The 58,631-nt window shown below is 39.0% G+C and overlaps 4 protein-coding genes across 6 annotated transcripts in view; 2 read left to right on the top strand and 2 right to left on the bottom strand.

The window, feature by feature from the left end:
• per3 (period circadian clock 3) overlaps nt 1-6,002 on the bottom strand; it is a 17,006-nt gene extending 11,004 nt beyond the window's left edge. The window contains exons 1-6 of one of the 2 annotated variants that reach the window (XM_037678958.1): nt 5,836-6,002; nt 5,296-5,427; nt 1,801-2,221; nt 970-1,127; nt 729-847; nt 232-430 (exon numbers count right to left, since the gene is read on the bottom strand). In XM_037678958.1, the coding sequence (XP_037534886.1) occupies nt 232-430; nt 729-847; nt 970-1,127; nt 1,801-2,090 (766 nt within the window). In that variant the 5' untranslated portion in view covers nt 2,091-2,221; nt 5,296-5,427; nt 5,836-6,002. The remainder of the gene's footprint in view (nt 1-231; nt 431-728; nt 848-969; nt 1,128-1,800; nt 2,222-5,295; nt 5,428-5,835) is intronic. The other variant, XM_037678959.1, reaches the window with a different exon arrangement.
• A 1,704-nt stretch (nt 6,003-7,706) lies between these two features.
• On the bottom strand, nt 7,707-21,221 carry vamp3 (vesicle-associated membrane protein 3 (cellubrevin)). The gene is made up of 5 exons (XM_037679648.1): nt 21,120-21,221; nt 11,998-12,076; nt 10,888-11,046; nt 9,775-9,826; nt 7,707-9,388 (listed from the first exon to the last, which is right to left on the bottom strand). Coding segments are annotated over exons 1-5 (309 nt in total). The 5' UTR covers nt 21,122-21,221; the 3' UTR covers nt 7,707-9,371.
• An 8,468-nt stretch (nt 21,222-29,689) lies between these two features.
• mdm4 (MDM4 regulator of p53) lies at nt 29,690-38,151 on the top strand. Of its 2 annotated transcripts, none has more exons than XM_037679647.1 (11): nt 29,690-29,834; nt 30,328-30,411; nt 30,491-30,565; nt 30,655-30,788; nt 30,904-30,953; nt 33,205-33,269; nt 34,286-34,382; nt 34,461-34,621; nt 35,698-35,874; nt 35,992-36,060; nt 36,140-38,151. In XM_037679647.1, exons 2-11 carry the CDS (start codon nt 30,340-30,342, stop codon nt 36,692-36,694), a joined length of 1,455 nt encoding a protein of 484 aa, XP_037535575.1. In that variant the 5' UTR covers nt 29,690-29,834; nt 30,328-30,339; the 3' UTR covers nt 36,695-38,151. The 2 variants fall into 2 exon arrangements, with proteins under 2 accessions (XP_037535575.1, XP_037535574.1); XM_037679646.1 differs by having other exon boundaries at nt 35,683-35,874.
• Nucleotides 38,152-50,210: 12,059 nt separating this feature from the next.
• Nucleotides 50,211-51,545, top strand: myog (myogenin). Its single transcript, XM_037678957.1, has 3 exons — nt 50,211-50,744; nt 51,012-51,111; nt 51,200-51,545. Exons 1-3 carry the CDS (start codon nt 50,211-50,213, stop codon nt 51,316-51,318), a joined length of 753 nt encoding a protein of 250 aa, XP_037534885.1. The 3' UTR covers nt 51,319-51,545.
• Nucleotides 51,546-58,631: the final 7,086 nt, after the last annotated feature.

Genomic DNA, 58,631 nt, shown 5'->3' with positions numbered 1-58,631 from the left:
ATATATATATATTTGTGTTTACATCAACCCAGGCAAACTAAACAAACAAAATCAAACCAACATTTTTAAGTCCAACTGGTAAAAGTTTCTAAAATTCGTGTAGCGTTCTTATGGTGGATGATTTATCATTTTCAAACTCCATCTCCCTCCTCTCCTGCGCTCACACTACCACACATACGCAGAAATGAAAAGGTGCTGAAAACACACAGCGCCGCTAAAATGAAAACGTACCCGAGTGCGAGTTGCTCCATGGCGGCAAATGTGGCTGCGCCGTGTGTGAGTAGAAGACATTGACATCTTGGTGGAAGAGCAGCTCCACAAACTTCGCAGACTCTAGGTGCCTCCTCTTGCAGCACAGTAAGCTGGGAGCCTGCTCCGACAAGTGCAGCACTCCACCGCTCGACAGGGAGAAAACCATGACGAACGAATCCTACACACAGGTGCACAGAGACGTATGTGCACGTATGGAGAAAAAACGCACACACACAGGCAAAGCAAGTCACAGAAACACACAGAAAGCGTTAATAAGCATGCAGTGGAGACATGAGGGAGAAACAAGTGTACACGTGTTTGTCAGAGGGACTGTCAATCATAGAGTGCATAAACTTTATCAAATGCAACAAATGTGTTTTATGAACGTGGTCACTGTGCGCAGAAAAAAAGGCAAGAAAGTTATAGTAGCTCCAGTTCTACAAACCGTCTACAAGAATATAAGCATGTCTGCATACCGTATTCTTCAGATTGTGCTCAGAAGTGACTCTCTGTAGTTCTTCCAGAGTGCAGACAGTGGCGTCTTTCCTCTGATCCTGACCATTTCGCATGAGCAGTTTGTAGTAGTCGCTGTTGGCTACGGATGACGAAACACAAACGCAGTTCAGAAAATAACATGAAACATACAAACGGTTTAAAGAAAGACGTTAAAACTTTGGAGGCATTCCAGGTCAACGTTTGTCTGGTTCTTCAGGTTACCTTGAACTTGCTTGACACAGTTGAGAGCGTAACTTAAAGCCTCCACGGTGCTGGCTTTGCTGCGGCTACGTTTGTCTGATGGAAGCCTCTTTTTCATCTCAGCGACAGTGGTCATCATTTCTCTGTGGTCCCGCCCTCTGCCACTACCTGCATGCTCACTGACGAACACAGAGACGTCTTAAAAATAAAGACATTTAGATCAGACGCTTACGAGACGTGCAAAAACAAAGCATTTGGTGCAAACATTTTGTCCGGTCTTGTTTTTGACAGACTTTGATTCAAAACATATGTTCAATAAATTTTAGCAGCAGTTTAAATTCAAGTCAGCTTTAAGAACTTAACAGTTTGCAAGCAGGCGACAAAAGTAAATATTTAATTATTAAAGTTATGCTAAGTGTGCTATGATCAGGTGTTTTTCTCGTGTGCTTTAAAAATATTAATTAGTTAGAGATGTTTAAATTCGAAACCCTGTAAAACTTTTTTTAGTTAGTTTTTTTGTACTGTAAGATATTATTTGTAGATTTATTGATTATCCTCTGAGTTTTGAGACGTAAAAATCTTTACAGCCACACTGATTTTAGTTTTTATTTCTTAATGTTTATCATGCTACTCATGCATCTTGATTTGCTGGATCGATTTCCAGAAAAGCGGCCATGTTTTTAAATCTGGGTGTAATTTTTTGTTTAAAAACAAACGTTAGCAGTGAATGCCTTTTTTTTTTTATTTTAACCATAAGGTTAACCATCAACACAATGCCACTTCTGAGGGAGATTTTAAACAAGCTGATGTGAATGAAACAAAAAGCTTAGACCGCATGCAGCTTGTCGGTACCTTTTAGTGAACGATGAGGAGGATCCCGTGGCACTCTCAGGGCTCTGATTGGCTGAAAGATCATGTGAGCTGCTCATCATCTCCTCATCTTCCTGCCCCGCTTCTTCTCTCATAGCTCCGCTCTCTCCTCCCACAAGGCAGTTGGTCGGTACCAGTCGCTCCCAGTGCCCTGAAGGCATCCTCTCTCCCCCTTCAGCCGCTGCTGGGGATGGCGGCAGAGCAGGCTCCTCCCCATGTGGACTGCCGTCGCCTCCTGACATCACCGCACTCCGGTCACACATTAATAGCATGTTGTCCAGTCCAACTTGTCAAAAAGTGTCTTCACATGTTCACCAGAAGGAGCAGGTTCCACGTGGGGAAGGTAGATGAACATTAAAGAAGGTAGATGTTGAATCCTGGATGTGACAGTCGGTCTTGAAGTCTGCAAGACAAAGAACATAAAAATAAATCTTAAGAAATAGCAGGACAAAGTCTAAAGTACTGAAGTTACTTAATGAAGAACTAATAGTATGAAGCACCAGTCAAAATAACCCACACTGAATTAGTTAAGGCTGAAAAATGTTTTCAATGATTTAAAGGAAATACTAAATTATCTGCAACTGTATTTTTTAGACTCTGCTTGACTAAGTAAACTTGGATTTACATAATAACATAAAAGTTGAGTTATATGATTTACCAAAAGTACAGTTTTCATGTTTTTCCAATCTGCACTCTTACCCAACGTTAATGGTCTGTCTGTCTATCAAACTGACTCACTCACATCATCCACGTTTTATACATAAACGCACGTCATCCATCACTGCTGCTGAGGTCAGCAAACTCTGACCATCACAATAAAACACAATTATTAATAAGATGATAGTTGTGTAGTAGCTTTAACTTACAAAATAAATTAGATGTGCGTCATCTTTTACATTAAGGGGCTTAAAATCACTCTCTGAGTTTACTTTTACAGAACAGACTAAGAAAATGAAGTGATGTATTTATAAATTGCAGCCACAGGCACAAACACAACACTGATAAAGTACACAGTGACAGAACGTGAAATGCAAGTGATAAACATTCCTTCTCATGTCATTGACGCAGGAATACACAACTGGTTTATCCCATTAGGAGTGTCTAAACAACAACTTTAGATAAAACACCTGCAGGTTCTGTCTGCAACTATGATGCTCAGGCTTTGCCATATTTTACAACATAAAAAGCCCCAAGAAAAGCTGTAAACTTCCTTCTCCCTATTTCAAACCTTGGTCAACGCAAACTTGTAGTCAGCTACACAAAAACATCTATACACCTGCTCTTTTTACATCTGAGAAACAGAAAAGAAATTAAAGAATAAATCGGTTAAAAACTACAGTCTCAAGACATTGGACAGCTGTTTGTTAATCTTGTGCACTTAGTTCAGACCTGTCTGTGAAAGTGACTTGAACAGCCATAAGACTGTAGATATTTGTACAAAGATAAGAGTGAAATACTTTGTTGATAGTACAACGGCTCACATTGGGTCATATCTTCTCACAAACTTGTGCACAACAACAACAACAACCAAAAAAAAAAAAAAACCTCAGAACAATTCATACTACAGAAAATAAAAATTACTTCACTGACCACAAGGATGTGTCCTAAGCACCCTACTTATTGGTGGCCTCAGACTATGCAAAGACAAGAAAACAAAGTGTAAAATGACACAATATTGTGGCTGAAGCAGAACAACTGGGAGAGAATTTACAAAAAAGTAGGTGAGGCTATTCACAGACCGGTGTGATCCTAACAACATCAAAAAAGCAAAAACAAAAAATCAAGGGGATGATAATAGAACATAGGACCCGGTCCATGCACCTTCAGCAATAACACGGGACACTTCTTTTCTAGTGATAAAAACCAAGCAAGATTATTTAAAATATCTATCCAACCTTAAAAGATAAAAATGAGAGAAGCATCAAAAGTGCAAACTTTATGTGTTTTAAGTTTGATTGCATTCAGTTATAAAGCTTAAAATGTGTATTTTCTACTATAAGCATCTATTGTACGTTTAAGCGACAGTACAAATTACAAATCAAACAATTGTTTCATGCGTTTTGCTTTAGGTTTCATAAAACCATATAAAAAGGTTTCTGTGACACAGATGTTAGTTTTATTCACAAATTCCATAAAAAGCTAATTTGAACATCAAATCTCAAGAGTATCCTTATTATGAATGACAAAAAATATATAATACTAAGTCCGAAACTGCTCTACAGAGTTTCTGGTAATCTATGGCAACTAGCGCAACAGGTCAAACAGGAATCTGCAACAATTTTGCACAAAAAATGTCTCATATTGTCAGAGCTGACCCTACTGCCCAATAATAAAAACTGATGTGATACCATTTAAAATTGTCTGTAAAACTATTTATGTTTACATCTGATATGTGTATATATGAACAATTTGCCAAATGTTTGTTTTAGAGCTAAATATGAAGACGTTTGTGGTAGTGAAAATCTCTTCAGGAACACACGGACGTCATGATTAAAACAATCTCTGTGAGAATAAAACATTGTTGAGCTTCATATAAAATAACACACAAAACACTGCTGAATTTACGGAAGTGAAACTACAGGACACAGATAGATGGATGAGTAACACAATAGTTATAAAATCACAAGATTGCATAACAATCATTAAAGGACTGGCAAGAGTACCTGTATGAGGAAAAACACAAATAAAGAGATTAAAATAAATAAAAAAAACCTAATAATTATGCTGGAGTGTAGCTTTAAATCTATGGGGTAAACGCATATGAAGAAACAAAATATTCATTCAACCTTTTAATCTCATTGAGCCTCAGGGACTCATTTAAAATAGAGTGATTTGGTAAATGCACCTTTATTTAAACAGATACTATTACTTTACTTATATGCTTTTAATTGTAGAAATAGCTAATATAAATAATAAAAAAAAAATCTTAATTAGCTCACAACCTTATTAACTCAAAACAACCACAACAAAGCTTATAGCCCCTCCCAGAGTAAACCCACTGACCCTAATATCCTCCTTAACCACTGCCTGCCTCTTCTTTAATACTTGCAGGGACACATTTAAATGCACCTCGACATAAAGCACAACAAACATGTCATTTAACTACATTTTAACTACAATGACTGTTTTGCCCACACCTACACTTTAAAGTGCCAGGATTACAATGTAAATATAAAATATCACCTGAAGATATCAGTCTTCACTCAGTCACTTTAGTGAATTAAACTGCTGGCTTTCTGTTTATAACAGCAGGACTTGATAATGAAGCTCTGTGTGTCACGCTTCGACTACACGCGCTAGCAAACCAGGCGCAACTCGTTAGTTGCGACATGTTTTTAAACTACTGACAGTTGCCCACAGCCATGTCACACTACAGGTATATAACCAAAAAGTAATTTAAAACATACTGAAAATAGAACATTAGGGTTGTAAGGCACAACACATCGATCTAATTTTAAGTTTTTAATCTACTGTTACCTCTTGTTTGTGTTACCGCGGTCACGTCATCGTCGCTGTTTAGAGTTCCTCAACGTTTGTTGCGCGTCTACACGGCTTGTTACGGTGCATTCAATTACGCCTCGTAAATGCAATCACCAACATTGAAGTAGCCTGTAATTCAGTAATAAGAGGCAGAGTTATGGTTATTTGTATGAATTCGACTTAAATTAAAAAGCATAATAAAATAACTGTGGCATAATTGTTAAAATAACTTGATTTTTTCTTTTAATTAAATATCAAGTTATTTCACGAGGGATAATTGAATGCACCGTGGAAAAAAAATACACTGTCCAGATTTAACTCATAGACATATGATTTACCCTTTTTTTTTTTTTTTTTTTTTTTTGTCACAACTCCAGTCTGCATACAGAACCGTAACACGCTGTGTAAAAGCGCAACATTTTTTCAGAAACACAAGTGCGGACTGCGTGACCGCGGTCTAGCGTGGAAGGTAAGGTGCTTAGCTAGCTTATCCAGTTCACCAACACCAAACTGATCGTGTTTAGGTCAAATATTTACCTTTTATAGATCCACGTTTGTCTTAGCGTTGACATCCAAAACTTGAAGGTCCTCAAAGCGATTATTAATTTATTTTTTCCACCTTATTTCCCAGTTACGCATCCAAAACGTCATGATTCAGAGGCGCTTGACACATAAGTGCAACGTGAGTCCGGCATGGCATGGCCACGCCCACACTACGGCGATTGGACGGATGCATATTAAATGCGTTATTTGATTGGACAGAAGGCGAATAGTGGGCGTGTACACCTTCGCATTCTGTCAACAGCTTGCGGATGGCTCACGTGTATTCCCATGTTACGCAAGAGGACAACAAGCCGGAGCAGACTGCGCAGAAGCACCTGTCACATCAACACCCCGCTACATTCACGCTTTTTCCACTGAATGAATGGAGAGATGCTGCACGCTCAGGCTTACAGGTGCATCTAAAAAAAAAAAGATCATTGTGAAAAGTTTAAAATTGTTTGTCAATCATTTCAGAAAGTGAAACTAATATAGATTCATTAAACAGTGAAGTATTTCAAGCCTTTATCTACTGTAATTTTGATTATGGTTTCCAAATAATGAAAAAACAAAATTTAGTGTCCAAGAAAATCAGTATATAACATAACCAGCTTTTGGTACCTTTAGGCAGCGCAGGGGCCAAGTCCTGCTGGAAAATGAAACCAGCATCTCCATAAAGCTCGTCAGCAGAAGCATGAAGAGCTCTAAAAATGACCTGGTAGATGCTGCGTTGAATGTGGACTTCAGAAAACACAGTGGACTAACGCCAGCAGATGATAGAACTTTATTGATCCTGCAGGAAAATTGTTGAATGACATGGCCTCAAAACCATCGCGGACTGTGGAAACTTCACACTGGACTTCCAGTAACGTGGATTCTGGGCCTCTCCATTCTTCCTCCAGTCATGGGACCTTGATTTCCAAATGATTGGATCACTGAGCAACACTCCAGTTCTTTGTCTCCTCAGTCCAGGTAAGACGCTTCTGACATCTCTTGTTCAGGAGTGGCTGGACTTGAGGAATGAAACATTTGTGGCTCAGGTCTAGGAGTTAATCAGCTGATTAGGGTGTGACATCATGAGTTTACATCATTGAAACTTTTCAAAATATTGTAATTTACTGAGACATTGAAGTTTGGCATTTTCATTACTTCTAAGCCATACCATAATCATCAATATTACAAATAAAGGTTTGAAATATTTCACTATATGTACCGAATCTTAATACGAGCTTCACTTTCTAAAATGATTGACAAAAATAAATAAATAATTCCCATTCTAATTCTTTAGATGCATTCAGCTTCTACCCTGAGGCTGTTAGACTCATGAATCTCTAACCAGAATAATCACTGTGAAAAAAAAATCACATCATGTCGCTGCTGATCTGTTTCGATGTTGCTGCTGATCTGTTTCATGTTGTGTTCATGTGTGCTCATCTGCTCACACAGACTCATGTTCATGTTCGTGATGATGTTTGACGTAATGTTTATATGCCATTAGTGCTTAGTGTATATTTAGTTGATGTTTTTCTTAGTTCATATCTTAGATCTTATTACCGTTTTTCTTATACATTTTATTGTTGGATGTAACTGGGACCCTGTGTACATAATTTCGCTCCACCACATGTACCACATGAGGTGCGAATGACAGAAAAAGGAGCGGTGTTGCGCTGATAACTGCTTGTGTTTAACACAAGGACTAATGTTGGCAAGTTTAAATTGTTCAAATAGAAAAACAGGTATTTGCGCCATAACTTAAAAAAATCCAATGCACACTTTTAAAATAGAATGTTATCAGTAACTTGATCCACAGATTATATTTGAAAATTGTAATAAATGTCATACCAAATGACAAACAAAAATACAAAATATTTTATCATAACTTATCTGTTTATTTAAGCAATAGTTATTTAAAGCCAAGCGTACAATAGCATTTTTTCCCACATACGTTAGGTAGGCATAAGGCTTAAAAGTTATTGGGTGTGAAAACATTGTAAAAAGAAACAAATAATACACTGCCTGTTGTATGTAATAAAAAATGTGGCCTGTACATGCATTTTAATGGTCGATAAACATTTTTGAAGAAGGCTACAGCCTGCCTAACCTAAAAAACAACATCTAAAGAGCCCATCTTTGTGAGTATTCTGTGTAATTATCATAGAAGCACTGCAAATGCCAACAACCAAATGTATTCTTCAGAAGTCAACAGTCGGATTGAAATGTACAACAGAGAAAAATCCCCAATCCAGTGTTGGTATAGCATAAATTACAATGGCACTTCTAAGAGTTCAGCTGTAGCAAGATAAACGCCATCAACATACTTTAACCTCCCTGGCATTTAATTAGTTTTATATTGTAAGAAGATGCAAATAAAAGCCGTTCTATACTGAAACTGGGATATTACATGTGAGAATTACATTAATCACATGGAATGAATGCCAGTGGGGTTTAACCGAGGAGTTTATTAGAGGTTAAATTCAGCTGACTAAAGCAGGGGGTGGGGGGCACAGTAACTGCACATGGAGCACTCAGAAGGCACTACGCTTCACTGCAGCTACACATGATCAATAAGTTATGGCTGTATTTGCTGTTCTCCATTGGAGAAACTCATTACATCCGTCTAAAATTACATTTATGTACGTTGTGCTTAAACATTTCACATAAAGCTACTTTTTGCTATTTTTAGAGCTCCTAAATGAGACTATTTACCTAATGCCAGCACTTTTGTTCTGTTCTCTTTTACTTTTTGAGGCAGTATCCTTGACATTTGTAAGGACAGAAGGCTGTTTGGTCTTGGCATAGGCACTTTTCTACACAAGCCCGTTTTAGCTTTACAGCATGGGGGAGTGCTACCGAAGGGAAGGATGAATGCAGGGATGTGTGATCAGGTGGTTCAAAACAATCTAAACTTCCTCTCCAACCACTTCTGTTTGTCATGTCTCCTACAAATACGTCAATTAGCATTTCATCGTGAAAAAATACAATAACGCATTGAAACCCACAATACACTAGTCAACTGTAACAATTTGGAAAACAGACAAAATCCATCTTTAAAACAAGAAATATCAAAAGAGTTATATCACTGAAAAGCAAAACCTTTTGACACAGATCATCATCAAAGGCACATTTCTTAGCTCGGCACACAAAATGAGTGTGTTAACGCATAATTTAATAAGCGGAAAAGTTTACAACACTTCTGGTCTGAAGCGTGGGAAGTGTACGTATGTGTGTGGGCACCGTGTCACAACTTTGATAATTCATGTAAAAGATGTATTTGTACTATGTTCTCTTTGGCTTGTGAAGATGTGGGCTTTAAATTAGTTTTGCAATGCATTACGTTAATATATTATTACAGAGTAAACCTGCAGATAAACAGCCTTTTACTAAGGCACACAAAAAACACACACGCAGCAATACAGGACAAGGAATGAACAGAGGTGAATTTTGTGATCATGTGATTTCTTCTGAGACTTGAAGTATGCACTTTGCCCCACTTTTCATTTTTTTTTAACTTCACTCTTCATCCTGCTGCTGGTTTAAGAGCAACTCCAAACTGTGAAAGAAGTTAAGAAATTTTTAAAACATACTCTCTCCTAAGAAGCCTGAAAACAAAAATGCTTTTAACATAGAGAATAATATGTACTACTGCAATTGCTGTTTAACAATAACTTAAATGTACACATATTTAACTAAGTTGATTAGCGTTTAGTCTTCCTAATTTACTAAAGCATTTCAAAATAATCTAAATAATCTGAAACTGAAGTAGCAACAATAACTCATATGAAGGTAAACTCTGGTAAAGTAAAAAAAAAGACTTTTTAATGCTGATAAATAAATTCTAGCTAAAGGCTAGAGATGTGATGTCACAAAAAAGTAGAACTCTCATAACTTCGACATAAACTGTTAAAAAGCCTTTTTAAATATTAACTTGATACTTACTGATAATGATGACGATGATGATCACTACAACAGCTATCAGGATGGCCCACATCTAAAAGAAAAGGTAGATTTTAAAAAGTCAGTGCTGCATAAAAAGAATCAAAGGTTGAACCTATTTATTAGGAGAACATTAAACCTGGTAACGTTTGGTAAGGCTTCATCTTTTTAACATTTATTTTTATTGTGCAGGCAATCCATTTATCTTCAATTAATATTGCTAACATTTGGTTAAGTGCAAAACTTTGTCCAATCATAGCGAAACCATGGTCTAGTTAAGATTAGGTAAAGTTTTCATCAAGATTCCTTACACGTAGGCCTGTCACGATAACAAATTTTGTTGGGCGGTTAACTGGCTCAGAAATTATAGCGATAAATTATAATACTGTTTATTAATAATTAGTAATTATTGACAAATTTAAGAAGAAATTTTGAATTTGTTTTGCATGTAGTACCTTTTTTTGACCACCGGATGGCAGTATAAGCCTGAACCGAAGGATGGATAGTGAGGGAGCGAACAACGTGTCTCTAAGAAAAATGGGAGGGAGGCCCCTTGACATGACATGGGCTGTGTCTCGTGTCCATTTTTCGGTTCTCAAAATGGCGGACGCTCTGTGTGGTTTGAGCTCTTGAGTTCTAGGTTTGGGTTCTTTTTTATTGCACTTATGATTCATGCAATAAAACAAATTTAAAAAGGTAACAGATCATTGTAATACTTGGTTTATTTACATAATGACTAATTGCTGGATGTCCGGCCCCTGAGCTGCTGGCTTTCAGTAACTGTGGCCCCCTGAGCAGTTTAGTTCAATAGTCCTGGTCTAGTTAAGATTAGATAGTCTTCATCAAGAATCCTTACACGTTGTTAGGCTGATGGTCCGTCATGTGAACAGCTAGTTTTGGCTGTCACCAGCAAACTGGTTGATCCACTATGAGAAGGGGCTATTTATAAGACTGAGCTTATTACCGCTCCTCAAACTGACAAAGTCTTTTGGATTAAAGATGAAACGTTTCAACAAGTTTTTTTATTATTTATTTTTAATCCATCTAGAAAACCTGACAGTTTTGTGAGAAGAATCCTTAGAGTTTTGACACTTTAGGACCCGACTGTAAAGTTACCTTGCAGTTCTTCCACCAGTACTTCCTTTTCAGTTTCGCAGCACTGGTCTCGAACTGGGAGGCTCCAGCCTGCAGCGCATCTGCTCTGTCGTCCAGTTCAGACAGTTTCTGATCTCGTTCCAGCACTTTGTCCACGTTCACACGCATAATATCCACTACCTGTTCAGAAGGGAGGAAAAACGCACACGCACAAAATGAATGATGGACATGACTGTACTTTAAATAGTATTTTCTTGATAATTAACGTACAGAGAAAGTTTCAAAGTGTATTGTACATAAAATATGATTACATAACTGCTTCAAATGTGTAACATCCTCCAGCAATGTTACTTAACAGTGTTGCTAAACAAGACAGGTCACACCTGGTAGTAAAATGTACATTACATATGCATTTTATTTTACTAGCAGTGTTTATCTTCTCACATGTGCACACGCAGCACCGCAGAATACACAAAGCCCATATGTTCCACTGATCCACAAACCACACTACTGCCCCTCCTCACACATGGAGCGGCATGGCAGAGGAGTGTGTAAGCTCAGGCAGACATTACATAAGCTCTGAGATGATGATTACATAAACTTCTGACAACCAATCGGATACTCTGTGTGACGCTCTGAGGTTAAAGTTCTGCGGGGGAGGGGCAAACCTCAAGAAGGGAAGAGAAAGAGGGAGGAAGAGGCGTAATGGAGATTATCAACCGATGCTGACAACACTGACTCTTGTGACTTGAGTGTCTTAACTAATGAGAAAAAATGGCTTCAACTCAGGATTTTTTTTGGCATAGAAGTGAAGGCAGAGCGTTAGAGAGCAACTGATTCCAGAAGGTGAATCACAACACTTTGGTTTTAGTTTAGTCTGCTGCAGAAACTTGCATTATTCAGAAAGGGTTGGGGGGGATTGGGTTCTGCTTTGGTGCGAAGCTTGATTGCATGAATATAATATGGAAATTCAAAAATGGTGATCAGGTGATATTTTTAATGCCTTATAAAAGATCAAGAACAAAAAATGAAGTTGCCCTATTATCCTAGTAATAAACAAATCAACAGAGAAAATACTGAGGAAAACGTTTTAAATTGATTCATTACTGATGACGAATAAACGCAGCTTACCTCATCCACCTGGGCCTGAGTCTGCTGCAGACGCCTGTTGCCCGACTCTGCCGCAGAACCATCTGGACCGACGTTTGACCTGTTAAAATTATGAAAATAGTGTGTCTTCCTTATTATTTTATTATATTACAACTATTTTATAGAAAATATGAAACATTGGCATTTTTCACCTCAGAGACCAGTGATGCTGCTGTCACAAATTTTTATATTTTCAAATTAAGAAGCCATTTGTCTTGCTGTTAAATATTTTTATAGTATAATTAACACAATATAAACTTACACTGTGTACTGTAGCGCTAAGTTGTGAATAATTACCAACTACAGTATATTTTTGTTTGTTTTGAGAGGGTTGGTTTTTTAACCAATTAACAAACAATTGTGTTTTGGGATTTCACATTTCATATTACACACACAATGTGACTCATTTTATTTTCTGTATTTTTTAAACAGAGGTGCAGCTTCCAGTAGTTTCAATCCTTCCCTGCTGCCAGATAACTGACTTTCTACGGCGGCGGTGGCTGAGTGGTTAAAGAGTTGGAGGGTCGATTGTCAGGGCAAGACATTGTACCTACTGTTGCCTCGAATGTGTGTCCCATCGGTGTTTGAATGTGATGTAAAGCGCTGTAGTCTGTAAATGTGCTGTATGAATGTGTGCGGACGGGTAAATGAGGGCATGTAAAGCACTCTGAGTATCCTAGTTTGATAGAAAGGTGTTATGCAAATACAGTTCAAGTAGAGATGCACCGATCCGATACCAACGTCGGTATCGGTACCTATATTAAAAAAACAAAACTTCTGGATCGGTGACAATGTGACCGATCCATGACTGGGCAGATCTAGTCACTCTAATTCTATGCTTTGTGCTCGGATTGCTTTTTATTTTAAATATCTGCCAACCAAGCTAGTGAAGAGTTCGTTTTTTCCTCTTATTTCAGCTCTTTTATTATTTATTTTACATTATATTTTAAATTCCTGAACCATTTGAAAGGATTGTTGAAGTTTATTTTTTCGTGTTTGACCAAAGTAGTCAACCTTTGTTTTGTCAGTTTCAGTATCTTTATTATTATTTATTTTACATTGGACGTTATAATTGTACTGACTGAACAAATTAAAGTTGTGTTGTTTTTACACGTTTGACCGAGCTTGTGAAGCTCTTGGTGTGTTTAAGTGTCGTTATGGTGCAGACTTTTCCAAAAATTTGTAATTCAGTAAATTCATGTCTGCGTTTAAAAAAAACAAATGTTTTAAGTTAATGTAGCTCTGGGTTTGTAAGCTCAATCATCCAGGTAGACAACAAAAATGGCTAAATCATCATGTCATCTGGACCCGTTTCAGAAATGGGTCCAGATTGCACTGTTTCTGCATCAGATCGGTATCGGCCGATACTAAACAGCACATATCGGTACTGGATCAGAAGTGGAAAAAGTGAATCGGTGCATCCCTAAGTTCAAGTGTTGTTAAAAAAATGTGTTTGGTATTTTTACTTGGAAAATGGGAGTTTGGCCAATAAAGCAAAAGAACATGAGAGCTGAAAGCCACAATGCATGCTGGTAAAACAAAGCCAGTCCAGTATGTCTCTTTGTTCTCATGGGAGTTGAATGCTGTTAAGCATTCACGCAGTTGTTTTCCTGTTTCTTTATTACCGTATCACTGCTACTGCATCACTATCGTTCTTCCATAAGTTTTTAGGCACTTGGCTAATTTCAGCATTTTTGTGCCTTTTCAGCTACAGTTTAGCTTTGTTAACAGTTTCTGTTTTAAATGTGCTCTATAAATAAATCTGACTTGACTAGCTGAGTTTCTGCTAATTTTAGCTTTTTCAACTAATCCCACCTTTTTTGTGCTTATTTCCACTTCTTTCAACCTAATTCAGCAAACGTGTGCCATTTTCACTTCCTTCTGTTAATTTTAGCTTTGTTCTGCTTTTCAGCAACTTTTCAGCCTTTTTTTATTTAAGCTATCTTCAGCTAATTTTACCATTCTTGTGATCATTTTACTTTTTTAGCATGTTCCTGCTTTGTTGTGCTAGCATTTTACTACCGGTTCTTCTGACTTTAAGCTAGCTTTATCCTTATATTTGCTTATGTTTTGCTCTAAACTACCGGTAACATTTTCTTGCTTTTTGCTAACATTTCAACAAACCACTTAACTATTTTTGGCTACATTTTTAACTGTTCAAATTAAATAAACAGTGACAGTTCAGCAATTTAAAATTTACAGCTTTATTTTCAGCATCTTCAGCAGCTTTCAGCAAAATCGTTCAGCAATAAGCATTCGCACTGCATTTACACAGGGAATGCTATTTCTCTAGTTAAAATAAAACAATACAATGTGGAAAAAAAAAAGGGCAAACCTGAAAAAAATAAAATCTTAGTTTTGCATCTTTTGGAGAGATAATAAGTTTAACGTGTTAATGAACTTGTGCTGTATTTGCTCTAGCCACCATTAACTCCCACTTGTAAAAACCAATGGGGCATTTTAACTTCTATTAATGTAATATATTGTCAGGTTGGTGGCTGAACCATCCATCCATCCATCCATTTTCTTTACCCATTTATTCCATTTTTGGGTCACGGGGGTCGCTGGTGCCCATGTCCAGCAATCACTGTGCGAGGGGCGGGGTACACCCTGGATGGGTCGCAAGTCCATCACAGGGCCACATAGAGACACACGAGACAAACAACCATTCACTCTCCCACTCACACCTAGGGACAATTTAGAGTTACCAATCAGCCTAACATGCATGTTTTTGGTCTGTGGGAGGAAACCGGAGTACCCGGAGAAAACCCACGCATGCACGGAGAGAACATGCAAACTCCACCCAGAGGGCCCCTGGACCGGGGTTTGAACCAGGGACCTGCTCACTGAGAGGCAGCAGCTCTACCAGTTGCGCCACCGTGCTGCCCTGGTGGCTGAACCAGTAACTCCAAACTAAAACAATAAGATAATTGGGGACATATGGTAAAATTTTCATTAGAATACATTAGATTTTGATCAAATTTAAGAATGAGTGAAAAACTAAAAGACTTAATGAAAAGGTTACCAAAATTTAAAATCAAATACTCATAATAGTACAACACTTTACAACAAAAGTTGTGTAATTTACACATATTAAGACATCCCGCTTAATTTAAACTTTTTTCTTCCGGTTAATACTTTCAGATTTGTTTTACCAACTTTTGGAATTTGATAACTGGGAAAAGTATAAACAAATAGCTGTTTATTATTTCAACTTACACCGAACTGATCTGTTTCATGTTGATGTGTTCATGTCTGCTCATCTGCTCACACAGACTCATGCTCATGCTGCTGTTCAACGTAATGTTTTTATGCTATTAGTGCTTAGTGTACTTTTAGTTGATGTTTTTCTTAGTTCATATCTTAGATATTATCATTGTTTTTCTTTTACATTTCATTATTGAATGTAACTGGGACCCTGTGTACATAATTTCCTTCCACCACATGTACCACATGTGGTGTGTACCAATAAAGAATCTCTGACTCTAAATTGAATAGACTTAGTAATCTTTTACAGCAGCCCTTTACTGCCACCCCTTGACCTGAGACAGAACTGCTCAGTGACCAGTCCATGTGGGAGGTTTCCCACTGCTCCTCTTGTTCGGAGGGTTAAAAGTGACTAAATTTAAAAATAAATACAACATGACATAAATGTGAATGTCCCATGAAAAAAACTCCCATTAAATAAATAAATGTACCATTAAACGTTTGATTAAATAATTAAGTTTCAATTATTTATTAGATCATTAAAACATTAAATATACCACTAAATTATGAAATGCAATTAATTAAATGTTCCATTAAATAAATGTATCTTTTAAATAATGACATTAAATATTCAAAAGTAATTTTCATAATTTATTTATTTTAAAATACATTTAAACATTTCACTCTGTACTCGTTTATTTCATGGCTCCTATGCAGGAGTGTCATGAATTATGTTAACTGTCAACCTCGCTCATCAAACTCTGTGGGCGGGGCTAATGCTGATCATGTGATGTCCATTATTTGGTCAGATGTCTGTTTAAACATGGCGGCTCTCTCCATGCTGGACCTCACTGAGCTCCCATAAACCGTTTAGAGACGTTTTAGACCAAGCTGGGGGATATAGAAGCTGGAGTTGCTCACCCAGAGTTAGCGGTAGATAAATTACAGCAATTTATTCAAGTTACTGGAGTTTTTCTGCACTTTCCAACTAAGACGCAGCAACCAGAACTTCGGCCCAACGACGTACAGACGAGACAGAAAACTCAACATCCACCCCTACAACATCCAACGAGGATGGATAACGAGGTGATGGGAGTCCCTGACGGTCTGAGGACGATAACCAGCGGCTGCACGAGATGATAACGGAACAAATGAAGTTTGTCCAACAGGGTTTTAAGGCCTTAATGACACAGCTGCTCAGTAAATCTTAATTTGTATATGAAATGTTGTTTTTGCACATTTACACAACTTTTAAATATCATGTTTGAAAAGCTGACAAAGTCAAGCCTCGGTTTTTGAGCTGTTTTTTTAAAACTAAACTTTTCATGTTAATTTGTTCATATATTAATGTTTACCCTGAAGTTTTCATATAGCAGGTACTGTGATTATTTTTACTTTGTTAAAATGTTATTTCAATATTCATCACTGAGACCTTTTTCTTCTTAACCACGAGCTGGGAGTAATAGATGAAACAAAGAAAATGAAACAGTAACTTGTGAGACACTTAATGATGCACATCACAGAGAATAACTCAACACAACATATAATAATAATAATAACGTATTACTACTATTTATTTATACAGCACTACAAGAATCATTTAATTCATTTTTATCACATATCAAAAATATAAATCTAATCTTTTCCTTTTTTCCACCCAAAGGTTTCTTGCAAAGATCACATTACATCAGATGTGCTCAGAATCCAGGTCTCCGGCACAAAAGGTGATCATTCTTTACATTTGATCTCCCTGCGCTGTAACTCTGGATGTTCCTGGCATATTTCTGACGCACCGACGAGCTGCTCCACCACCATTATTTAGCGCCACCCACACAATGGTTTATGGGATTATTGCGGGGCAACTGACAGTGAAGTCAGTGAAGGACGGGTTATCAAATTTAGAAAATTGGATTATTGCGCAGCTTAAAGAGTTTTTATTGGTTTGTGGTGTACCAATTTAAAAAACAAACAACAACCATAATTGTCAAGAGCCGTTATGCTGCTTGTATGTTGGGATTGAAGCCTAAAATGACTAGCCTACATACAACTACTTGAGGTAGTCCATACGAACATCTTTTTTAATATTTAGAGGCCAGAATGTTCTGTAGACAGGCATGTAATGCATGACCAAGATCGCTGTAAACCGCATCAAAAGATTTAGCACTAGATCTATATTCTGATGCATGCTCAATAATCTAGGTAGAAAAATCTAAAAAAGTTAAGTTGGGCCCTCTGGATGGGTTCATAAAAATTATAGAAATGTTTCGTCTTTCATCCGAATACTTCTTCAGTCTGAGTATTTTCATTATTATTATTATTATTATTATTATATTTGTTGTTTTTTGAACCCGTCCAGAGGACCTGACTTAACTTTTATAGACACTAGATCAATACTATACTAGAACTAGGTGTGACCATATGAAGTTTACATTATTCCACATATTCTCACTTGTTCTTGAATCTGCGATTGTTGTTGTACTACATATACATGGCACAGAGATCTGTACGACCCATTTTCACATTTGTTTGCACACAAGGGTTCCCCTAAACACGACCACAATGCTTTGCGCTAAACAAAGATGGCGGTATCCACGAAACGGCTTGTGCACAAAGATGCAGCATCAATCAGACCACAAAGAAGTCTCCACAAGAACTGCAGCAATCTGAAGTTTTGCTCATCTCCACCTAGTTCCAGTCTTTGGGATCCTAAGTTAAAGAGAAGGTGTGCAAAAGTTAAAGTATGTAAAGAATATGCCACATTTCATCACGAATCTACCATTTACTATTATTGTTGTGCTACTAATCCTAAATTAGACAGGTGTGTTGAAGTGACGAATAAAATAAATATGCAACATTTCATCATAAATAAATCCGCTGTCTACGTTACTCTTGTATTATGTGACCACTAGTAAAAAAATGACAAACTGAATGTAATAGTCACTTTCTGTACAAACAACAAAAATCAACAACTATACCTTCCTCCTCCTCCTGTGACGTGTTCTTCAAATGGACTGCATATTTGCTCGACGTTTTATACTTCAAAACAGCGAGATGCACACAGGCTTGTTGCTACAGTTCCAACTTTCAACAAGCAGGAAACTGGAACGCCGTCAACTCATAAATGACGTCACTCTGACTGCAGCATGACTCTGTGGAGGTGGCCTCTGATCAACAGATTAAATGTGCCGTTTCTTGGAGCAGCTGGGAACAGCTTTTTGATATTTTACCTTCATCTTGAACTACCGATTCTGAGTTGTTTCATGAAAGTAGTTTTCATCCACATCTACGTAAAGATGATTACCGCTCCCGAATGTGTTTTATGGTTGTGCATCAATCCATTATCTGTGGTCGATTTGTCTTGACTTGCTGTGTGGAGCAGCCTTCAGGGTCTGTTGACGAGCCACCCTAGCCCCGTCCACTGAGTTTGATGAGTAAGGTTGACAGTTAACATAATATCATGATGACACTGCTGCACAGGAGCCATGAAATAAATAAATAAGTAAGTTTCTTTCGGCTGCGTCCTTCTTCGGGGGTCACCACAGCGACCGAACTCGCATGAAGGATTTGGCAATTTGTTTTACACTGGATGCCCTTCATGACGCAAGGTGGGCTCGAACCCACAACCTCAGGATTACAAGACTGCAGCACTGACCACCAAGCTACCACAGCCCCATGAAATAAATAAATAAGAGTGAAATAATTAAATGTATTTATTAAAAAAAAAAAACCCATTGAAAATTACATTTAAATATTTAATTTCATTATTTAAAAAGGGACATTTATTTAAAGGGACATTTAATTAACTGTGCATTTCATAATTTAATAGTATATTTAATGATTTAATGATGTATTAAATAATACATACAATTATTTAATGGGACATACAATTGAATATTTCTTTATTTTTTTAATGGTGTATTTATTTACAGTATGTCATGATGTATTTATTTAATTTAGTCAATTTTAACGCTCCAAACTCTTGTACCTGTCGAGCTGCTTTAGTGGTAGAACATGAAACTGAATCAGCTCCTATGTGTAACCAAACCAATCAAAGCAAAATGATTATTCCCATTTTCAGGTACTGCGATTGCTTATTTCAGAAAGGAAAATCAATTGGTAAATACATATTACATATTAAATTATCATAAACCTTATGCTGAGGACTGTCAATATAAAGACACTAAAATAAAGACTTTGAAACAAATACAATTAAGACAAATGGAAATCACATTTAAATTATTTTTGCAAGTATACTACTGTTAGCGCAAACGTTGTTTATTCATAGACTGACTCCAGTTTGGAACGATGTGAAAACACTGAATCATAGCCAAAAAGAAAATAATCATAAAGAAACTCCCAAATAAAACCAGAATGCCCCTAATGCTGAAACAACTGAAATACTTTTTGTATTATAGGAACCAGAGCGATTTAACTTATAACTAAAATACCGTTGCTGCTTTTTCAAACCAGTAAACATTATGTGGAGTTAAAAAAGTTTTCTTTAAAACGTGTAAATAAACTTTTGTTCTACAACTTAAAGCTTATTGTCTAATCCCAGGCGTAAAATGTACATATTTTGAAGATAAATTACAGGCTAAAATCAAACTGTGTGCATAGTTTTTAAGCAAGTTTTTAGTTTTATATGTTGCTAAGCTCATTTTCTCATGAACGTTCCATCAATGGTAAATTTAATTTAAAATGTTCAAATCAAAACTCACTAATCACAATTCATACACATTTATGAAACAATGAGCCATGTTGTCCAGTTTAGTTAAGATTTTTATACGTTGAGCTTTGCTACACATTAAAATCACATGAAAGTTTGTAAAAACTAAAAACTAACTTAAACCCCACTAACTCTCTGATTCGCTACAGCCGTATGTCCCACCACGTTCCCTGAGGTCTGCGGACCAGTTGCTCCTCACAATTCCAGGAACCCGTCAAGTATAGAGGTGACAGGGCCTTCTCTGTAGCAGGACCAAGACTTTGGAATGAGTTACCTCTGCTTGTCAGACAGACCCCCTCCCTCTCAGTTTTCAAATCCCGTTTAAAAACCCACTACTATTCAGTAGCTTTCAACACCAGAGGATGTGTTTTTAACCTGTTTGCTTCACACAGGTTAGTCGTCATATTATTATCTGCATCATTTTTATGTCTATATTCTGATTTACCTCATTTTGTATATTGCTGTTTTTCTGTCTGTACAGCACTTTGGTTGGCCTTGTCGCTGTTTTAAGTGCTCTATAAATAAAATAAGTTTAATCGTGCAATCTGAAACAAAGAAACGTTTTAACTTGGATTGAAACAATTAAGATAATTAGCAATTAATTGTCCGTTTTATGATTTGCCTCGTTAAGTATTTTAATTGTAAACGAACAAAAAGTCAATAAACCATATAAATTCTTCCCATATAATTAGACCAAATTTGAACTCATCTAAGAAATATTGTTTACTAATTAGTTATCCACACTTCCTTCAAGTAGTCACCATTACGTGCCCTCATTGAAAAACATTGGGACTATTTACAAATCACACAGCTACTTGGAGGCAAGGCCAAGAAGTAAATGGAAATCCTTGATCCGGGAGGAAACCGTAGTTTAGGAGTAAAAAGAGCAGCTTTAATTTTGAGCAACTGTGGACTTTAGACAACATTAACATGCGTGTTTTTCTTGAGTTGCTGACTTGACCAGCAACACCCCAAAGGTTTTAAAGTAATGCTGCTATAGCTAACTTAGCTAGCTAAAAAAAAAAACGGCTAAAGTGTTAGCACTTGTTGCAGGCCAACAAAAAGTTTTGGGCGTTGTTTTATGTCACCCCGTCTTACTATAAAACACGACAGACAGTATCTTTTAAAAGATTATTTTCAAAACGCGTAACCAGAAGCATAAAATACTCACATTGTGGAAAAGTACTTTCTTTAGACGAAACCGTCGCTGTTTCTAGTTGTAAATGTTTAGCCGTAACACTTAGTGCCGTCGCTTGATATGCTGCCTTCAGGGCTACCGGAAACGGGAGACGTCAAACATAAACCAGGAACAAAGCGACAGCAAAAAAAAAAAAAAGGCAAGATAAAAACAAATAAAACGTTACATCCTAATTCCATAATTTCAGAAGAGATTGTATTGTAATATTCGATCTGCGCAATATTCTGGACATAGTTTATATAAGTTTAATATAACTTCCTTTTTTTCCCAGTTACCCGTGAACTTCGGGCATTTGAAGTCAACATTAAAGAGTGAGTGGATGGATTTCCTCCACCTTCAGGAATACAGTACCTGTACTGAACTGTGACCTTAAATGACCTTAAATACAAAAGTGTTGCCCTAATCCTCAGTATTTTCAATCCCCATCCTTTCATTGTTAGTGTAAAAGTAGAAATGTAAAAAGAGCACAGCCTTAAATGCGTGATCAGCATGTGATCACAATAAACAAAACTGCTTTCAGATTTTTTTTTTTCTGTACATTTAATCTTGTTTTTCAGGCTCTGTCTTGAAAGGTTTGCGGAGAACAATTACAGTCTTTGTTTAAAAAACGTTCAGATTTAAAATTAAATACTGCAGGCTGCATGGGTTTTGGTTTGTTGTTAATGACTGCAAAGGGAAGAGAAACAACATATTCCTTATTACCTTACAAGTGTATCCTACAGACAGACTGTGGATATTAGGGCTGATGGAGAAGCCTTACCATGGGACAAACGTGGTCCAAAATCTCCTAAGGCTAAAAAGCATGCCAGTTTTAAACAAAGTTTTATTTTGGTGCGGTTAAAGTTATCACTATGGAAACAATAAGCTTTAAATAACTGTGTTATTCTAGTTTTAATTTCAGTTTTTCACATTAAAAGAATTAATGCAGTCAAAGCTCAGTGGATGAACAGGTAGGAATTGAGGTAAAGTAAGGCAACAAATGAAAAAGAAATAAATGAAAACATAAACAAATGTAAAAGGTGACAAGATCAATCTGTCACAAATGATATATTTGTTTGGATAAAAACTTTACAAAAATACACTGACTTAAAAATCAATACACCTTTATTAAAATCTTTATATAATGCTTAATATTGGTTAGATGAAGCTTGACCAACCACAAGCATCACAGCAGATTAGATATATTCTCAAAAGTAATATAAGATATACTAAAAAAACATGATCTAAATGATATCAAAGCAACAATTACCAGAATATTTTTAGAACTGGTTAAATATAATAGCAAAAACAGGTCTTAACATTTATGCTGACCATCTATTTTTATACTTTAATTTCTGTAACATGAAACTGGCATCTGGGAAAACAAAATGTATGTTCTTTTTATCATCACATTTATGAATATTTTCATTCTTCTTCTTTTTTTTTTTCCCAGGTGAGACCACAACATTGTGGTTTACATTTATAATATATTTGTTTTATCGTTGTTGTTATTTTGTTGTCGTTTCAGTAATGAGTTAAAAACAAAACTGAACTTGGGGACAAGCCTTTGTTTTTTCATTGAGAACCCAACAATGTCATCTTTTACTCTCCATCTTGGTTACATTCCAGATCCTTCATCAGACACCGCTTCCTTTGCAGGATTCTCAGGTTTCTGACAAAAGAAATGTACATATTTTTTAGCAGATGTCTGTTTGTAAAGTTTTTTTTTTTTTTTGCATAAAAAGCATGATTCAACATCAGAAAATATGGCTTACATCATTTCTTTCCTTCTTGGCAACAGCATTGTTGTACAGCAAACTGGAAGTCTCCTCCTGCAAACGAGTTGCGTACATTATCTCTCACTGCTTTACCTCTAGTTTCTGCTCCCAGTAGCAATCCCCTTTAAAGTACTGTCAAAATGTTGCAACAATCTAAATCCTTACAATAAATGCATCTTATCAATGAACACGTTATGATTTTTTTTTTTGTCTGTAAACAGATCTCACTTGTAAATGAGTCTTCTATGCTCAATGTGACTTATCTGTCTAAATAAAGGCTGAATGAATGAAAATGTTCTGTTTACTGGCTCTCGGCTGTACATCTGATCTGTGCAGCGGGTGAACCAAGTCACAAAGTAACGTTAATGACTTTGCAGGCCCGGTATGAAGGCACACAGTAAAGCATCTCACTGCCACGCTTGACTAAGTTACACTTCATCCCATTAAACAGAGCACTGCCTCTCAGCTCTTAAGCCCACTTTCTGGATGTGGTCTTTGTTCGTGATGTTTGGTTTCATATGGACAGGGTCTCACTGAGTGCAGATATCCAGCTGCTCAAACTGAGACACGACCCACTTTTCTACTGAACCTCCACTGCTGACACTGTATACCTGCTGACATTTGAACTTGAGAATAAAACAGAAATCCTGCAGAGAGGGGGTCTGAATACCTTCTAGGGGCACTTGTCCATAGGAATAGGAAGTTTGGTATTTTGTATTTTCAATCTTGTATGTATATTTTTCTCAAAAATACACAAAAACTTACCTTTTAATTTTAAATTTCAAACATTAACTCTGTCTTTATGATCAATAACATAGTTTATGCTTTAATGATAACAAGGAAGCCCTCTGATTTCCATAATTTCATCAAGACGTACACAGAAACAACAATTCTTAGAGGACATTCGTTTTGCTCTGCAGCGGTGAGTTCAGGCGCTCTCTTACATGTTGTACATTCATGTCCATCTGCTCTTCAGCCTCGCCGACCTCTGTGCTGCACCCCCCTGGAAAACACTCCAATCCACGTTTTTCTCTTATTTTCTGCAGGAAGTCATATGCTGTCGACTTTTCCAGCAGCACTACCAGATAAATGCATTCATTTAACCCAGAAAATTGCAGACAGCTTTCATTTCCTTTAGAAAAACACTAAATCAGTTGGAGTCCTGTAAGAACATCTCACCTCCTTCACAGATGTTGGTAATCAGGACCATCACGATCAGCAGTCTTACAGCCATGCTGTCTTGCAGACTCTTCATCTGTGGCCCCTCTCAGCTCCTGGCACTTTTTCTTTACAACCCCCACGCCCACAGCGGTCCCCGCCCCTACACACACCATCCAGGACCAACAAGTGTCAGGTGGATTCATCTGCAAGGCGAGTGAGCAGCTGTATCAGGTAACACATTTAAAACTGTGAGTGAAACAATTCTATGAATCTTCTCGGTACAAGGTGACGTCAGAAGCAACTTTTATTTTTGCATGAGTTGTGTAAATGCAGCAATCAGCCCTCTTCAACACTGAACTCAAAACCATCAGATTGCATCTTCAGTAATTTAGTGACAACTGGAAACAGAAAGACAACGACTGGATCCAACTATGATCCAAGGCAGTTAGATTACCAAATATGGGAATAGATGTGTTTTATTTTTTGTACATCTGAAATGTACAACCCCAACTTAATAAACCATATGAACTCCTTAATAAAACACGGGGTTTCAGGACCTGCCTTTATGAAACTGTACTGAAATGAATCTGCTGTGAAATTATAATCTTTGTAAACAGATTATTTCCTGCATCCAGAAGAAGGAACATTTAAGATGTTACTGGCTTGGTGTTTTCAGGACACTTTGGACTCTGACATACGTAACATGACTCAAGATGGCTGCCACAATCCCCACTAACACAAATTTAAAATTTGACTATTAACTATTTGGAGTCAGTATGTACATCTGTTAACAAAATATCCCACTAACCTCTAGACAGATTCAGCAGAAACTTTTATAAAATAATCAATGGATGTGCATCGATACAACTGATTAACTTTTGGAGTCAACCCCATTTAAAATGTCCACCACTGGTGGTCCAGATTATCCAACAAAAAAATGGCTTGAAGTCAATCAGTTTTACAGATACTGAGCTAAAATTGAATGTAGTAGTAGCTGGCAGTCATTCACAACACATACTTTGACAGTGACATCTTGTGATATTGCAAAAGATTGTGTATAACAAGTACAAAGTAAGTTTCAAGGGTTGACTAAAATAGCCACAACATAATTTCTCAAGAACAGATGATCTCAGTCTAAAACTCTGGCATGCAAGCTGTGGTGATTTGTAATCCTTCAAGGAATGCCAGGCCTTAAACTTTGACTGCCTGGTCAACAGTTTGGTTGACATTTTGAGTCACTAAATGTCAAAAAAGGGAGTGCCTAACCTAACTCTAACCCTAACTTTATTTACTGTTTTTATCAACGGTTCTTACTGTTTTAACCAGCTGTTCTTCTTTTTATCAGCTGTTCTTAGTCTTTTTATCAGCTGTTCTTACTGGTTTTGATAAGCTATTCTTATTGTTTTTATCAGCTGTTCTTACTGTTTTAATCAACTGTTCTTAGTCTTTTTTATCAGCTGTTCTTACTGTTTTTATCAGCTGTTCTTACTGTTTTAATCAACTGTCCTTAGTCTTTTTTTATCAGCTGTTCTTACTGTTTTTAATCAGCTGCTCTTATTGTTTTAATTAGCAGACAGCTGTTCTGTTTTTATCAGCTGCTTTTACTGTTTTTTTCAGTTGTTCTTATTGTTTTTATCAGCTGTTGTTTTTTTTATCAGACCTTTCAGAACTTTGGGTTGTGTGACCGAAAGAACGAGATCTCAGATACAAGTGTCAGAAATGAGTTTTCTCCGGAGGGTGTCTTGGGCTCTCCTTTAGAGAAAGGGTGAGAAGCTCGGTCATTCGGAGGGACTCAGAGTAGAGCCGCTGCTTCTCCACGTCGAGAGGAGCCAGTTGAGGTGGCTCAGGCATCTGGTTAGGACTTCCCGGACGCCTCCCTGGTGAGGTGTTCCAGACACGTCCCACCAGGAGGAGACCCAGAGGAAGACCCAGGACACACTGGAGGGACTATGTTTCTTGGCTGGACCTGGGAATGCCTTGGGATTCCCATGGAGGAGCTGGCCCAAGTGGCTTGGGAGAGGGAAGTCTGGGCCTCTCTACTTAGGCTGCTACCCCCGCGACCCAATCCCGGATAAGCAGAAGAAAATAGATGGATGGATGTTTTTTCATCAGCTGTTCTTACTGTTTTTATCAGCTGTTCTTACTGTTTTAATCAACTGTTCTTAGTCTTTTTATCAGCTGTTCTTATTGTTTTTAATTAGCTGTTTTTACTGGTTTTTATCAATTGTTCTTACTGTTTTAATCAGGTGTTCTTACTGTTTTAATCAAAATAATTGAAAATAATTGAAAGTTGAAAATAATTTTTTCATTTCTTCACCACTTGCTCTTGCCACGATCGGATGCTTCTCGCCTCCCTCTCCGCTTTGCTTTGCTGCTCTGTCTGTCGTTAATATAAACATTAGATCAGGCTTTTTTATGTTTTCTACTAGTCCTCTAAACTGTGCATACTGTTCAACAAACATTTGTTTAATATTTGTTATTATTATCAAAAAAATGTGTAACAATGTATCAAATAACAGGGTTGAAGACACGGTAACAGGGTTGAATGAATGACATTTAATCAAGTTAAAATTGACTTTAATTCATTCATTGAAACAAATGAGGAAAGAAATAACACTAGATATGTAATATTTAACATTGTTTAAAAATAGCATCACATTTAGATGGAACGGATCTGTTTTATGAGTGGAAAAAACAAAGGACAGCGTAGGCTGAACGCTGTATACAAAGTCTATCTCACTGGGATCAGTTTAACAATGTAACAACTGACATCACAACAAAATTACACTCAACTATAAATGTTAATATTAAAATAATGTTAAATGTGCTTGAACCTTCCATTTGTGCTATTAGCAGTAAAACAAAGTACATTGCTATCGGCTCTAAAAAATGGGAATTGAGCGTTAACTAAACTCTGAACTCACAAGTTTGATGAATAAAAGTGAATGTGGATGATTTATTTTCTTATCTGATTTGTTGTTCCTGCTATTTGTTGTTAACTCATCCTTCAGACAGTCTGTCCCAGATCTCTTTCTGAATTTGCATGTGACATGAATCACATCCTGACATGGGCTGAGGAGGCGGGACGAGCTCAAGAACATCATCAAATGGATACCACAGTACATCCTCTACATTGTAGAGTTTATCCCAACATGGTGCAAGCATTTGACTTGAACATTGGCGTCGTCTATGGAAAGGATTATTCCTGGATACAATGCTTTATCATAAGTGAGCACACACCACTCTCCTATTACCTCTGGGTCATCCCAATTGATTTGTTTCTGCACTTGTGACACAGTAGCTGGGACTTTCCTGACAAAGATGAAATGCTTTGTGTTCCAGCATTCACATTTAAGCTTTCCATTGGTGGAACACATGCTGCTAACAACTCGCAATGTTATCTCCCATCAAACAAGAGTAATTACTTGATGGATGTGCATGGTTCCTGGGACTGGTAGAATGGTGGATGGCATCCTTTGCAGTGCCTGCTCAACAGCTTCATCTTCAGTATAATACAATTGATCGAACTGTTCATATTGGACAGGGCCTTGAAGAGCTCATAAGCATTGTTGATGTCCCGGCCATGGCTGATAAGGTTATCAGCTGATCTCTTTAAGGCAGCACCAACACCATCTGGTTCTCCTTTGCCGTGACTGGACTCAAAAAAATTCCAGGTCCCTCTCAGTCCTCTCTTGTAATCTCTGTACTGAAGAGGAAAAACGTTTCCTTTCTGCCTGTACTGTGTACAGGGCCCATCACTAAAAAAAGTGCACAATAGACACATCTGGGTGTATGGTCTGCACATAGTCCAGTGCAGGTTTTAAATGTTCACATATGGCATCTGGACTCTTTTGTGAATAGTGAAATTGAAGTAAAGCAGGTTGGTTCTTGGGTTCCACCAACATAAATGACCCCTGTGTGAAGTGTGGACTGTTGGTGGGATGATCCAAAGTGTACTGACTGAATTTCAGAGTTGTACTTACAGGAAAAGTTATCAGAGAAGCCAATGTGGATAAGGCATTCATTAATGGTCATGCAGCTGCACAGTCCACAGCAGTAGGCATATTGTTGCCTGATGTTGAAGAGATGCCTCATAAACTTAGTCTTAGTGAGGTTTGTGTGAAACCTCTCTGCAAGCCCCTCACAATTTTTTTTTTACTATTATTTTTGCGAACCCGCTCTCTTCATTAGTTGATCAGTGAGGACCCTGGTCTGGCTTTCACGGCATCTTCATTCTCACTGTCAGGAGCATGTGGAGGAGTTAGAGTGGTAGGCCCACAGCTTTCCTTTTCTTTCTTTAGCCTTCTGCCACTCCTTGTGCTTTTGTCTTTGAGCTCGGGTCATTGATTGATTTCTTTTCCCCTGCTTCTTTATCTCTTTTTTTCATTGCTCACGCTCTTTCCTGAGGTATTTTTCCCTTCTCTGTGAATCTGCATTTCTTCTCGCTTTGTACTCTCTTTGCCTCTCTGTATTTGATTTAGCCATCTGAAAATAATGACCATGTAAAAACATTTAGAGAAAAGGGGCTGGCTGGTCGTGTATTTTTTTGTTTTGTTTTTTGTGTTATGGGGTTGAAAATTTCAGCTAAAAGTAGCCATAAGTGCACATTAGCTAGGGTATGGAGCAGCATGAGGAAAACAAGAAATTATTATAATTCTTTGCTTTTCCTCAAACAATAGTAAATATGATTTATGCATGTAACAGTGTTGAAAGGTTGAGCTTGACGATAACAATCTATGGATAAAAACAATGAAATATAGGTAAAAAAAGAATGTTAACACTTGGATCTCTTTACGGGGTGAGTGGGAAAAGACTTGAGTGATGTCACTTACTGGGTGCTGAAGAATTTGAACTGAACCACTATTTTTAAAAGGGGGGGGGGGGGGGGGTTGTATTCTGTTATGGGATTGAACAAAACTGGGGAGACACGATTAAAAAGTGCTATTTTATAAATAATTCATGTATTTTTCTCATATTCCTTCTATTTATGTTACAGTATACCGGCAAATGTTTATATTAGTAGAAATAACTTGCAGTTACTGGCTATTTTTATTTGTTTTATATTCAGTGAAACAGTAACATTGGTCAGTGGGGACATGCTCATTTGGCTGACCTCTATGCCTCAGCAACCCATAAAAATGTTCAAAACATAATTTTTCAAATACATTTGTGTATTATGTTGCAAAGACACATGGATATTGCCATTTATTGTTTTTTAATAGATTTTGTGGTTTACATTATATGAAAATCTTTGAGGTAAACCTGCGAGACACAAAGTGTTCCGAATTCAGAGAATGACCCATGTGGTATTGTACTGTCAGAAATATAAGAACTCAACTGATCAACAGTCTTGCTAAAATAAAAGCAAGGTTTGATCCAACTGAATTATTGCAAAGTTCAAAATCTCAGGCTTTCAATACAATATCTGAAAATGACTTGTCCCTTTGAAAAAAAGCTTTTTTTTTTGGTTTGTTTGTTTCTGAGCATTTCCATTCACGCTCCTTACCAGGTAGTGGCGGTATGGCACCAAATTGTTGTTTGCCAACCACCAACTAAAACCAAAGAAGAAGAACGCCCCTCCCACCTCATTGTTGTTGAGGCTGCAGTGTAACAGTCTGAACAGTAGGGGGCGCTTCACTCCACTTTTGTGTCCGGAAGTTTGTATTTGAAGCTCAGTCAGTCTTTGTTATTTACAAGTGGAGTCCAAAACCTAACATTTTTGTCTTTTTCCGTATTTCCCCCAAGATGTGGGTTCCACGTTAAGACTACAGTAAGTGTAAAAATGCAGCAGCTGTGAAGTAATGTCTCTTAAAACGGGCATTATTCGGCACCTAGCTTAAGTTAGCTTAGCTTTGTTTTGTCATTAGCGCATACGTCGCCTGCAGATGTGCCACATGTTAAATGTGTTTCGGAATGTTACTGTGTGTAATTAGTTCTACGTGAACTAGTGCAGTCGTTAGTCTTGTAACAATAACCTCGGCTACATTAGCCTTGGCACGTTCAGGACTGCGGGTCTCATGGAGTGGTGCATCGTCCACGCGGCCTTCTAGTTGCGGGTTTCTTCAAACAAATTAGGTCTGTAACCATTTTCAGAGTTACTGTAACATTGTAAAATGCTTCTTTCAGTAATATTCGCAAATAAACTCTGTTGGTGTTAAAATCACGCGTTATTCCTAAACCATTATCGTTTAATTTAGAAGTAATCTTACTGGTTGGAGGATAAGAGCTGACCTTTAATATTGTATTTTACTTTTTATGTTCAGATTTGATTTACCATGAGTTCACAGTCGGCCCATCCTTCAACTTCTACCTCTTCGGGCCGGACCCCATCTGGAGAGAGTAATCAGGTAAAATAATAAAATCAGCCACTTTCACATTTTTTGTCTTATAGACTTTTGTTGTTAAACTGTTTCATTACTTGCTCAGGTACAACCAAAAGTCCCGCTGCTGCAGATTCTGCGTGTAGCTGGAGCACAGGAGGATGTCTTCACACTCAAAGAGGTAAGATGACTTGCTTTTTACCAGTTGATCAGAAGTCTTTTTTTATTACAGTTTATATTACTAAGTGTTTTGTTCATTTGCCTGAACAGGTGATGCATTACTTGGGTCAGTACATCATAGAGAAGCAACTATACGACAAACAGAGGCAGCACATTGTTCACTGCCAGGACGATCCTTTGGGAGAACTGCTGGAAGTTGAGAGCTTCTCTGTGAAAAATCCGAGGTATTTACCTTCAACCAAAACAGTCCTACTCGTATCAAGCTATTCTGGGACATATGTAAGTGCATAATAATTTTAGATTAAAAAAATTAACCATCAACTACTCTTTATTTTGCAGCCCAGTGTATGCGATGCTCAAGAAATACTTAGTTGTGCTTAGTTGTGCTGGTAAGTTGTTCCTTCGTTTAACTGTCTAAATTTTGATGCATTTTTTAATGGTTTGTTGTTTTTGATGGGTCATATTTAAAAAAAAAAAACATACATTGTGTTTCACTTACATGTTACTATGAAGACTAAAAGTGAAGACGAAGTGAAGTGAAAAAATATTAAGACTATATTCATGTATATAGCCTTTCCTCCAACATTTATTGCTGGAAGGTTTTACATCACTTGGGGATGCAGGGATTTTTTTATTTTAGCTCCAGAATAGGGCTGGGTGATATGGACCAAAATTAATGTCTCGATATTTTAAAGATTAATTATAATATATATCTCTATTTTTTTCTTTCCAAAAAGTAATAACAAAAATATATTTCTGAGTCAAAGCTTTGTCCCAGTTGTCGCACATCTGTAACTACAAAATAAATGTCTCAAAAAATAAGTTTTTCTCCTCCACAACAAAACCAAAAGCACAACTTAAAATGTAAACAGAAAACATACAGAGCAAACAATGAAAAGCTGACTTGCTCTTTAAAATGTCTGATTCTATTGACGTATATTCATTCAACCTTTATTAACCTTTATTAACAAAGCTGTTAGAAAGCCCTCATTGTTTTGTAGCTGACTTGTTTACAGAGCAAGGTTCTGTTTGGTTACGGCTTGTTTCTTTCTGAATTTCATGGTTCTTGCATGCGGTGTGACAGTTCCGACGCTAGTGAACGCACCGCTCTGTGCAAAGTGCCGCTGCGCGTGTCGGGAGTTGTTTTTCTCTCCCAGCACGCCTTGCTGTTTGAGCTTCACTGGTTGCTGCTGCGTGTAAATACCAAAAGAAACGCAGCAAATGAATCGCCCTAAGCTGGATATGTCTGTGTTTTTTAATGTGAAGACAACTTCATACCATGCTGCTCTAAACCAGTTAGTTTCCTGGGAAAACACCAAACCTCTCATTTGTAGCAGCTGCCCAGTCATTTTCACACATATCAGGAGTTTACATCTCCACTGTGAGACAACAAAGATCCATTGTGATGATTGATATCTGCATATGCATCTAGCATAGCTCAGCTTTATAACAGCAGCAGGAGGTGGGGAAGCGGGTGAGGGTGTGTATTCAGTGAGGGAGAGGGGGAGGGACCGCGTGTAGGTGCAGACTGGGAGAAAAGTTTATATAATTATAACTACCGTATTTTCCGCCTTTTTTAAGTCACACTTTTTTTGCATAATTTACATGCCCTGCCACTTATAGGCCGAAGCAACATATTTTTGGATTTTTTCCCCATATTTATAAACCAGTTTTTGGCTGAGATATGACCGTTTTCGATCATTCTGACTGGAAAAAAAAATGTAAGCAGAACCTCTTGATGGGAACAGAGTAGTAATAGCAGTATGGCATGCCGTTGTATCATGTAATAGGTAAACCTGGCTATAATGACAAATTCAAAAAAATTCAAGACCAAAACAACTGGACTTTATTTATTCTACTTTATACTTTATTGTTTTTGTCTTGGAACTTTTTTGAATTGACCATGTCCTGGATGACTGAGGATCTTCACCAGCTTTTAATGATACAATCGGCTTGCCATCGTATCCCCAACTTGGTTCTGCTTGCTGTTTGGACCGACCGTCAATCCAGCTGCACCATCCCAGCGAAATGTAGCTAATTTGACCATTAAAGTGCATTTATTAAGCAAACGTTAGACTGAGACACACATTTACTATAATTTTGAACAAACAAATAATTGTTTTTAAGTGTTAATCTTGTTAAATTCTTGTTAAAGTCCTCCCGTGACCGCCATTTGGCAGCCCATCGATTTTTGGCACCACACCGGTCCACATTTCCAGGTTGTCAGCGGTGACTCGGAACAAACACGATGCGTCAGCAGTGACTCATAATAGATGCGACGTATACGGCGAAGTGACATATTTATGGATTTTTCCACTTTATTAGACAAATATGGACTGATGCGACTTATAGGGCGGAGCGACGTGTACGGTGGAAAATACGGTACATAGAGTACGAGACTACATTATATTGTCTTATATTGATAGAGTCTAATTTAATATCGCGTATGAAATTATCTAGATATTTAAAAAATATCGAGATATCGCCCAGCCCTACTCCAGAAGAACAAAAACTTTCCAGCTTGTTCTTCATATTCATTGAAAAGACTCACTCCTCTCTTCTGAAGGCCTTAAGAGTCTATACTACCATGATTAAAAAGGGGGGGCTGTCCTTTGTTACTGTGTTTTATCTGAAATGCAGACGCTGCAGAGAATCTTTCAGTGGGCCGTGAGTGTGTAGAGGGCGGAGTGGAAGATCCTGGTCAGGTAAAACCGAAGCATGGTGCTCGGAAGAAACAGAGACCCTCTGCCTAACTCGCCTCACTGCACACAGCACATGACTTGGTGACTTGTAGGCTAGCTGCACAGTGAAGTAACAAATCCCATGACTTCACTTCAGGTTTACCTGAACATGGACGTAATTACTGCTTGTGTGCACTGAGGGGAGTGAGGTCAGGGCTGCTGTCTTCGTTGATGTACATCTGTACAGAGTGGCACCGTCTCTGTACAACCCCATCCTTGGTGTGGTCTGGTGGTATTTACAGCCCTTGTTTTGAGCTCCACCTCCTCCACCCAGTGGATGGGGGGCAGAGTCACTGTCTCTGTCTGTCTCAGAGTTCTCTTCTCTGCTTCACATTGGAGGATCTCAGCTCCTGATCAGCAAAGGCCCAATAATCCTAAACCTCTTCACTCATCCCCATGTTCTGTTTTTACTGTTCTATCCATTCCCGTCAATATCCACTTTTCTGAATGTTTATGTGTGAGTATTTTTTTATTGCAACGTAAATACTTTTTTTTTTCATGTAGGATGATTGTATTTCTAGCTGACTGCCTGATGTAGTTTTGTATCCATTAAGTTTTTAAATCTTTAATTTAAAAAAAGCTGTAATTGTTTTCATCAGTTCTTCCCTATTATGAGTTATTCAGATGTATGTAAGAGGAATTTGATCTCGTTTGATATAAGCGTCATTGATTTTCTGTGCTGTGCAATAAAAATATTAAATAATTGTATTAAATGCCACAATTTTAGAAGAGCTGAAATGCTTTGAACGCGAGTTTATTTGTGGAGAATTGGTTCACAAGGCTTTTTCATTGTTTCACTTAACACGTTCACAAATTTAGTGTAGAATTAGCCCCCTCCCTTTCCTCCATGTTTAAGTCCATATTTAAATCCTCACCTCCTCCCAAAATCCAAAGGCCAGCCTGAAATGGAGCTGCGAGTCCTCCAGGTATCCAGTCACGGCTCTGTGATGTAATTTTCTTCATTTCACTTCTCTCCACAGGCATGTGGAGGTGTGGTCAAAGCAGGAGTGGCAGCTGACAGTGACAGTCCTCTTCTGCAGACCCCCTCCCAGAGACGACCTCGAGATCCAGATGATGGCGAGTTAGCCGTTTTTAATCTTTATCATTCTACTCTGGTTACAAAACACAGACTTTAACTGTTCAACACCTCCTCAGAGTCTGCTGAAGGCCTGCCACGCTCGGCCTCCAAACGTCCCAAACTGGATGTTACCCTCGACGAGTGGGACCTCTCGGGTCTGCCTTGGTGGTTTCTGGGTAATCTTCGTAATAACTACAGTCGAAGGAGCAACGGCTCCACTGACATTCACACAAACCAAGTAAGAGACAGTATTTGTTGCTAACGCTGCTCAGATTAAAGCTAGGGCAAGATTCATTTGGGAATATTCAACATTACAATTATTTTAAAAAAATAAAATAATAAAATAGAAATGCAAGACAGTGACTTGCCAACCGTTAAACTTTTATTAACTGGACAATCATGCGCAGACATGTTACTAGGCCTGTCACGATAACAAATTTTTCTGGGCGATACATTTTCTCAGAAATTATTGCGATAATCGATAATATTGTTTGAAACTTGACAATAATTATTATTGTCAAATTTAAGAAAAATTGTTTAATTTGTTTTGCGTGTAGCATCTATTTGTAACCACTGGATGGCAGTATAAGACTTTTTAAACCGAAGGATGGATAGTGAGGGAGCAGCAGCGTGTCTCTTTAAGAAAAACATGAGCGAGGCCTCTTGACGTGTCATGGACGGTCTCTCTTCAATTCTCAAAATGGCGGACGCTCGTTGTGGTTTGAGCTCTTTAGCATAGCATTTTTCACACAAAGCTTTTAATAAAAAAATCAGTAAACAAGTTCTCCGCTTCTTTTTGCAGAGAAAAACAACGTTTTACACGAAGGCACGAGTTTCAACTGTGACTTTTGGAGCTTTGACAAGATGGAGGTTTTTTCCGTGTTCAGCCTGTTAGCTTAGCTCGTAGCTTAGCTTCTCAGCTTAGCTGCTTTTAATGATCTAAAAATGTTATTTTTGACGGTTAAAACTGATTTTAAAGAGAGAGAGAGGGAGGGATCAGTGAAGAGCGCCGGAGTTGAGTTTTTTGTCGTCCAGTGTCTTCAATAGAAAGAGACATGAAGAAACGATAAAGTCGATAAATGAAAATGAGGTAGATAATTTTCATATATCATGCGATTAATTGATTTATTGTTTATCACGACAGGCCTACATGTTGCATATTGAAAGCTTATTGCGGCAAATGGTTAATTTAAAAAATAAAAATAAATGATTCTGGACATTCACCTGTTAAATGTTTTACAGCGTTTACTTTTATAGGCCACAGATTATTTCTAGCAGATAATCGGACTGATGAATCAGCTGTCTGTCGCACAGGAGGACACAGCCGTTGTGTCGGACACCACAGAAGACCTCTGGTTCCTGACCGAGGCCGAGAGCGAACAGGTGAGTGTGGAAATGAAAGAAGCTGCTCTGGCAGAAGGAAGTGGAGGAGAAGAAGGATCACTCGACGGTGATTATGGAGGAGGGAAAGAGGAGAAGGCAGACCGGGAGGTAGGAGCCAATTCATGACTTTTTAAGCTTCATACTCCTCAGTAAAGATGTTTGTCTGTGAAGGATCTTTAGTGTCAGGCGTGTGATTTACTCAACACCACTGATGCATTTATTTAGATGCAGGAGGAGCCTGATGAAGACTCCCAGTGTCTGAGTGATGACACCGACATAGAGATCTCCACACAGGTTTGCATCTCTTCAGGGTTCAAGTTTTTTGTCCTCCTCGATGATACTTGAAAGACTTTGTGTGTCCTTTGTGTCTCAGGATGCGTGGCAGTGCACAGAGTGCAAGAAATATAACACACCTCTCCAGAGGTACTGCGTCCGCTGCTGGGCTCTACGTAGAAACTGGTACAAAGACGTCCCGCGACTCGCTCATTCCCTGTCTGTCCCTGACATCCCAGCATGCACCTCTCTTTCCACCCACGGTGACGAAGATGACAGCAACACAGGCATCGATGTCCCAGACTGCAGCAGAACCGTGTCTGATCCGGTCATCCTGCCCTCCCACTCCACGGCCGACCGACCCGTGTCCACCGTGGTTGAGGGTAAAGGCAAGGGGCCGCACCCGTCTGGCCACCTCGCGGAGGGGGAGAGTCAGGAAAGTTTGGGTATGGAAGTTGAAAACATGCGACCAGAGGCGTTGTTGGAGCCTTGCAAGCTGTGTCGAGTGCGACCCCGTAACGGGTGCGTCCTACACGGACGTACAGCTCACCTTCTCACATGCTTCAAGTGTGCGAAGAGGCTGCACAAGTTCCAGGCGCCTTGTCCAGGATGTGGAATGATTATTCAGAACGTTATTAAGGTATTTGTCCTTTGAAAAGCAGATAAATTGATTAGTCAGAGTTAAGGAATCTAAACAAAGATACATATGAGCTAACATAGAAGGTAAAAAAATAAATTATGACACTCATAGAAATGCCTGTTTATATAGATGCATAAGCAGAAGCTGCACCTTATTCATTTAGAACATCTACAGAGATGAATTGCATCACTTGGTGAAGCTTGCTCTTCATGCTGCATCACACTGCCTGTGAAGTATTTGATGCAGCCTTGGACAAGGGAGCATGTACCAGATGTTTGTTTTGTTGAGATATTTAATATAAGGGACAAGGCAGAAGTATTTATAAATGCTCATAAGAAGTAAACTGTTGTGGGCAATTTCATGAAGGCTTATTTTGTTTGTCTTTAATTTTAAGACCGAGTTCTCTTAACACCGATCCTTGTTTAATTTTGAAGTAATTTGAAATTGAGTGATGTGTTTTTCCGTCTGCGCTGTTTTGTTTTTTTCTCCCCTCCACAGATTGACGTCAGTCATACAGACGAACATTTAACAGTCAGGTGCGTAGTGCAAAATAGCTCAAGCTTTTTTGATTTTCCGTGTTGTGATTCAGAGCGGAGTTGCTGTATAAAGAGCTTGCACGTTTTTTTTTGTTTTAGCAGCTCCAGGATCTATAAACGCCTTCTTTCGAACCTTTTTAGATGTGTGTTTTCAGCAAAAGTAAATATCTTGTAGAATAGCTAAATACCTACGTGGCACCGGTAGGTTTGTATCGTTTAGTGGGTAGTTTGAGTTAAATATTTACAATTACTAATAAACCTGTCGGTTACATCTACAAAATACCCCTTAATTTTTGGTTTCTGTTATGATGTTCTCCAATTTATTTTCATCACACTTGAGTTAAATACAGAGTTGAATAGTATGTAATTTATTTGAGACGTCGCTTGTAATACAGTGCTAATGTGTAAATTTACTGTTTTTTTTTTTTTAACTGGGAGTTTGATTTAAATGTTTCACTGCCATATAACGACTCTAACCTTGCATTTGTGTACATTTTATTTGAATGGTTCTGAATTGTGTAACGTGCCGCTGGACCTTCTTGATGCACAGATTTATTTTTTTTAAGCCTTTTACGTGTGCTTTATCTTTCTGCCAGCAGATGGAGTTATTTTAGTCTTGTTAATATCTGCAAAAACATCAGAAATAACCTGTGATACACTTGAAGCATGCCTGTTGTCATGACTAGAACCTGCACAGAGCTGCTTTGAAACACGACTTGTTATATATATATATATATATATATATATATATTTAAAAAAAAAAAGAAGTAAAGACGATTATATTTATCAGCATTATTAGGCATAAAAAGTAATTGTAACAACGTATAAACCTTGTGACTAAATGCAGAAGGATGGTGGCACAATTGGTCAAATTTGGTACTTTTTGTTTTGGTTACAGTTTAAATGTTTTGTTGAGCAATAAAAAGTTGCAAGTTCGATTGTTTGTTCTTCGTCATCAGGACCGTTAATGTACGTCGTGTGTTGGGCTGAACAATAAGTCATTGTATGACAGGCCAGCTGTCGCGTGTCTCCTCCTTGACTGAGCTCCAGCACCTGCACCTCCTCTCTGCTTACTCACTGTTTCTCTGCGGCTCGTCTTTAACTTATTTTGGTCCCGGTCTTGAGAAGTAGGGCAGACGTATCGTCCTCTACTGTGCTGGAAGCTATTTGAGCTCAGGATGTTATTTAGGTGCTGGTTACTCAGAGTAAATGTCGTTAGTGGAAAGTCCCTTGATAAGTCGTCTAAATGGCAACCATGGATCCAATAACAACTCTCATACGCAAAAACAAAACTTTTCTCGTTTAAATTCTTTTAATTATTACTTAGTCTTATTGAACTTGTGGGGGAAAATGACTAAATCTAACATTTTCTTTAAATTTTTTTTAATTTAAAATTTTCCCCCACCATTTTCTAAAGGAATCGTCTTGTGTTCTTGGTAAATACGAGCCTTTTTAAAATATAGTTGATGCCTCACGTAGAGTACATGCCAAAATGACACTTTGAAATTAGTTTATTCTGTTTAAGGCGGTTGAGTGTAGTTTAACAAGTTTTACATTGGATGCAAATGTAAAAAGAAAACCAAAACATTTTTCAGGAACTGAAGTCGTTTATCACATGTACCAAATGTTTTGTTTGTTTGCAGAATTACTCAAAAAATAATTTTAATAAGGAGACAACTTAAACGTACACATCTGGGTCAGAAAAAAGGGTTGTAAGCCCAATCATCCAGGTAGATAACAAAAAAAAAAGGTTAAATCGTGTCATCTGGACCAGTTTCTTTAAGTGAGACGTTTCGTTCCCCATCCTGAGGACTTCTTCAGTCCACATCCTGCCAACCAGATCTGTCCCATTGGTAGCAGAGTTCAGAATTTTTTAAAATTTGTTTTTAGAGCCTTGAAGTCTTAATGCAATCCATTTATAAAAAGCGATATTGTAAAATATCAAGGGGACGTGGTGGTGCAGAGGTTAGAGAAGGCAAGCCTGTGATCAGAAGGTTGCTGGTTCGACTCCCCAGACTGACGACAAAATGTGGATTGGAAATGTGAAACACCGGCTTCCACCCTCATTTGCCCCACTCTGGGCCCTTGAGCAAGGCCCTTAACCCCCACAACCTGCTCCCCCAGGCACCCTAAGTGGCAGCTCAGTGGTCTGTGGTTGCATCAGGAAGGACATCCAGCATAAAAACAATTGCCAAGTCTTCGTACGAGTTAGTTCACTGTGGCGACCCCCTGAGGAGCAGCTGAAAAAAGAAGTATTGTAAAATATCAATATAAAGTCGAAGCTTCAGTTAAGCTCATTATATGAGCGTCTCAAATAAAAATGCAAATCAAACGACTGGAAACGTCACTCAAAGTGTGGTGATTTGTTGAACTAAATGCATCACTCACGCCAGAACACTTCGTCTTCTGTATCTAAGTCGGTGACGGTGTCTGTGGCATCTGGTGCGTCACAGAGTAAAGAGGAGTAGAGGATGAAGAACGGCCTAACACCCCTGGTGACATGGCATCCAGACCCTGGCAGCTCCAGAATGGCATGACCCAGGGAGTGGTGAAGGATCTGCATGTTTCCATGGCGACAGTACTCTCCATCTCATCATCCTGACTCATTGTATCTTCTTAGCCCTTCTGTACGATACAGTTCTTACGACACAATTAGTTCTTAAGGGGAAAGTGTTTTTGTTTTTCCTATTTCCTAATTACATTTTAATGTCTGTAAATCCAGTATCTTTGTGGTTACACTGTCCTTCCCCCGCATGCCTCAGTACCAGTAAACCTCAGCCAGTTAAAACTTGTTTGGATTTTTCTGTTTGTGTGTCTGGACGTGTGTAATTGTATCTGCCAGGATCTTTCCTTTCTCACCTTCACAGAGACGCACGCATTTTCCTTTGTTGTTGTCCGACTATTTTGTCGCTCCAGAAACCGGACTGCTAAATTTGTCCACTGTTGACATGAGAGAAGGTCACTGGAGCCAGAAACTAACCGAGAGGTAGAAGAAGGTGTAAAAATAGTTTGAATTGAAGAGAGTGGTGGTGGTGGGGGGATGTGTTCGGTTTCAAAAATAATAACGAAAGAAACAAAAAAATGTTTATTCTGAAACCATTTCTTTACAAATGATAATGAAATGAGATATACAAGCAAAAATTTCACTCTACAGGTCCATGTAGACAACTTACAATCGTTTTTCTTACAAAGAGATGTTCGATTGTGATTCAAACTTTGTAATGTCAGAGTGTAAAGTCACACAAAAATAACTGGATTTAGTCACACTCATAATTTATTTAAGAAAAATTGTGAATTTTGATCACAATTCTAATACAGAGACTTAAATATATTTCTGTTTTAAAGTTTGAAGCAGGTTTACATCATATTTATCTGATCGATTCCCGTTTGTTCAATTAAATAACAAATCTTCATACATCAGTCATGGGGTTCCACAGGGTTTGGTGCTTGGACCAGTACCCTTCATGTTTCCTTTACATTAAAAAATATTTGAATGCAGGGAATACATTTCCATTGTTATGCTGATAAAACAATTATTTTTATTCATAAAATTTGAGGAATGCAATCGGTTACTTAGAATATTCTAAACTAAGAATACACTAAGCACTAGTAGTACAAAAACAATCCGCCGAACAACAGCAGCACAAAGATACACTTGTAATCGAAGTTCATATCTTAGATCTTATTACTTTTTTTCCTTTTACAATTTATACTTTTGTTGGATGTAACTGGGACCCTGTGTACATAATTTTATTCCAGCACATGTACCACGTGATGCGAATGACGATAAAGAAATCTTGTTCTTGGAGACAAACACCTGATGCTCAGCTTTCAGCTTTTAAATTTAGACAAGACAGAGGTTGTCGGTCTTTGGAACAGATTTTGTAATCTTTCCCTTTCTCTGGAAGGCATTACATTGAATTTAACTTCCACAAATGTGACTAGGACTGCATTGTAGATTTTGTAGGACTGGTTCTATCTACTTACTGAAATTGGTGACATCTTGTGATGGAGAAATTTATTTATTATTTATTACTTCTAGGATGAACCATTGTAATTCCTTATTATCCGAATGTCCCCAAATTTTTTCTAATAAGTCTAGCTGATCCAAAATGCTGCTGCTAGATATCTGAAAGAGTTAGAAGGAGACCTCATGTTTCAACAGTTTTAGCTTCTCTCCATTGGCTCCCTGTACATTTTAGAATATAATTTAAAATCTTCTCTCAACTATCAAGCTTCTCTTTCCTGTTCTCTCGACTCCACAACCATTCAGGGCAGATGGTCGCTCATCCTGATCCTGGCTCTGCTCGAGGTTCTTCCTGTTAACAAAAGTAATCATTCCTTTCTACTGTCGCCAATATGCTGCTCAGGATGAGGGATTACAAGGAAGTGAAGATTTGATGCAATCTCCTAGTTTCCTTAAATGGACAGCTTTTTACAAATCTGCATTTTGTAATAAACACATCTGTATTTTTGTACAGTGTAATAAATGATTGTATTGTATTTGACCTCAGCCTGCTTTATATTGGATTGGATGTAATTTGATATAATTTGGACTAGTTTCCTTTTGTACAGTGCCCTGGAATGACTTCTGGTGTGAGCTGGCACCAAATGAATGAACTCAACTGAACTGAAATCAAAACTATCAAGCACATGGGTCCTCTTTTGTTTTCCTGCTAACCAAAGGCATTAAAAATATATGGTATGTCATGTAAAACTGGTTTATTTACAGTAAATAGGAAGCATACTTGGTGTTGTGAAGTATGCTAGTGGAGAGTGGGTTACTGGTATGTACATAGAGTGTATACTGTACGTGTGTTTGTGTGTGCTGGAGCCTCGTGGGGAGCGGGATGCCAGCGAAGGGAAGGGCAGCGGATGGCTCGGAGGCCTCAGTCCATTCCTCTGATTTAACTTGACACCACTTGCACTAAGACTGCGACAGCTGCATGTGCACATGCCGGCCATTCTGTTTGTTGTAGGGGATTACGCCGCGATAAAAGCCCCAGTGAGTAGCAGTGTGGCTGGGCAGCAGAACTACTGTCCCCCCCACAACACCACCGCGCCTCCAATGACTTAGAAAGCTTTCTCCAGGCCTCCAGAGCCCTGTGAAAACACAGGTGGGGCACTTCATTCTGAACTGTAATGAATGGGAGTATTCTCCTGGTGATTGGCCAGGCAGTAGTAGGGTCACCTCGCCTTTAGACATCAGTTAAATTGCTCAGCGCTGCAGCTTATGTAAGGCTCATTACTCAACAGAAGCGTTGAAGGCAAAGCAGTGTGTTTAGTGCATATGACTCCATTCATTTTCCTTCAGAATATTTACACCGATTCACTTATATTGTGTTGAACGTAATGATTTGTACAGAGTAGGGGGAAAGTTCCTTGTAATCTGTCACCATGATGTGTAGCTGCTCTAAAATCACTGCAATCAGAACGATCTGATTTCTAGGGTTCAACGATGGATGTGCTGTTATCAAGAGGGCAGTAGGGAATCGGTATCAGAGACGACACATTTGGACATCTGTTGTTATCACTATGGTGACCACATCTTCTTCCAGAAGTACCAATAGTACAGCATGAACACCATTTAGGCTCAGTAATATGTTCTGGAGTAGTCCAGACATGAGAAATAAGATTTAATAAGGTTTATTTTTTTTAATCGGATAATATTGTTCTGCTTCTTTTGCTTTTAAAAAGGTTAATTTAATGCAATTTGCTTGTCCTCAGTGTTCAGCATGATGTACATTTAAATAACAAAAATAATGTAAATAAAAAAGGTCCTCAAAAATTCACACCTCTCCTTTTAGATTGTATGTCTTGTTTTTGTTTTAGCAATTAAAAAAAAAAAAATCCCTGGATATTAAGTTAGTCTACAAAGTAAAGCTGGCATATGAATTAACAAATTAATTAAAGTATAACCAACACAACATGTCTGTTAGTAAGAACACATTTAATACAACTCAGTATGAATTGAATTTGAAGAACAAGCGCTATTCTTATAAAAGATAAACCCTCATCATACGTGTTGATTGTGCAGAGTGTTGTCAATGGAAAATTATCCATGGAGCTTTATTTGGGCTGAAAGAAGGCAGTATCACATGATTCACTTTATATTTCTGTTGGTCTTGCTGAAAGAAGTCAGTCTAGTCAAAATAAAAATGTTTGATCATGACATCAAGGGAATTCCTCAAATACTTGTAGTGATTTGTTGATTTGCAGTAATTATTCCCTCTAGGTCACAAGTCGGCAACATTTGATCCGTAGAGATCCATTAAGGCTTTGCAGATGGGAAGTGCCATGAACTGAATTTAAACATGTGCGTTACTGGTTTATATCACATAAAACATCACATTTTCTGCAAAAGTACACTTAAAATAGTTGTTTTCTTTTACTTGACAACACAAACTGCTAAATGCTTTATTGGATACTCTTTCAAGCTCTTCAAGTTTTCTTAACTTTTTTTGATATAGGTTTAGCCAGGGGCGATTCTAAGATCTGACCTTTAAGGTGCTTTAGCCCCCAGTGCTTACAATGGCCCTTGCTTGAACAATATGGTGCCCACTGGTGTGAGAAGCCTTCATTATGTGTGGGACACACTGGTGGCGGGGTCTGGGGGTTCTCCCTTAGAAAATTTTGAATAAAGTAGAAGCCATTTCCTGCATTCTGGTGCATTTTAACAGGTTTTTAACATACCTATAAGTTTACCTTACATAAACACTTGATTAAATAACTATTTTAGAGAACATGGCACAGAAAAAAGTAGCGCTAAGCTAGCGGCGTGCAATACAGATGTGCTAGTTAAGATGCTACAGAGAGCACTCTGCTTTACACAACCTAATAAACGCTTTGTACAAAATCAGTTTAGCGTTAACTGATCAAAATAAACAAAGACAAATTTTTTTTTTGCTGAGACATTTCGTCCTTCATCCAAAGGACTTCTTCAGTCTGAGGAGCCCCAAACAAACTGGAGTCCCACAAACACCTATCACAGAAGTCCTTTGGATGAAGGACAAAACGTCTCAAAAAAAAAAAAAAAAAGAAAGAAACCATCCAGATGACCCGACTGAACGTTGTTGGATTTGTAGCTGGATTATTGAGCATGAACTTTGGTGCGTTGTTTGTCTCTATGTGTCCCTGTGATGGACTGGAGACCTGTCTTGGGTTCACCCTGTCTTTTGCACAGTGATGCTGGATATGGGCACCAGTAACCCCCGCGACCCTGAAAGGAAGAAGCGGGTAAAGATAATGGATGGATTTTGTATTTATGAATGAAATGGCTCAAGGTTCGCTTTGGGCACTCATATTTTGCTCACATGTACTTTAAGAGAAAAAAGTGGACTCAAAAGTCTCTGATATATAATTTTATTTTTTCCAGCTTTGTGTTTGAAGAAAACTTCATATGGGAGTTCTGCTCTGTCAGCTCCTGCACCCACAGCCAGACTCTAATCAGTTACACCTGTGGATCATCGACTTGATGAGCATGAGGAGACTAAAAGGCTGCAGAGGACATTCAGCCAGCGCTGCAGCATTACCTGCCAACGGTAGTTTTGTTCTAGCCTTTGTATCTAAAACAGATTATTAATGAATTGTATTTCTCTCCGTGCCTCCAGTGAGTTATCCTTGATGTCCTGTTTCCTGAATCCTCCTCTGTGGTTCTCGAGCTCCTCTGTGCCTCATCCGCTGTCTGCACGCCTTCCTACCATTTGCCTAACACCTGCCATTGTTCAGACGTACTCCTCCTTCACCTGGAACCATTTGGATCAGCTCTCCCCACGTATGACCCCGACCTCCATCATAAGGAAGATCAGCAATAACATTATCACCCTTGACTATAGGAACTCTAATCACCTCTTTGCTCTTCAGGGTTCCAGTCCACACCCAGGCTTATTGCATTATTTATCACTTGTAAATAAACACTGTAAATTAATTCTGAGTCTTGGTCTCTGATCTTATTGGTCTTTATATCTGGGTATACCGTAGCCACAATCGTTACACTTCAAAGTCTTTATAAATTGTCTGAACTGAACCCCCTAAAATGTACACAGTCAACGAGAAAGTGTAAAATTCAATAACCTCTCACTGTTTAAATGGTTCAAATACCATCCATCCATCCATCCATTATCTTTACCCGCTTATTCCATTTTGAGTCACGGGGGTCGCTGGTGCCCATGTCCAACAATCACTGTGCGAGGGGCGGGGTACACCCTGGACGGGTCGCAAGTCCATCGCAGGGCCACATAGAGACAAACGAGACAAACAACCAATCACTCTCTCACTCACACCTAGGGACAAGTTAGAGTTACCAATCAGCCTAACATGCATGTTTTTGGTCTGTGGGAGGAAACCGGAGCACCCGGAGAAAACCCACGCATGCACGAAGAGAACATGCAAACTCCACCCAGAAAGGACCCTGGACCGGGGTTTGAACCAGGGACCTGCTCGCTGAGAGGCAGCAGCTCTACCAGTTGCGCCACCGTGCTGCCCGGTTCAAATACCATTATTCCAAATAAATTTCATTATAAAATGGCATACTTTAGGTACTTTAAATAATCCTAAAGCATTTTATAATGAAATTTCTTTGAACCTACAGTACATACAAAGGTATGTACGGTACATGTATGTACCGTACATACCTTTGTACCTTTCGCACTCACGTAACAGTCTCCAAACAAGTTTTTAATTATTTTCATACTACCATACATGATTTATTGCATCTAATATGCTCCATGGCCCACAATGTGAGTCAAACCACGTTAAAATGAGATCCGCTCATCTGTTTGTGTATTCTGTCTGTTATCTGACCCCTCTGGACGGATGTCCCACTTCATCCACCTTTGATTAACACTCTTCCTCCGTTGTTATGTTACTCTCCTCTTTCATATACAAGATTTTCCAACGGCAGCACTCAGATGACGGTTCTTCAGGTCAGAGATGATCTTGAGGCTAACCTGGTGGGGGTGGAGGACTGACCCCTCCCCTCTCATCCTCCCCCCTAAGCTCAGCTGTCCTGCAATGTGCTGCTGCTTGTCATTGAGGAGAAGCAGAAGATTGTTGCCAGTGACAGAGCAATCCCCGATGAAACACAAACGCACACTTACACACTTTTTTCCACCCAGCAGAATAAATAATGTGGCTTGTGTGGTTTTGAACATGAAAATTATTTCTAAAAGTTGTGAGAAATTATTACGACCTACAGCCAAAGTTAAATAATTTTAACGGTCTCACTTGTAGCCTGAGTAAACTCTGGATTTGACATATTGTTAACGTGACAGAATGTATAGATATGTAAACAATAAGTTAACACTTGATTTCTTGTCTGCTGCATCTCAAGTACTCACTTCAAAATGCTGAGAGGAACCTACTTCTCAAACAAGTGTGTCTCTGATGCCACAACACACACACACAAGTTCTCTAGTTCTGCTGACAATGGCTCAAGATGACGGAGGGTTATGAGTGACTCTGACACACTGCAGACCCCCCTCCCTGCTGTACTCCTCAGTCCAACACAGGGGTCTTTGTACTCCTTCCACCATCAGTGACTATCCATCACAGACTAACCTGACAGCCCACGGCAGCCTCGTGCCAAGCTCCAACTGCACACTTGGCTTCGGACCCAAATCTGAGCCCAAAACCTCGAGACCGGACTGCAAATGTCCAGTGATACCGCTGCCTGTCCAGAGCTGAAAAATCTGTCACTTCAACTACTGAGACACATTAATTCACACTCTTTTCTAACCTATCAATTACAAATTCATACAAATACTGAGAATTTTTATTTTAAAAATGAAATCAGAGGAATTTAAAAGACCGGTTTCGTTTAGAGGTGCCAAACCTGAACGACCCTGGAGCCGCAACACTAACATGGAATAAACCATCACTGACCTTTTTATTTGCATTAAAATAATAAATAATAAAGGGGCGGCTGTGGATGAGTGGTTAGAGCAGTCATCCTCCAATGCAGGAGTTGGGGGTTCGATTCCACCAGCAGTCACATGCTGAAGTGTCCTTGGGCAAGACACTGAACCCCTCATTGCCTCCGATGTGTTGGTGTATGAATGTGATAAAGCTCTGATTATTCTTTGTATAGGAATAGAGTGCTGTATGAATGGGTCAATGAGGGCACAGATTATGTTGTAAAGCGCTTTGAGTGTCTTGATAAGATAGAAAGGCGCTATATAAGTACAGATCATTTACCATTAAAATACTCCTACTTTTATGTCTAAAGATTTTGAAACACTACAAATATATAATATACAGTATATACTTGCTCTTGAAAATTTTTATTTTTATTTTCTGAAAGCACTTCAAAGTCTTTTTAATTTTTTGCGACATAAAATCAAGCTACTTAAAGTTGATAAATTATTCAAGTGTAATGAATATTCCAAATTCAAGGAATGGACCTTAGTTTAAGAACAAACAAACAAACAAACCTTTCTTAGAAAACTTAAAGAACTTAAATACAAATAAGAAATAAACAGCCATCATCTACAGAAACAAACTTTAAAAGACTTTCAGAAAACCTGTATATTCATGGTTCAAGACCATTACAAAACTACAACAAAGTTTACTTTTTAGTTTTGTTTGCTTTAAATGAGTCAAACTATCTTAGGATTTTGCACTATATGCTGTATTATTGGTCTTTAAACACATCATACATAAAGAACTGTAAATGTGTGGTACACTCCTGTTTAATAAATTTAAAAAAGTTGGATTATTGTGTAAAATGCAAAACAAATAATAGGACGAGACACATTTTTTAAAATCTATTAGACCATGTTTTAATTAAAATGCTAGAATAAAAAACAACAAATATAAGAACATTTAAAATGCTATTCTAGCAACAAAAATGACAATTAACAAGGCCATGTTTGTCACTTTGTTAAAGTACCCTTTTAAAATATTGCAAGCATTCAGGAACAAGTTTATCGTAGTTTAAATTTAGAATAATTATCCATTCTGATAAAGGGTTTGAGCTGCTCCACAGTTTAATGTCTTTTATGATCTTTTTAATTTCACAATGTATCAAATGTTTTCAAGCTCTGGACTGCTGGCAGGCCTTCTGTGCATCCAGACTGTAAATACCATCCTGCTTCCTTTAGTTTGACTTTAACTTGTTGAAATAAGCAAAGTTTACCTGCAAAAAAGCCATATCCAAAACTTTACTTGTTGCTCCTGTAAAAATAATACTGCCTTGACACGTTTTTGTTGCACATGCCATAAATAAAACTTACATGTGAAATGTGTGTGAATTACAATTCAACGTTTGTAATCGTCAAAAACAGTTTTCTATGTTAGCCTCATCACTAAAGGGTTTCTAGTTTGACTCAGTGTGGTGAAGTTGGCTTCAGAGTGTACGTTTGTGTTTTCTTTTCCCAGATACTCCAGTTTCCTCCAGAATCATGCATGTTGGTGATTCTAAACTGATTTTGGATGTGAGCATTTATTTTTGTTTGTCTCATGTTTCCCAGTTGATCCTGTAATAGACTGAGAATCAATCTGGGGTCTACTCGACCTCTGACCCACTGACAACCGAGTCAGGTTCTGGCCCCACCATGACCCTGAGTGGGATAAAATGGGTTTGGGTGTATTATTGTCTTTATTAAAAAAGGACATTTCAAATGTGCATTTTTTTTCTTTTGACACTTTAATTAATATTCATTTTACATGTTGTTAATTTTTGTAACATTACTGTTTGAAAGCTTAACTTTTTTGCTCCTTATTTCTTTAAGCAAACAAAAAGCTTCTCGTAAAGAGCATGTGGCCCACTTTGTGACATTAGCAGTGATTTATGCACCAGTAAGACACTGTGTGTGGCCTAAAAAGATAGCAATTCTCCTGCCACCAGCAAATACTTCCTCAGAGCTGTGATAGATGGGATATAAGACACAAAAAGGTGTAACACATCTGAAACTGTGCCAGTTGTTCCATGCTACTTCTCCGCTGACAGAAGTGTGTGTTTTGGCTGTTTTCATGCTAGCGGAAGGCAGTCGAAATTAGCCGGTGAGCTACGAGGCGAGACATGTCCTGGGAGGATTAACACCCAGTGGATAGCTAACTGTACGCATGGCTGGAGGAGGTCGGGACTCCTGCACGGTCGTGTCATTACTGTCCCTTGGTTTCTGTGGCGAAAGTGAATCAGTGTCTGCTTGGCGTTGTGCTGAACATGCCTGAACATGCCTGACTGGTTCAGAGAGGGGTGAAGCTCAAATGGCTACTTGCATCACTCTGTGCAATCATGTCGGAAGGAATGTAAGCGTATACGGACGCAGACAAAATGCTCCAGAACAATGGCACCAGCTTTGACTTTCCACACTTACCATTTACTCTGATAATTGTTATGAACCTGACATTGCCTTTGTGACCCAGATGTGAGTAAACAACAATCTCTGAGCTCAAACATCGTACTGACTCTACGTATTATTGGTTCCTAGTAGAGGTGGCAGCTGTCTCAAGACCACTACACTGCCTCCCCCACCCCCCATGGCAGAGCATGTGCAGTGTCATGAAGGAGGACACAAGCCTGGGATTATCTCATTAAGATGGACACCTTTGATCTGAAGTCATATCTTCCAATTCCACAGCAACTTGATCATATCCTGGCTTCTTTGGACGGAGGCGAGCACACAAAGCCACAGAAGGGCACACAAACACATGAATGGGCCATGAAGCCCTAGAGAGCATGGTCCAACAGAGATGTGAAGTGTAGATGTGCAGCAACAGCTAAACGTCGTGTCAGGTTTCTTGGGGCTCGTGCTAAATTTAACCCTGTGATCCTGCAGAAGGCTGAGGGGTTTAAATGCCAGCCTACAGTTGCTCCACACCAGTTGTTCTCCACACGTCTTCCACTCATTGCTAACGTGAGCCAGGAGGAAGACAGGCACGCAAACGTACACTCCAACACATGCCTCAGGGACAGGACTGAACGCCACCTTCTGAAGAGCAGTTCCAAAACGAAGCAAGGATTTTCTGTCTCCTACAGCCACGTATAGTCCATTATGGAGCTCTTTGAGACCAACCCTTACTTCTTCCCTGACCAGCGCTTCTTTGAAGGAGGAGACAGCTACTTCCCCTCTCGCCTGCCTGGGGCGTATGACCAAGCTGGCTACCAGGACAGAAACTCCATGATGGGCTTGTGTGGGAGCATGTCTGGGAGTGTTGGTGCTGGATTGGCAGGTACAGAGGAAAAAGCTTCTCCATCCAGCCTGTCGCCTCACTCCGAGCCCCACTGCCCGGGTCAGTGCCTACCCTGGGCCTGTAAGCTGTGTAAAAGGAAGACCGTGACCATGGATCGTCGGAGAGCGGCCACCCTGAGGGAGAAGAGACGTCTGAAGAAGGTGAACGAGGCCTTCGATGCTCTGAAGAGGAGCACCTTGATGAACCCCAACCAAAGGCTGCCCAAGGTTGAGATCTTGCGGAGCGCCATACAGTATATAGAAAGGCTACAAGCCCTCGTGTCCTCCCTCAACCAGCAGGACACCGAGACAGGACAGCAGGGACTGCACTACCGACCCAGTCCAGCCCAACCCAGAGTGAGTATGATAGAAGATGAGGCTTTAGGTAAAGAGGAAGGCACGAAAAGACAAACGCTTTGGACGGATGTGTTCTTAGGTTTTAAATTGGGATGTTGGCAAATAAAGCTGTGCTTGTTTACAGTACGTCACTAACAAGTTAATTTCCAATGGAACTGTAGTTCATCTCAAAGGGGCAATAAGACGTATGGGTTGTGCTGTTTTTTGAGGATTCGTGCAGTACTATAACAGTGACTGACAGCCACTTCTGCGTCTCCATGGCAACAGGTGTCGTCCTCGAGCGAGCCCAGTTCGAGCAGCACCTGCTGCAGCAGCCCGGAGTGGAGCAGCACTCCCGAGCAGTGCCCGCAGAGCTACAGCAGTGAGGGTGAGTATTCTTCTGCCTCGTCAGGCGGCAGGTTAGAGCAGCCCCACCGGTACTAACCGTGTGACCCGGCCTCTCCCTCCCTCTGCAGATCTGCTGAGCGCGGCTGAATCTCCTGAGCAGGGCAACATGCGCGCCTTGACTTCCATAGTGAACAGCATCTCTGCAGCTGATGGATCCGTGGGCTTTCCCGTAGACATTCCCAAATAGACCCTCGCAACAGTGGAACCACATGTAGGTGAACAGAGAGCAACGAACGACAACCAATTCTAAAGGGTGATTTAGTTTTTCCTTTATACATCTACTGATTTGAGTGTTTTGGCATGTGCCAAATTTTTGTGATTTATTAGCAATGTAAATCTACTGATCTAAGAGTCTGAATTCCTCCTTTCACACTGAGGCCTTATTTCCTGTTTTTTAAAATTGCCTTATCTTGCGGTCCAGATCGGTCTATCAGAGGCTCTTAGTTTAGATTTCCTTTGCTGCATGAACCCAACATCTAGTTACTGCAGTGAATCTCTTAACCTTAAACTGTAGAACCACAGATGAATGACAAATCCTGGTTCTAACTTAATTTAATTGTCCATTTCTCCCCACCCCTAAAGAAAACGTTCCCCCTGATCTTTCATTCTTTTTTGTGTGTGAGTTTTTATGATTATAAACATAAGTTTATTTGTGGGGCCAATATGTACCATGGCAGTTTTGACCAAGATCTGCTTAATTTAAACATGTTATGAATGCTAGTGTAAATACGTTCCTTTTCTTTTCTACAGAGTGGTTTTGCCATTTTATTTTTTATTCTTTGCTAACTTATTTTTGTGACTTTTATAACTAAGATTGTTGTGTATTTGGAGATGATATTTTCTGTTTTATTCTTGCAAATAAAGGGCATTTTCAGTAGTCTGTCTGGTGGTGTCTGACACAACAAATAAAAATAGGGTTCCTGTATAAATTATTAATAAATAGCTAATAAAGCAGTCATTTTTAGCACCTAATAAAACGTTAATATTCAGTAACAATGCTTTCAATAAAAAGATCAGCACTGACATTTTTCTTGCCAAATACTGAGCACTGTATGAAAAACACTTTATAATAATGACACATTTACAAAGTCATCGACAGTCGAATTATAAAACGTTATATCAATACCCTTATTTTAAGATGGTCCCTCATCAAAAAAGCTCAAAATCAATAAAGTATTTAAAAAACAGTTTTACTTATGTCTACATAGTGTCATAAATACAGTACATTTTTCTGTTTCCATTTTTTTGTTTTGTTTTTTTTGGATAGCCAAATAATAAAATCTTGATTTGTCAGCATTGTTTCACACCTGGAATAAAGACACAGTACTCATAGCTGCCACATAGCACATTACACATTTTGAAAACTTTAAAATAAAATTAATAAATAAAAAGATTGTACAGCCATCCAGAAGTTCTCCAGTTCATATGCTGTGTTGGATGAGGAGCTTGTCAGCCAAGAGCGTGGACTTGCTCAAAGGCCCGTCTCCATGGAAACTAAATGGAAAGTGACAGAGCGCTCTGTCGATAAGAGCAGTATCGTGTGTGTGTCATTGGCTGACAATGAGCAGCAGTTTACCGTTAGACTCGCAAATTCAAAATCAACATGAGCTACAGTGTAACTACCATCCACACACACACACACACACACACACACACACACACACACACACACACAAATCATGGTCACATGGCTGGGGTCGGCCGTTCACACACAACCCCTCTACAAGTCTCCAGAAGATAGGCTTATTCACACGCACTCTCTCATCATACTAAACTCTCTCTCTAGGCTACATAGTGTCATACAGAAGGCGAAAGAGGCGGAAAGAGGAAGAGAACAGCTACATCGTGTCAAAAGATTTCGGAGGAGAAGAGAACAGGAGAAGAGGCGAAGAGAGATTTGGACCCATAAACCTGTGAAGAGTCCTCGTAGAAACGCACATTTCCTTTAGCAAGTCTTTTCCACCACTAAGTTACACACGGCGCACGGCAAGAAGTCACGCAAAGGTCCAACACAGAGAGAAAGAGAAAAAAAGAGAACAGTCACTATCGAATACAGGGCATTGGGTTCAGTACAGCAATATTATAATACTTTCCATATATATTTCCAATATATATATATCATATATATAATATTTCTATAAAAAACATAAGTTATCCATTTTATGTACAAAGACGATATATGAGTAATACCTTGCATAACCGGTAGAATGGTAATGTGCAGAGGAATCTGCCATTTATACAAGTTTTCCACATTTTCAGGTCCAAACATAACAACTCGTCATCATCGTCCTAATTTATTTCCTCACTTGTTTCAGCTTTTCTGTTAACACAGGAAGATTTGATTGGTCTTTGCCACTTTGCGTCTATTAGAAACAGGACGAGGACCCACAGCTGAGACAGGGAGAGCAGGAACACAACACCACAAAAAACAAGGCTACCGGGAGCACTGGGGTAAAAAACAAAAAAATAACGTGGGGGGAGGTTGAGACAGGTATGAGCCTCCTTTACAGCAGCGAGCACAGCCAATCACTGAGCACCCTCAGAGTTCAAAGGTCAGAGTTGCCCTCTGTATTGCACGTGTCCGAAGGAGAGGAGAGAGATGAAAGGGATGGTGAGGCTGGGCAGCAGAGGAGAGAGGCCTCCTACCACCCCTCCCCAGCCCCCTGCTGGCGTACCCAGGTCTTCCTCTCCAGATTTGGCATATCACTCTCAAAAGGCCGCAAGCATGTGTCCGTACAGGTAATGAGAATGCACTGAAAAACAACAACAACAGTGAGACAAAAATCAGATCAAGTCTGTGCCAGATCCCTGGTTAAACACTGTAGTATACAGGTGCTGGTCACAAAATTAGAATATCATGAAAAAGTTGATTTATTTCAGCAATTCCATTCAAAAAGTGAAACTTGTATATTCTTTTCATTCATTACACACAGACTGATATACAGTAGTTCAAATGTTTATTTTTTAAAATGTTGATGATTATAACCAACTACTAGTGAAAACCCCAAATTCAGTATCCCAGAAAATTAGAATATTGTGAAAAGGTTCAATATTGGACACCGAGTGCCACACTCTAATCAGCTAATTAAGTCAAAACACCTGCAAAAACCATTAAATGGTCTCAGTCTAGTTCTGTAGGCTACACAATCATGGGGAAGACTGCTGACTTGGCAGTTGTCCAAAAGACGACCATTGACACTTTGCACAAAAAGGGCAAGACACAAAAGGTCATTGCTAAAGAGGCTGGCTGTTCACAGAGCTCTGTGTCCAAGCACATTAATAGAGAGGTGAAGGGAAGGAAACGATGTGGTAGAAAAAAGTGTACAAGCGGATAACTGCACTCTGGAGAGGATGGTGAAACAAAACCCATTCCAAAATGTGGGGGAGATTCACAAAGAGTGGCCTGCAGCTGGAGTCAGTGCTTCAAGAACCACCATGCACAGACATATGCAAGACAAGGGGTTCAGCTGTTGCATTCCTTGTGTCAAGCCTCTCTTGAACAAGAGACAGTGTCAGAAGCGTCTCATCTGGTCTAACAACAAAAAGGACTGGACTACTGCTGAGTGGTCCAAAATTATGTTCTCTGATGAAAGTAAATATTGCATTTCCTTTGGAAATCAAGGCCCCAGAGTCTAGAGGAAGAGAGGAGAAGCACAGAATCCACATTGCTTTAGATCCAGTTCCACAATCGAGGATGGTTTGGGGTGCCATGTCATCTGCTGGTGTTGGTCCACTGTGTTTTCTGAGGTCCAAGGTCAACGCAGCCATCTACCAGGAAGTTTTAGAGCACTTGATGCTTCCTGTTGCTGACCAACTTTATGGAGATGCAGATTTTATTTTCCGACAGGACTTGGCACCTGCACACAGTGCCAAAGCTAGCAGTACCTGGTTTAAGGACCATGGTATCCCTGTTCTTAATTGGTCAGCAAACTCTCCTGACATTAACCCCGTAGAAAATCTATGGGGTATTGTGAAGAAGAAGATGCGATACACCAGACCCAACAATTCAGAAGAGCCTAAGGCCACGATCAGAGCAACCTGGGCTCTCATAACACCTGAGCAGTGCCACAGACTGATCGACTCCATGCCACGCTGCATTGCTGCAGTAATCCAGGCCAAAGGAGCAACAACCAAGTATTGAGTTCTGTACATGCTCATACTTTTCATGCTCATACTTTTCATGTTCATATTTTTCAGGAGGCCAACATTTAAAAAAATCTCATTTTTTTATTGGTATTAATATTCTAATTTTCTAAGATACTGAATTTGGGGTTTTCATTAGTTGTCAGTTATAATCATAAACATTAAAATAAATAAAAATTTGAAATATATCAGTCTGTGTGTGTAATGAATGAATATAATAAACAAGTTTCACTTTTTGAACAGAATTACTGAAATAAATAAACTTTTTCATGATATTCTAATTTTATGACCAGCACCAGTATAGAAAACAAGCAGATACAACCTACTGGTTTATAATGCCCTAAAAGAAACCATCCCCTACAAAAACAACATAAGCTTTGCATGTGGAGATCACATGTTTTCAGGTGTAACAGCATGTTAATAAGCATGTGAAATACATTTTGTTCACCATGTGATTATGTAACATTTTTACCATGTTCATATGATTCCATATGGGTCCACTATTTTCCAAGTGGGATCACATGTGGCGAACATGTTAAATTCATATGGCTGTTTGACAGTTGTTTTAAAATGACAGAAATCTGGTTAGGATCTGTGAACACTGACTAGCTTTCAGCTTCATGTTTGAATGTGAACTTTTCACTGATTCTCTAAACTGAGATCGTTCTGACCGCAGTACACCCCCTTTAAGATACTGAGAAACAGAACCACAGAACCCTGCTTCAAACAGTCTGAACCATCTCTTTACATTCAGAGCTGTATTTGAACTTCAACAATTATCAGTTATAATGAGGCATACCTAAATTTGAGAGAAACATTTTATTTTTATTTGGCTACGCACAAGGTAAAAGTCAGAAATCAGCAGATGCTATGATCATAACTAAAGTTTGGCATAAATACAGGTATTTTTTACAGTAAAGTTAGTGACTCATTCCTTCCACACAACTGGACAGACTGCTAGAGCCCAGCAATGTCAGTTTTAAGGCAACATTTTGTTAGCTTACCTTTTAGCATTAGCACTACTGTTAGTAAGTAGAGTGTAGTTAGCAGGAATAGGTCCGCACAGCTGAAGGGTCGAGTCTTGGGGGCGCTGGGGGAGGAGCTTCAGAGGGTGTGGCACAGCCAAACAGAGAGGACACAGCATGCGGTTAGTCAGTCAGAGCTTTAAAAAAACAAAAGGTTTTGTACAGAAAATACAAAAGCCAGGAGTCGAATGGTTAGTGCTGTAACAAACCTTCAGGTTGAAGCTGTTTCCTCATTCCCAAACTCATAGAGGGCGGCATGGACATGGACGGCATGCGGAAGCCAGCGGGCAGCGTTTCCATGGAGCCTGCCATCATCCCTAAACCCGAGCCTCCCTCACGAGCCCGAAACCTCTTGCGCCACGATGGAGAGCGTCGAAATGGCTTGTCATCTCCACTCTATAAAAACACAAGGAAAAATGACGTCATGCTGTTTTTTTTTTCCATTTACTTTTTATGCCCCCACACAAGAAGTCACCTCTTCCAGCCGGCGGTCTGTTCCCAAGGCTAACACGTTGTTAAACTCCCTCTCTAGTACGTGCCGTGCCTGAGAAATAAACAGCATGTGTAAGGAGGGTATACAGTCAGTCTTGATTTAATACACAAAAAAATGTGTAAAAAAAAAAAAAACAGTAAAACTGGAGGAAAATATTATACGCAAACTCTGATATGGACAATTAAACAGCACAGATGCTAGTGACAAGCCAAGTCTACTTTACAGTAAATTAGGGTTCTAATAAAAAGTCCTTTCTGATCCAAAATAAAATTGAAGCAGAAGTAAAAGCTGAGAGGCCGTGGAAGGAATAACAACAAACTAACAACTGTGTGGCTAAAACGTGAACTGGTTAATCTCCTAAAAAAGCAGACAGCGTGAAGATGAGCTGGTCCTTGAACTACCAATTACCCTTACTGGTTTTATTTAGACTCTTTTTTTTCTGTTGCTTCTATATGGATTTCCTGTTTGATAACACACTATATGCCACACACGAGGATGCACTAGAGAAACTTAAACTCCTCGACACTTGAATTGGTCATTCGATGACGCGCGTTCACAGCTGCGAGTCAGATATTCCTCCGTTACTACCTGCGTGTTCTGCATGGGGATCTGCAGGATGAGCGCCAGGCTGCTGTAGTCGAAGGTCTCATCCAGAGAGACAAGCGCTCCGTGAACGCCACTCTCTAACAGGTTACCGCTGTACTCCCTTAGGCCAATGGACTGGACCCAGTGGATCACCTGCTCGTTGGTCCACACCAAAGCATCTAAAAAAATAACCCCACAACCATCTTGATTCATGATGCATTGATTCAGCGCTTTAAAAGAAAAACAAGCAACTTATTGTACAATATGAATTGCAAAAAAAAAAAAAAAAACTGTCAAAGAGGAATAGATAAAGAGGTAATGTGCATGTCCACATGGTGTCAGCTTTCCTGCACGCTCCCTTTGTTCGTTTACAGCACAGCTGTCAGCCAGATTTCCAAGTTGGAACAGGCAGAGTGTGTGCAATGCGTGTGCGTTTATGCGTTTAAAAAAAAAAATCAGGCCAGGATCTTGATTTGACACGACAGCTGAGTCAAGTTCATGTGCCGAGCTCAAGGTCAAAAGGGCGAGGGGTTTAGCTAGACCTAAACGTGCGTGGCAGCGTGTGTGTGGACCACTCCACACGCAAGAGTGGTTTTAGATCAGAAGATTAGCTTTTTGACAGTCAAAGCACCTGTTCCAGTGCCAAGCACAAATGGATAGTATCAAATAAAACCACTAGATGGTACTCTGGCCTGGTGAGAGCGACGACAGGAAAGGAACAGGTCTGTTGTATCAGAATATGTAAAAAAAGGTACCTTTCATATTGTGCTGGCTGTCTTCTCTCCTGCGCTCCAGCTCTTTCCTGTCATAATTGAGTCTCTTCAAGCACATAATCCCATACTGCAGACTAGCCCTGGTGCACCCGAACACACCACAAACACACACAAATAAGCAAAAACACGTCATGAGCTCCTTTTTGCTGAGCAGAGCAGTGAAAGTCGCAGACCTGTGAAAGCTGTCCACCATCTTGAGGTGGCTTCTCAGGTCCTTCTTGGTCAGGTGGTCCAGCATGCGCGCGTCGACCAGACACTCCATGAAGTAGGAGCGGTACTGAGGCAGACCGAGGCTGGGCAGCCATTCATTCCCTATCCACTCATGATTCATGTCTCCATATGCCAAAGTCTAAACGAAAAATAAATATGTCAAAATATTGAAGAAGTCTATTAAGAAAAGAAAAAAAACAAAAAGGTGGTAAAAAATAATATTAGTAGAAAGTGTTATTATCATTATATATATATATATATATATATATAA

This window comes from Nematolebias whitei, chromosome 7 (assembly GCF_014905685.2).
Source record: "Nematolebias whitei isolate Nwh7 chromosome 7, NemWhi1, whole genome shotgun sequence".
Classification (NCBI taxonomy): Eukaryota; Metazoa; Chordata; class Actinopteri; order Cyprinodontiformes; family Rivulidae; genus Nematolebias; species Nematolebias whitei.
The sequence above is the reverse complement of the archived record's forward strand: the minus strand, read 5'-3'. Positions and strand labels throughout refer to the sequence as shown.

Excerpts from the sequence above, each read along its gene's own strand:
- myog (XM_037678957.1), top strand. The coding sequence starts at position 50,211 with ATGGAGCTCTTTGAGACCAACCCTTACTTCTTCCCTGACCAGCGCTTC. Across the intron at positions 50,745-51,011 it reads CCAGTCCAGCCCAACCCAGA|GTGTCGTCCTCGAGCGAGCC; the intron begins GTGAGTATGATA and ends CCATGGCAACAG. Across the intron at positions 51,112-51,199 it reads GCAGAGCTACAGCAGTGAGG|ATCTGCTGAGCGCGGCTGAA; the intron begins GTGAGTATTCTT and ends CTCCCTCTGCAG.
- mdm4 (XM_037679646.1), top strand. The coding sequence starts at position 30,340 with ATGAGTTCACAGTCGGCCCATCCTTCAACTTCTACCTCTTCGGGCCGG. Across the intron at positions 34,383-34,460 it reads ACCTCGAGATCCAGATGATG|AGTCTGCTGAAGGCCTGCCA; the intron begins GCGAGTTAGCCG and ends ACACCTCCTCAG. Across the intron at positions 36,061-36,139 it reads ACATAGAGATCTCCACACAG|GATGCGTGGCAGTGCACAGA; the intron begins GTTTGCATCTCT and ends TTTGTGTCTCAG.
- vamp3 (XM_037679648.1), bottom strand. Across the intron at positions 11,047-11,997 it reads CTCAGGCCCAGGTGGATGAG|GTAGTGGATATTATGCGTGT; the intron begins GTAAGCTGCGTT and ends CCTTCTGAACAG. Across the intron at positions 9,827-10,887 it reads ACTGGTGGAAGAACTGCAAG|ATGTGGGCCATCCTGATAGC; the intron begins GTAACTTTACAG and ends CTTTTCTTTTAG.